Source organism: Oreochromis niloticus, linkage group LG2 (assembly GCF_001858045.2).
Source record: "Oreochromis niloticus isolate F11D_XX linkage group LG2, O_niloticus_UMD_NMBU, whole genome shotgun sequence".
Taxonomy (NCBI): domain Eukaryota; kingdom Metazoa; phylum Chordata; class Actinopteri; order Cichliformes; family Cichlidae; genus Oreochromis; species Oreochromis niloticus.
Window position 1 is genome coordinate 15,104,000 of NC_031966.2, and position 69,950 is coordinate 15,173,949.

The following is a 69,950-nucleotide window of genomic DNA, read 5'->3' on the forward strand; positions in this document are numbered from 1 at the left end:
AGTTGTCTTTTATCTGTAAATCTCTGCTTAGGCTAGTTCCATCTTATCTGTGTGTCTATATGTGTAAAAACCACAACCAATATAGCCTACGCTCTCAAAACATTGTACAAATGTGTGGCGTGACTGAGACATGGCGGGACCACAGATTCAGTGTTAGAGCCATTGTATTTATTCTGGCTGCAGCCCTCGGCTGTCAGCTGTCAGCACAGACCAGGTGACAGGGCAGTGTCCATTCTGGTGGCTGCCCACGCCTCCGGCGGTGGCCGGAAAGCTGGTCCAAAGGTCGGACGCGTGGCCAGTGAACATGGACCGGCAGGCATGATCGTGAGCCCCTGCTCACAGGCGGCTGGGCTAGCAACCGTCGCGCAGGGCCAACTGGCACCTCAACCTCCTGGTAGGAGCAGCCCTTCACCCGGCTGTTCCCCCTCCTCCGGCAGGCGCGGACCCCGCACACCTGGTCCACCACCTCTGGCTGCCGAGGTGCCCCACACGGCTCCTCCACCACTTCCCCATCCTCAGGGATCCCCATCCCTCCTGTTCCTCCTGTGTGACCGCCATTTTGGCCACCATCTGGGCCAGCTCCTCCCTTTTCTGGCTCTCTCATGGGCCTGCCGTCTGCCTCATGGGTTTCGGCACCAATGTGGCATAACTGAGACATGGCGGGACAACAGATTTGGTGTTAGAGCCATTTTATTTATTCTGGCTGCAGCTCTCGGCTGTCAGCCACACCACATCAGACCATAAAACTAACTCACAACAACCCCAATTCCCCTTATGTAGGTCGGCGGGGGCAATTGCGGATGCCCCGCAGGTGCGTTCGCCCTCCCTGCATGGCACCACAGACCATGCCCCACCACAAAATGTTTGTCCTAAGAGTCAGAACAGAAATAGGAAAAAGGTTTTTAAATATGCTGCCCTGTTTCCCTTGTATAATCTATATAACTGAGCTAAAATTGTCAGAATTGGTTACGATGGGAGAGTATAGGTCCATTTTAAAGGAGCGAGAAAATAGCTGTTCTGGTCACTGGTGACTGTTTTTAATGTCATTTGTGTAATGATCTGTTATTTATAAAAAGAAGTTTTCTACCCAGATAAACAAAACATGATGAAATTACATCAGCGTTATAACCAACAGAAATGCACTTCTAACAAAAGGTATCTGAACTGAACTTTAGAGTCCTTCTGCATCATAACCAAACATAAGAATTGGTTCAGGGATCCAATTAGGATGATATCTTCGTGCTATGTGAGGACATACTGCACTAAGATAACTGTGGTTTGGCATCTCTGCTTAAACTCTTTCCCCCAAGACCTGGATCCAGATAAGGATACTTTTATAATGTTATTACATTTTTAAATTAAGATCTCAGATGATGTTCCTGGGATCTGTTGGAGCCACTTGCACAGCTTCGGGGGTCACTGCACTGAGTGTTCCAGTTACCACTGGGACCACTGTTGCCTTTACCCTTAATATCTTCACAAGCTCTTCTCTCAACCCTTGGTATTTCTAGAGCTTCTCATGTTTCTTTCAACTGATGTTGCTATCATTTGGTGGTAGGGGAAACTGGGTATGGTTGTAACAATGTGGAGAGCTGTAATTAGTTGTAATCCCACCAATAAGGGATGAGATAGGAGTCGTATGAGTGTTTACCAGCTTCCATTCTTGATTTGACATGGTGGTTGTCATGGCTGAAAGCAACTGCGTATAGATTTTATTGCAAAAAAAATGATTTTGATGTACGAAAGTAATTTTTTGAGCAGAACTAAACTTTGTTTGGTATTTAAACAACTGCAGATAATATCACAGTATATTAAATTGTACTTTCTTATGCAAACTGCAATGCATTTCCTCCCATCTCATTTTAACCCACTATGCTAATACAGTTAGTTAAACAATACCTGACAGGAGTGGGGTGGGTTGTAACAAATATTTTAAAAAAGTGTTACAACCATTCCTTTCCCATTAAAGTATGAATAGTTTATTGTTTTTACATATACTTATACATGGACTTTTACAGCATGCCTAGATAATGGGAAAAAAAGACTGTTAGAGGTATGCCTGCATATATATATAAAAAGAAGCAATGTGAAAATAATATCTGAGGAAAAAAGAAAGGGAAGAGAAGAGAAACCAGCCAAAAAATGTTGAAAACTAACGCTGAAGATTCTGAGACCTCAGATGAAAACATTTGCATTGTCTGTATGGAGCCATTTGGCAAATCAAAGGCAAAGGAAGTTTGGGTAAAATGTATCCTTTGCAGTCTTTGGGCCCGCCAAGCCTGCATTCCAGGGCTACCAACATTTGTCAACATTGTGAATTTGCACACTTTTTTTCTTTTTTCCCCAATAATATATAGGCTTGAAATAAGACTGTAGCAAGTACGACTCACGCTTAGCTCCCAGTTTCCTCTCTTCCCTGGCAGCTACTGTAAAAATAGGGGATGCATGATTATAATGACAGGACCCAGCTGTGTCAGCCAGTCTCCCACGACACTACAAACCCACTAGTCCACCCATAACCTGCAGCCACGCCACAGACCACACCCCATCACACAGAGCAAAGTCTTTTTCACACATGCTATTTATAAGACACAAAAGTGGGTATTTTGTGTAAAAGTTTGAGAACTCTAGCGCAAAAATTTATCAAGTTACAGGTACTGAAGCAAAAAGTGTTACAACCGTACTTGGTCTCCACTGTTTTATTTTCATAATTAAACTGATAGTGTCATTTTTAAAATTATTTCATAGAAGAAAAACAATATTCTACTCTAAACAAAAAAACATAACTGTATTAATAGATCTTACAGCAAACTGATGTATTTCCATAGGTAGAAAATAGATTAGAATTATTTAGGTGCGGATTTTTAGAAACTGCCCTGTTGCCTTACCATCTTGAATACAGTGGCCGAGATTAAAAACACTATTCTGCCTAATCACATTTTATGTATGTAGCTAGAGACTGGTGAAAGAGCAGCCTACCAACAGAAAAGCTCAGGATATCTTCAACAACTCACCTCAACATCCCAGTCTTTGGATAAAAGTGAGCTTTACTGACCTATCAACGGATATTGAAGCCCTTTCACAAAGTTTTAAAGACATGGAGACCCAGCATGTCTAGATCTGAGTAAGCTTAGCCCAGTTTTTGTTTTTGTGGTGACTCAGGGGTTATAACATAAACAGGGCCCACTAAGTGTGGGTGTTATGAAGAACAGTTTAAGAGTTTGATCTCTATTACCTCACTAAAATGTGTTTGTTCTATTGTGGCCACTGTAGCTTTGATTATGCACTTGAATTCATAGGAGTAAGAAAACAACATTCAATTCACTGCAGTCTATTGACCTCTAGCGGTGAAATATTACACACTCTGCTTTCTTTTTTCTTTGTATTTAGAAATCTTAAAAGAAAATTTCAATATTTCATTTCACTGTGACTCAGATTTTAAAACAATGCATCAAATTTTTCAATAAGTCAGATAAAGAAAGCCTGTCTTGACCATTAAATGACCCATTATCCTGATTGGGATTTTAGGTTTTGCCAAGCTAGCGGATGCAACGAAAGAATGACTATTTTTATTTAGAAAGCAAATCATAGCTAAAATTTTGTAGTTCGCCATCATTCTGGATTTACCTCTGGCTCCACTATGGAGATTACATGTGTGATTTCTATTAACATATCTCATTAATGCTGATTAAATTTGCTACATAAAAATACCCATATTCATTAGTTCTGATCTTCTTTGGGTAAGGGGCATTGGTTCAAGATGCCTTTGAGCTCTACAGGAGACAAAATGTCATGGAAATGCATTAAGATTTTCTCTGAAATGCAAACTATGATGTATTTGAAGTATTAGTAACATAAGACCCAGTATAATATTTATTTTATTGACATAAATTGAGTGAAAAGTAATAATTGAACAATCAATTGCAATAGAAGATGAAAGAGAGGTAATACATTTTACAAAGCACCGGAGGAGTTAAATGTGACAGGAAGTGTACATTTGAATGTATTCTGGCTTAACCAATCAGGTACAATTTTCCATCTGACCTGAAACAATCATCTCACCTCCTTCACTCACTCACCAGTAAGGTCCACGACAAGAAGCAGTGTCAGGATGATTGTCTTATGGGTTACATTATTTTGTCTTCATGAAGGATGTAAGTGCTTTTTTTATTTTGTCTAAAAAATGTATATGTTAACAATTTACACACCAATAGATTTGCGATTGACAGTTACCATGTCAAAAAATGTTTTACTTTCTTTCTTTTCCTTAATTCAGATTCTCTAGTTCCAGTTAAAACTGTTCAGCTTGGTGAACCAGCAACCTTGACATGTGCTATACCCAATGAGCTAAGCATTAGAGGAGTCAACTGGTACAAGCAGAGTGTCGGGGATACTCTTAAATTAATAGTTACACTGTATAAATCTACAGTTGATTATGGTCCTGGATTTTCGAGCTTAAGATTTGGAGTATACGATGGTAAGAATTTTACCAGCTTGACCATTTTAAAGACAGTTCAAGAGGATGAGGGACTCTATCACTGTGGAAACACAGACTGGATTGGAACTACATGGAGTGGGACGTATTTGTTAGTAAAAGGTAATAAGCCAACCTACTTTTACAAACTTTGAAAATTTGTCCAAGCATGTTTTGAAGAATGTCTTTGTAATTGCACAGGAAACACTCAGAGGACATCAAACTATGCAGTTAGTAAGTTGCTGATAGAATCAAATCCAGTCCGTCCAGGAGACACAATGACGCTCCAGTGTTCAGTCTTCTCTGACTCACTCAACAAGACATATCAAGAAGATCTCAATATTCTCTGGTTCAGAGATGGATCAAATAAATCTCAACCAAACATCATCTACACTGACAGAAACAGAAGTAATGAATGTGAGAAAAGATCTGACCATCAGAAGACATGTGTTTATCGCTTCTCTAAGAATGTCAGCTTGTCTGATGCTGGGACTTACTACTGTGCTGTGGCCTCATGTGGGGAGATATTATTTGGAAATGGAACTAAACTGGATATTCAAGGTAGCTCTATCAATCAATCATAATTAACTATTACTAATTTTTATTGAACGTTCACAGCAATGTCATCATTGGGTGACATTGCTGTTCAGTACTGGAAGTTATATGTCAAATATGTTGATAATGTAATGTGTAAATGTTTGTTAATGTTTTGTTTATTTTTGACTTTTAAGAGATGTGTTTATTGTATATATTTTAAATTTTTCATTATTAGTCTATTCTTTGTATGTTCTGTTTATATTCTCTGTTAATAGTTAGTTTATTTGTTCCCTTTGTGTTCCCACTGTGTAGTTATAGCTAAATGTTATTTACTGTCTTCTTACGTTCACCTGTTCCTTGTTTTCCCCTTCTGTGTCTCATTCCCCTGATTAGTGTTTGGTGTGTCTGTGAGTAAAAATAGTGATGTCTTCTCTTGACCTTTGTCAAACTGTCTGTTGGCATTCCATTTGCCTTTTGTATGTGGACTCTTTTTTTTTTTTTACATATTTTTCTGTCACCCAAAAATAAAAGCATGTCTTTTGTTTGTTTAGTTTTTCCACGTATTTGCATTTGGGGACCTCTATAATGTAATAATGTGACAGATTGTGAACAACAGGAGCAAGGCTGAAAATTATTTTTCTGTTTGTTTTTTGTAGTGTCACCCACACATTCAGCATTTATTCAGCTGACAATATTAATAGTATTTTTGGCAATTTCTGTCATTGGAAACGTGTTCCTCATCTGCAACCGAAGAGTATGTAAAAAACTTCAAAGTAAGTGTTACGAGAAACTGAAAATATTTAAAAGATGAAACTTGTGCAAATTATATTTAAATGATGAAAAGACTTATCCATTTTATATACAGAATCATAATGTAAAATATACTGTAAACGGCCCTAGCGGTGCGTAAGTTCTGCAAATAACTCATTTCTTGACAAAAGGTTCTCAGGGACATGCAATATTAAGTTAATTTCAATAATATATATATTTGTATTATTCTGTTTATCCTTAGGAAAAGAAAGTGCTATAGCATATGCACAAACTGACACCTCATGCCAACCAGTAAGTGATGAAAATTAGTGTTATTCACTTCAAATATGTCAGAAAATGTTAAGTGTCACTTCATAGATAACATGTTTTTTTTTTATTACCACACAGACTGTCGTTGATGAAGAACTAAACTACGCTGCGCTGAATTTCTCTGAAAGAAAAACAAGAGGAAGAAGGAAGAGAGAGTGTGCTGAAGACAGTGTCTACTCTCATGTTAAATGCTGATGTTAATAACAATGTTTAGCATCTCCTGAAATTAAAATTGATACTGACATCTTGTTTTTGTTTGTTTTTTTATTAATATTTAAAGGTTGACAGTTAATTTTCAATCTTGCTGAAAATATTTGGACTGCCAAAACCTTAAACTTAGTTGTGTTGCATTTCTGGCATTCTTGAGTTTTAATTGTATGAACTGTTTTGTAGTCATGCTTTCTGGAATAAATAAATATACATTTGCCTCAAAAGTGTCTTTATGTTTAAAGCAAGGCAATGCAGGCAAAAAAGAACCTTAAAAGAACAAAAACAATCATTTCAGTACTCAGTATACTAAGTGGACAGGTTTGGCAGATACATGCAGTCCTGAACATCCACTGCAGTGATGAAATGGAACCATTGGTTTGTAGGGTAAAGTCTCCAGTTCAGTTTTTGTCTGTCTTCTTTACTCGTTTTTTTTGTCTTCTTTGCTTGTTTTTTATCTGAATGTAACAAATGATGGTTAAATCTGACTGAGAAGACACTGCGTGCATATAGCAACCACAACCTAAATAATTTACAAAATGAACATCAAACTGTCTTAAAATTAGTGATCACGACCACAAATCAAGGGCACAGTAGTTACATTCCTGGACAAAGAAGACATGTGTACCATGCAATTTCCTGATCAAATCACTGTAATTCTTCAACCATTTGAGTAGAGCAGTGCTTAACTGGTTCCAGTAAGTATGTTTAGCTCATTAATTTGGATATTAATTTGTACAAGTTGTTATTATGCGCTATATTTATGTTTACAAGGTACATGGCCTCTAATGTACATATAATTAAGCACATGTGGAGACGAAACTTTTAGATGGGGCCGAGTGTGGAACACCTATTAAATTAAAAAATGAAAATGTAAGGTGTGTTTAAAGCATAAAAATTGTATCAAAAAAGTCCTGCAAATTTTCTCTAAAAATGCAGAGTGTGACTGTGGTGTTAACTGTCTGCCTGCTTAAGGTTTAAGGGCAAGAATAACAATCTCTTAGAGACGGATAAAATTGTAGTCCATAATTTGGACAATTGCAAGAGAACATGAAATTGAAGTGAAAGGTTTTACAAAGTCCAGGAAGAAGAATTTTGAATCTACCATTCATCCATCCATCTTCTGCTCCTTATCTTATATAACCCAATCTTCTCCCCAAACACCTCATCTTGGAAGAGACTGGTCAAGGGGAGAGGCACAGGTGTGCCCTGATGCCTCCTCCTAGTAGAACATTCCTGAAATACCTCTCCCAGGAAGCATCCTGAACCACCTCAACTGGCTCCTCATGGCTCTACCCTTTAGAGGAAACTCATTTCAGGTGCTTGTACCCACAACCTTAAGCATCTATTCTGTGTTAGCCAATCAGATGCATTTTACTGTCTTAGGTAATACAATTATTTCACCTCTTTTACTCACTAAAATACAAGCGAGATCACCAACAACAAGCAGTCTTAAGGATTTTCTTCATCAAGGATGTAAGTGCTCTTTAAATATGTTGTCTAAAAATTGGTATAAGCAGAAAACATGTCATGTGAAGAATAATATAAAATAATTTTGCATTAGACTGTTTCCATATCATATGTATTTGATTCTATGGCCTTTCTTACCTGAAATTCGGTCACGATTTGCAGAGGCAAATTGTGCGTCAAGAAAGAGAAGTGGACCCAAGAGCAGGCACTGGTTACTGTGAGTGAGTTTATTTACAAGTGTGGGGATACAAACAGAAGCGGGGATGACATGAACAAAAACTAAGGAAAACCTAAACTGGGAAAACTAAGAACAAGAACAAGAAACCAAACCTAAAAAGCGAGGAGACTGAGGGCAGAGGTAACACAGGGCACAACAAACAGACGCTCTGACAAAGAACAGAGGTAAACACACACTAAATATACACATACAAGGAGGAAATGGCACACAGGAGGGAGAAAAAGCTGAGCCTAATTAGACGAGACTGGGAGTAAGCAAATCAGAAAATATGAACATAGAACCAAAAAAACTAAACACATCACAAGAAAGGCACAGAGAACAGTTAAACACTGAGAAGGATAACAAATAACCCAAAACTAACAAAACCACTGAATATTAATAGACATAAAACATAAACACGGAGTCCACAGACTCAGACCATGACAAATTTGCTGTTTCCTGTGAAAACCAGCTTGGTAAAACATGTGCTATTTGTCTTATCTCCTTCACGTCACCCCTAACTGGTCAAGGCAGATGGCTGCTCCTCTTTGAGCCTAGATTTGCTGGAGGTTTCTTTCTATTAAAAGGAAGTTTTTCCTTCCAACTGTCGCAGAAGGGTTTACTCAAAGGGGGTCTTATTATAGTTGGGGTTTCTCTGTAAGAAGTGCCTTGAGGCAACTGTTGTTGTGATTTGGCGCTATATACATAAAATTGAATTGAATAACATTGTGTTTGCCTGTTATTGTGTTCCTGTTTGTGTGATGTTGTAGATTATGCAATTAACAGCATCACTCATAATATCATTATGATCTCACAGTTTACCTAATAAAGAGTTCACCAGTAGGGGAGTAGTGAGGAAAGCATCTGCAGTGATGAGATGATCCTGCAGTGACCCTGTTATTGGTATTTTTTGGTAAATAGAGAGCTGGCCATGAAAGCAAAACTGTGGATTCTGGCTAATCTAAAATCTTGGCCTTTATTTATTGGCACACATTTTGGGTAATAACTAAAACGGTTAGATCACAGATATACAGGGAGTGCAGAATTATTAGGCAAAAGAGTATTTTGTCCACATTATCCTCTTCATGCATGTTGTCTTACTCCAAGCTGTATAGGCTCGAAAGCCTACTACCAATTAAGCATATTAGGTGATGTGCATCTCTGTAATGAGAAGGGGTGTGGTCTAATGACATCAACACCCTATATCAGGTGTGCATAATTATTAGGCAACCTCCTTTCCTTTGGCAAAATGGGTCAAAAGAAGGACTTGACAGGCTCAGAAAAGTCAAAAATAGTGAGATATCTTGCAGAGGGATGCAGCAGTCTTAAAATTGCAAAGCTTCTGAAGCGTGATCATCGAACAATCAAGCGTTTCATTCAAAATAGTCAACAGGGTCGCAAGAAGCGTGTGGAAAAACCAAGGCGCAAAATAACTGCCCATGAACTGAGAAAAGTCAAGCGTGCAGCTGCCAAGATGCCACTTGCCACCAGTTTGGCCATATTTCAGAGCTGCAACATCACTGGAGTGCCCAAAAGCACAAGGTGTGCAATACTCAGAGACATGGCCAAGGTAAGAAAGGCTGAAAGACGACCACCACTGAACAAGACACACGAGCTGAAACGTCAAGACTGGGCCAAGAAATATCTCAAGACTGATTTTTCTAAGGTTTTATGGACTGATGAAATGAGAGTGAGTCTTGATGGGCCAGATGGATGGGCCCGTGGCTGGATTGGTAAAGGGCAGAGAGCTCCAGTCCGACTCAGACGCCAGCAAGGTGGAGGTGGAGTACTGGTTTGGGCTGGTATCATCAAAGATGAGCTTGTGGGGCCTTTTCGGGTTGAGGATGGAGTCAAGCTCAACTCCCAGTCCTACTGCCAGTTTCTGGAAGACACCTTCTTCAAGCAGTGGTACAGGAAGAAGTCTGCATCCTTCAAGAAAAACATGATTTTCATGCAGGACAATGCTCCATCACACGTGTCCAAGTACTCCACAGCATGGCTGGCAAGAAAGGGTATAAAAGAAGAAAAACTAATGACATGGCCTCCTTGTTCACCTGATCTGAACCCCATTGAGAACCTGTGGTCCATCATCAAATGTGAGATTTACAAGGAGGGAAAACAGTACACCTCTCTGAACAGTGTCTGGGAGGCTGTGGTTGCTGCTGCACGCAATGTTGATGGTGAACAGATCAAAACACTGACAGAATCCATGGATGGCAGGCTTTTGAGTGTCCTTGCAAAGAAAGGTGGCTATATTGGTCGCTGATTTGTTTTTGTTTTGTTTTTGAATGTCAGAAATGTATATTTGTGAATGTGGAGATATTATATTGGTTTCACTGGTAATAATTATGCACAGTAATAGTCACCTGCACACACAGATATCCCCCTAGAATAGCTAAAACTAAAAACAAACTGAAAACTACTTCCACAAACATTCAGCTTTGATATTAATGAGTTTTTTGGGTTCATTGAGAACATGGTTGTTGTTCAATAATAAAATTATTCCTCAAAAATACAACTTGCCTAATAATTCTGCACTCCCTGTAGAGAACAGAAAAGACCTCCCAAGGTGTATCAGAACTCAATCCTAGAACCTTTCTCCATCATACGGAGACAGCAGAGGTGGTTCTGGGATCCAGTATTCATCTGGGATGAATCTGGGATTCAGTAAGACACTTCTTTGTCAGATTGAGCCACGATTACTGGGCGATCGTGGCTCAAGAGTTGGGAGCTCGCCTTGCAATCGGAAGATTGCCGGTTCGAGCCCCGGCTTGGACAGTCTCGGTCGTTGTGTCCTTGGGCAAGACACTTCACCCGTTGCCTACTGGTGGTGGTCAGAGGGCCCGGTGGCGCCAGTGTCCGGCAGCCTTGCCTCTGTCAGTGTGCCCCAGGGTGGCTGTGGCTACAACGTAGCTTGCCATCACCAGTGTGTGAATGGGTGGATGACTGGATGTGTAAAGTGCTTTGGGGTCCTTAGGGACTAGTAAAGCGCTATACAAATACATTTACCAATTACTGACCTAAAAATGAACAGTAGGTATTGACAATACACTGAGTGAAAAATTGGGATTTACTGATATATATTTACTATTTTAATATTTCTCTTTCTCTCCATGAGTTGAAATATATTTTTTAAAATATCTTTCATTGGTCTGCATCACCTGTTCATCATCTCAGTTCATGAAATAGATGGAATGTTTTTAATAGGTCAGGAAAAAAGGCTGTCTTGACCAATAAAGAGTTGATATTATCTCATTATAATACCCATTATTGGGTTCATAGGTTTTGTCAAGCCAGCTGATGCAAAGAAAACATGCATATTCTAATTTATAAAGGAAAATCTTGCTAAAATCATGTAGCTTATGCTCAGCATAATTCTGGATTTACCTCTAGCTCCATCGTGGGGTTATCAAGTGAGACTTCTCTTGACATATCTCATTAATGTTGATTAAATTCGCTACAAAAATGACCAATTGGTTATTAATTTTTATAGGAGCTTAAACCATGTCCTTAGGCCAAGAAACATTGGTTCACCCTGCTCTTCAGCACTTCGGGGTGTCATGACCTCTGGACTATAAAATACCCAACCTGCACATTTCCTCTGAAATGCAGAGTGTGAAACGTTTGAGGTATTTTTTGCATAAGATCCAAGAACAAGAATAAACATCAAATAATCAGCGTTCAAAAGTAGTCAAAAGTAAACACCGAACAATCTGGACAATTGCAATAGAACATGAAAGAGAGGTGGTGTTACAAAGGGCAGGAGGAGGTACTTTAAGTGTACGTTTGAATCTATTCTCTTAGCCAATCAGATACATTTTGTCATCTGAATACATCTCACCGCCTTCACTCACTAAAATACCAGTAAGGTCCCCAACAAGAAACACTGTCAAAATGCTTGTCCTGTGGATTACATTATTTTGTCTTCACAAAGGATGTAAGTGCTTTTTAAAAAAAATTGTCTAAAAATGTTCTCAGTTAAGAATTTATATGTCAAATACATTTGCACAGACTAAACTAGCTTTACAATGGAAAGTTACCACAGCAAAAAAACTTTATTTTTTCTGTTTTCTCTTAATTCAGATTCTCTGGTTCCAGTTAAAACTGTTCAGCTTGGTGAACCAGCAACCTTGCCATGTGCTATTCCCAAAGAGCGCAGCATTAGGGGACTCAAATGGTACAAGCAGAGTGTCGGGGATACTCTTAAATTAATAGTTAGTGTGATTCAGTCTCCAGATTATGGTCCTGGATTTTCGAGCTCAAGATTTCGGATAAATAATGATGCAAATTTTAGCAGCCTGACCATTTTGGAGACAGTTCAAGAGGATGAGGGTCACTATCACTGTGTGGACACAGAATGGGTTGGAACTACATGGAGTGGGACGTATTTGTTAGTAAAAGGTAATAAGCCAACCTACTTTTACAAACTTTGAAAATTTTTCTATGCATGTTTGGAAAAATGTGATTTGTATTACACAGGAAAAACTCAGAGGACATCAAACTTTGCAGTCAGTAAGTTGCTGATAGAATCAAATCCAGTCCGTCCAGGAGACACAATAACGCTCCAGTGTTCAGTCTTCTCTGACTCTGACAACAAGACGTGTCCAGAAGATCTCAATATTCTCTGGGTCAGAGATGGATCAGATAAATCTCTTCCAAACATCATCTACACTGACAGAAATAAAAGTAATATATGTGAGAAAAGATCTGACAATCAGAAGACATGTGTTTATCACTTCTCTAAGAAGGTCAGCTCCTCTGATGCTGGGACTTACTACTGTGCTGTGGCCACATGTGGGGAGATATTATTTGGAAGTGGAACTAAACTGGTTATTCAAGGTAAGTTTATGATTTATAAATTAATTAGAAAAAATGTCATATTTCAGTTTTAAACAGCCAGTCAGAATTATTAGTAATTTTATGTGTTATTACGTGACATTACTGTCCAATTCTTTAGTTATACAACAAATAATATCGGCAATGATATTTTTTTTTTTTTTTCAGAATTCGTTTTCTTTGTTCTTTTGCAGAGTCATCCACAAAATCAGCATTTATTCACCTGGCAGTATTAATTGTTTGTTTGGGCATTTCTGTCATAGGAAATGTTTTTCTCATGTGCAACCGAACAGTAGGTAAACAATTTAAAGGTAAGAAATGTAAGAAACTACAAATATTTGAAAGGCTAAGTGTATTTCAGTTATACTCCCATATGGAAAAGAAATAGTAAAAACTTATAAAAGACTTGCATAAGATGTGGCCTACTTCAAATAGTGAATCATATAAAGCTTATATGATTTACTCATGAAAGTGGCCACTTTCTCATTACTTTCATATATTGTTTTAGTAAGTATCCAAAAGATACAAGTTTCATTTATATAATTTTTCAAGGGATCTTATATCTGTTTTCACTCTTGTATGCTTTTCATACAAGTTTCACACAAGACAGACACAAACTAAATAAGATTTATATATATCTTTTCCATATGGGCTTAAATGATGGAAATACTAAATATGTATTTATTATATATATATATATATATATATATATATATATATATATATATATTGTAATATGATTATATATAGATAATCATATTACAAGAACTACTGTAATCATTGTACACATTATAAATAATTCTTGCAATACTGAGGCCTCCATAATGATTTTTTGTAGCCTTCATTAGTCAATAAATATTAAGTTCTGAAAATATTTCGTATTTGTCTTTATTATTTATCTTGTTCTTAGGAAAAGAAAATGCTATATCAGATGCACAAACTGACACCTCACGCCAACCAGTAAGTGATGAAAATTCATCATTATTTACTTAAAATATGTCAGAATATATCTATATAGCTACATAGATAACATTTTTTAATTACTACCCAGACCGTAGTTGATGAAGAACTAAACTACGCTGCGCTGAATTTCTCTGAAAGAAAAACGAGAGGAAGAAAGAAGAGAGAGTGTGCTGAAGACAGTGTCTACTCTCAAGTTAAATGCTGATGTCAATGATAATTTTAAGCATCTCCTCAAATTTAAATTGATCCTGATTTTTTCCTTGTTAAACATGCTGTATTTGGGACTCTTTGGTCTTTTCTTTGTTCTTGTGTGTCTTTTTTAAATCTTAATTAATATTTACAGTCAACAGACACCATCACTGACAATGTTTCAGGGCTCTCATAGCTTAAAACATACTTGTGTTGTATTACATCCTTGATTTTTAACTGTATTAACTGTTTGTTCTGCTTTTTGCAATAAAGAAAGAATCATATGGCCAAGAAGTTTATTTTCAGTGAGTACACAGAAAGAAAAATAAAAACCTACAGTACAGCTTAGAGACCTTAACATTTGAAAGCGCTCAGCAATAGATGGGTCAAATGGTGCAAGCAGATCTGATAGCTAGATAAATAGGCCTTTGCATGTTCTCCCCATGTATACATGGGTACTATAGCTTCCTCCTGCAGTCCAAAAGACATGCACTTAGTGGGATAAATCAGTGATTATAAATTGCCCATAAGTATGAATGTGAGTGTAAATGGATTTTGCTAATAGTGTGTGATAGTGTGTGTTATTTGCCATAGGTTAATTGAGAGGCATTCCTATCAGAATAACCAGATTTTAATTATAGTGCTTTTTTAATTTTTTCCAAGACTGAGTACAACATCATCATATAAAAGTCCAGAGCCTCTGTGCAGTGCTTCTAATGCTACACAAAATTTGTATTGTGCTGTTCAAAAAGTGCTGGGTTTATCTGTCTTTATCTGCCTAAACTGGAGGTCCAAAGAATATTTCCCTCATTGAGAGCTCAGAAAGAGCTGCTGGTGAAGTTTTTGAGTCCTGTTGTTTTTCCTGCTGATGATGTTTCTGAAAATATGTCAGAAACATCATCTGATTATTTATCATCGAATCTGAAAACGGCGTTTTCGTCTAAAAACGCTCCGTATCCACTCTATTGTTTCAGTCGTTTTCATCCACACACATTTCCCTCTGCCGTTTATTTACGTTCCGGCTCTTTGAAACGTTGTGGCAAAATGTAGAGGAAAAGTGCCGAGTTTTATCTGGAGCTATCTGGAGCATGTACAAACTGATACTCTTTAATAGGGCTGTCAAAATTGAGAGCAAACAAAACAACTGCTGTACAATGCCGTCCGCCACCTTAGGAGAATTGATCACATGACTGCATCATATGACTAAAATGTGCAATCGTTTTCCAAAGTCCACACTGCGATACGAAAACAGCATTTTCAAATGTATCCACTTTGGAGAGCATTTTCAAAAAGCTCAATTTTCCTTGACCAAAAACGCCAAAACGGAGAGAAAAAGATGCATTTTCAAACAAAAAAACGTATTAGTGTGGAAATGGCCTCAGTGGGTCAACGGAACATCTGGCACAGGACAGCGATGATGAAAGAAGGGGAGGAATTGTCTCCAAATTTCTGGACCCAGGTAACCACACCCAGCCTGGCTCTGATGGTCTTCTTCCAACATTTTTCCCCAGGGTCTGGGGGAAAATCTGCTGTTAAATAAAAGGACAAATTACATTCCTATAAAACATTCCATTTAAACTTTTCTATCTTCATGCTACAAGGCAGCAGAGAGCTCTGTAAGTGTGTGATGGATGTCAAACTGTCAAACTGAATGAGCTTGTTTTCTATCATCCTCATTCATATGGTAAAGTGTCAAAGGACAGCATTTAATTTTAAGTTGTTATAATTACAACACTATAGGCCTGTGTAATGTGTAATGCTTGATATAATCTCTTTGTTAAAATTGAGAATAACAAAAAATAATAAGGGATTATTATTCAAACATATTAACTATGACAGCAACACAGGTGTGTAGAATTGCTAAAAAGCCTCGAACACAGTGTAGCACTAGCTAGATGCTAATGGCTATTCTAGCTAATGAATTAATAAGTAGAAGCTACAGAATGATGTGAGCTGTGCTGCTTCTTAAAAGCAGTGATGTGGCTGCATTTACATTAGTTTAATAGTCAGTTGCTGTAAAACCACCAGCGGACATTGTTAAAACTGTAGCAACTGTTAAAAGCTGTAAAAAGTGCAGGGGGGCGTGTTCCCAGTCACCTCCAGTGGGTGAGTGGGCGGAGTTCAAAGCAGCAACTCCACCCCAGAGTCACTACTGTGCAACTCAGGCTCCAAACATGCAAAACACGGTAGCCCTGATAAACAGAGCTTCATTTTTGTACAGTGGGAGGAATCACATTGGAGCCACATTGTCTATCTTTTATACGGTCATTCTTTTGAGTCCTACACTCGCAGCATTTTCTCCATGTTGTCTCTAAAAGCAACATTTTTAGCATATTTGCTGAGCACATCGATACATTTCCTAACCATAAGCCTAGCCTGATGTCAGCTGGATGTATGGTAGTGTGTTGTACCAAAATTGCACTGATTTATTTGACTTTATTAGTGACTATCTTAGACATATATAAAAGGTACTGGTGGAGTGGGTACTAAAACACACTTGGGTACACACTTTAAAAAAAAAAAATTCTGCTTGTGTTACGCTAAGCTCCGACATAGACTGTATTTAAAAGATGGAAAACATAGCGTAAGATCAGCAATTGTTTTGTGAAGTCTTGTTGTGAATTTATGAAGTGTCTTAGGTGTTACCATGTTGATGTAACCAGACACGATAAGTGACTGGTGGAGCTGGTAGAAAAACCAAAGGACACTGTGAAACCATATGATTATAACATGTCAATTACAAAGTAACCAGACCCTAAAGCACAATTTCCTTTTTGTTATTTTTGACTGTAATAGGGATCAGAAGCTACATCATTCAATATGTCAAAGGGCTGTGGCGGCAGACCTTGTGTTTATTTAAGAGGACCCAAACGCAGACGCTGAAGGCAGAAATCAGATTTAACAAAAGGCGAGCCGTTTATTAAGGCAAAACACAAAGATACAAAATAGGAGGAACCAAAACCAAAGGCTGACTCTAAACTGGGGAAAACTAAACTAACAGCAAAGCACAGGGAACATGGAAAAACTAGGGACCGGGAACATAGGGGAGATGAACAGACGACCTGAGAACCAACCAAGGAAAACAGAAGACTTAAATGCACAGAGGGGCAATAAAGGAAGTGGAAACACATGGGGAACAAAGCTGATGCAAATGGATGTGAGGCCACAGGGGAACTGAACATACTGAATATGGACCACGAGACTATTAAAATAAAACAGGAAACACAGAGATGTAGACTGACACATGAGCTTGACACAGGAGGAAAGGCAGATGAGAGAGGGAGCAAGAGACCACAAGAGAGAGGGGACAAGAGAGCACAAGAGAGAGAGACATGATGGGCTGGGGAATTATGGAATAAACATGACCGACAGGGGAGACATGGAATGACACAGGAAATGGGAGACGATACATCTTGACAAGACACCAGGGAAACGGAAATATAACTAAACAATAGAGAGAACTCAATACTCAAAAAATAGAAAAACAACCAAAACAACACCAAGAGCACAGTTTTGTTTTGCAGTGGGTATTACAACACACATAAAAGCACCATAAACTAAAAAGGCTGGATCAAATGGCCCAGAACACTGACACAATAAGACTTGAAACAGTTGAATCTAGTCATCAACTCAGCATAAAAATGTTGAGTCACCCCCAGATTGTCATAGGAAATATTTTGGGTCTAAGGTACTCGTACATTAGCTTTAATTTTCTGGATCAGAGCTTCATTGATGTTTTATATACACTCTATGACCTAAATTCAAATCTTTATGCATAGCTGTGGCAAAAGGTGGGATCTTTAAAATGCATTACACAAAGTATTTGCTCTAATTTCCCATCCTACAGACACTGAGACAGTCATATTAAAAATTGCTACTCCAGGCTGTGCAATACTCAGAGAAACTGCAGACATCGGTCTGGATATAAATTTTTGTGGTAGCTCAATTATTAAAACACTAAACAAATATGGTTTGTTTGAAAGCACCTCATACCAAACTTTCAAGTATGATGGTAAAATGGATGAATTGGACTGTTTTTGCAGTCACAAGCTTCATTGCCTTTCCGTCATTTAGTCAACCATGAAATCCTCTTAATACCAAAGTATTATAATGTAAAGTTTGAAGTCATCTGTAAGACAGCTGAAGTGTGAACAAAAGTGAGACAGCCTACAGGACAATGATCTCGCGCACACCAGCAGTAAAGGTGCTGCAATGCCCCAGGCACACAAACTTGACTGAAATGCTGTGGCAATATATATATATATATATATATATATATATATATATATATATATATATATATATATATATATATACATATATATATATACATATACATATATATATATATATATATATATACATATATATATATATATATTTATATATATATATATATATATATATATACATATATCCACTATAATAGACAAAAGGATAGGAGGAGAAATACTGCAAAACATTTCAATTTTAGAGTTCTTAAATATTGTCATCTCAGTATGTGTGTTTATTTCTTAGCCACCTACTACTCCTAGACCACGGGGAGTACAGTAAATAAACTGATACATCGTAGGCTCCTACAAGGCCGTTTTATAGATAGTATGTGTCATGGTCCCCATGTCTCTCTGGCTGGCTCACACTGGCTACAGGTTTTGTTTTCTTTTTTCCCCTCCCTCGCTCCTCTCTGCCTGGGCGGAGCTCATTACGGAGCCTTGCTCTTGGCCCAACGCACCTGTGTGATTGTCACCACCTGCTGCTGATCTGGCTGAATCCCCAGCTACTATTTAAGTCAGTGGCACAGAGCAGCTCAGCACTGGAACATTGAGTCTTCTGAGTTCGTGCTCTCGGCTTCTTCAAAGATCTCCCTGTGTGAATTCGCCTGTGGTACTAACTACTGTATTCTGTGTGTAGATATCCCCCTCCTGGACCAGATTACGGACCTTTTCTGTGTGTGGCGGCGTGAGTGGAGGTTTGGAGCGAGTGCGGCTGAAGAGGAGTGAATGTGCATGGAGGAACTGTGGCGGTGACTGAGCTGATGTGGAAGCATGTGTGTGGATTACCCCTTCTCCCTGGAGCCCTGGAGCCCCTCCCAACTCACTGTACATATATAGCACTGAGGTGTCCCATATTGTAAATAAACTGTCTTCTTTTGTGTGCAAAGAACTCTGTCTGCGCTTGAGTCTGTCCAGTAGCCATGACAGTATGATATCATCATGTTCCCTAGCAACCTACAAACATGCTGGAGTGACCAAATTTAGGATATAAAAGTATTTAAAACCACAATTTACTTTTGTTATTGTGATTGTGATCAGTTTGACAACAGCCTGAACAATTGAAACAATACTGTAACATGTGTGTTTTCCTCTCTGTCTGTTTGTCAAGTTTGCATCTCTGTACATCCCGTCTTATTTTGCCAGTACCCCGTTCGGTGTGCCTTGTGTTTAGTTAATTTTGTGTCACACAGTGTCCCGCTTAATCCTGTGTCAATTCCCTTGCATTTAGTCTATTCGTGTGCATATTATCTTTCCATTTAGTCTCCTCCCCATGTTTCTTCATTTTTTGTCTCACTGTGAAATCAGTCATGTCTCCATTTACCTTTTGTCTGTTTGTGTGTTCCATGTATTCCTTTGAGTTTCCTAGTTTTTTGAGTAAATGTATTATGAGAATACAGCAGTAAAGCTGTTTGAGTTCACACCTTGACTCTGGGGTCCTGCATTTGGGTCCAACTTCCTGCTTCCACACATCCAGCATATGACAATGTTTGAGATGCATTATGGAAAATACGGAATCTATATTTTGGAGTAATTAAATATTTACAGATTTTTTATTATTTGTTATCACTAAATTGCTGGAATCAACTATCAGCAGATATGTTTATACTCTTTAGATTGCCATTAGAGTCTTTCTGTAACCTATTCTAAGCACTCCCTGTGCTCATTCTTACCACAACTCAATGTATATTAGAATATTGTCACCCAATTTATGTTAGGGTTAGGAGTTTGGAGTTGATAAATATGTTGTTGTATGATGCATGTTGTATGTTATTTGATGTATAAACAGCACGACCAGTTAGCATAAAGACAATTATGGAAATTTAAAGGTGTTTTTGTGAGAGTGTTTTGGTTTACCGTAACGCCTCTTTTGTTTACTTTCTGTGTGTTAAAGAAACCCACTGTAAAACAAAACTGTACTCTTGGTGTTGTTTCGGTTGTTTAGGCCGGAAAGATGATTGATATTATTTCCATTGTGGTAGTAGAACGGAGCACCAACATAACAAACAGCCAATCAGATTGTTCTGAAATTGTTCCCTCCCACTTGATGTGATTATATTAAGGAGCATCATCTTAGTATGCCTAAATGTAAATGAGTCATAAGTAAATCCATCAGAAAATGCTGATCGTATTTTATATGCTGCTGGGCTTCAGAGCTGGTCGTAAGTTTAGAGTCAGTTTTTTGTTCCATATATATTTCTCTGATTTAACATCTGGAATATAGAACTCTATATCTAACTGCTCTGTTTAATTTGACTTTCAGGATGCACTGATTATGTGTTTTTTGGAACGAAGACTATTGGTGTTGGAGAAAATGTGACTCTGACATGTGCACGCCCGACATCTGAATATGAAGCAACCTTGTATTGGATCAGGGTTATTTCTGGAAGCTGGCCTGAATTCTTGGGAGGAACATTTACCTTTGATTATGATGGTGTTAACAACACTACTCACATTACAGCAAAGCAAGAACCTGGAACCTTTATTCTGGAAATAAGTAAAACTAAGCTAAGTGACACTGGTCTTTATTACTGCATAAAAGTAGACCAACTGGACATGGAATTTTTAAATGCAACATTTTTAAAAATTAAAGGTAAACAGAACTGATTATTTCTTACCCATGTTTACAAATCAATATCTAACTAATGATCTAACGAACTAAAAATGAGTAAATGAATTTATTAATTTATGTATTTATATTAATAGTTACTTACTTATTTTCTAAGGGCCAGAAACAGCTATCACTGACATCATTCAGGTGCCTCAATCTGGTCCCCTCCATCTGGGAAACCCAGTGACTCTGCAGTGTTCAGTCCTCTCTAACCCAGAGAACAATGCATGTCCTGGAAATGACAGTGTGTTTTGGTTCAGCACTAGATCTGATAACTCTCACCCCAACTTAATTTATGCTGATGGAAACAGCGATAAATGTGAGAGGAGTCCAGAGGCTTCCTCCACACGGAAATGTGTCTACAGCTTCTCCAAGAATGTCAGCTCCTCTGATGCCGGGTCGTACTACTGTGCTGTGGCCACATGTGGACATATAATTTTTGGAAATGGAATAAAACTGGATGTTAAAGGTAAATTTGAAGAATGCTATAATAATTTAGAATAGGCTAGTTTAAAATCAGTGTGAAACTTTTTCCCAGTTTATAATGTCTCCAAAAGTAATATTTATTACTGGGTGCTTTTATTTTTCCAGGACTCAACATGTGGGACTTGCAAAAGGCTAATACAGTTCTATTTCTATTATGTGCTGCTTTGGCTACAAGTCTGATTGTTATAGCCTTCCTGATTTATACCATCAAGAAGAAAACATCCAGTTGTTGGTGTGGTAATAAAAGTTCAACTCACATTAGTATATCCATCAGCTTTGGTGCAAGTTAACCATGCAGAAAGTATCTGTCATTGTAAATTTCTCTGTCTTTTAAACAGATGTTGTGACAGGGAGTGGTGATCAGCAGAGTCAGCAGGTAAGGTAAATTAAAAAAAAGAAAAATATAAAGTCAATGGTACATTTTACTCTTGAATGTTTGTTTTTTTTTATTTACTCAGACAGCAGTGATTTACTCTGCACCAAACATCACTTTGAGGAAAAGCAGCAAATTAGCACAAAGGAGTGAAAAAGCAGCAGAGGGGGAGACAGTCTACACGGATGTCAGTGCTTTTGCAGTCGAGTAACTACTGTTATTAGGGTTTACTATATTTTTTATGACAAACTGTGTGAAATGCATTTCAAGCTCCATCGTGGGTTTTATTTAAATTCTGAAACAAAAAATACAGTTATATTTATTGAAAAAATAAATAACATATTATAATAAAATTATATATTTGAATGTTATCACATTTTAATGTCATTCTGTTATTTTCCACTTTGTTTTGTGATGATCTTTTAGAAAAGGTAAACAGTCATGCATATTAGACGGTCAACCACATGTACACAGTCAAAAATTAAAGGCTAGAATTGTCTAATTGTGGAAAATTGTGTGATTACTTGACTCCTTAGATGAAGTGTTTCAAACGTATAGCCTGCGGGCCACATTATATCTGTCCCGCAGGATAATTTCATATGTTAGTTATTAATGGCCCATCAGTATGTGGGAGTCAAATCTTCAGCCCTGCTGAGAATCCATGCAGGCAGGGATGGGACTTTTATTGTCATGGGCACATCATGCGGCCAATCACGTGCAAAGACAGACTGGGATCACAACATCATGTGAGAGAAGGAAGAGCGGCAGACAAGACAGCAAGTGTAGTGGTACAGACCAGGTACACACAGAGATGATGAAGTAGATTAAAATGCAAGTGTGTCAGGAAGAAGTGGAGATACAAGCAAAAAAACAAAATGAGCAGCATCTGGCTGCTTTTCAGTGACACTGGAGACTCCAAAGCTGAGTCCTTAATTTATAAAATTAGAAGCTGGCTAAAGTGATACCCGTTCTAATTTTCAACTATTTTCCATTGTGGTGGACAAAAGGTTTCAAACCTCTCAGGGCCTCAAACCTCATCAAGGTTTTCTCTAGTAGAAAATACATAAAAATAAGGCTTTTATGAAAACAGTGAAAAAAAATTGCTTTCTTGAAAAAGACAAAATTTACAGTTCAGTATTGAATATTACATAAAATAAAGTATAAGGAAAGCGTCTTTGAATGGCAAATTCTTAACTTGCTTGATCTGATGCTCACCAAAAACAAGCACAAGTATCACTTTTGAACTTTTAACTGCATTTTTTTTATGTTTTATAGCTTTTCCTATTGAAAAGCCCCCAAATGCATCTGTTTTACAACACAAAGTAAAACAGATGCATCCCCAGATCTGTTTTCATACATAGACATGTGGTAACTAGTGAAACGTCAGAATCTCAGCTAAAACTCACAAAACCATTTCAACAACCACCAAACTGCTAAAACAATAAACGATAAAGTGCTGGTAAACAGCTTCCACAAAAACATGTAAACACAAAGCAGCAAAGTCTGTTCACCTGACAGTATGTACACAAATATGCAATTGGATGCTGAAAACAGACATCTCAAAGATTCAGAAACTGAAGTTTTTGTCACTCTCTGACCAACATTCACTGAACCAACAGCAAAAGAAGACCAAAACTGCACTTCACATTTAACAAAAACATTGTAATGAATTCCTACTTGTCTGTCTTACTTCCACCACGATTATCTCTCATTATGCTGTTTCTGTTTTTCATTTTATACTCCAGAAATGCTATGTTTTTTACAACTACATTTGTAAAATGAGTGTGACACCCCTGCCTTAAACAGACTTTTGTCAGTTGAGATACTTCCTCGGTGTGTGAGCCAGAGCATATGGACTGGATGGGGAACTTGACAGGGAGGCATTTGTCTCACCTCTCACCTCTATTTTTTTTTTTTTTAAATGAGGAAGTTTTTTTTAATACTCATATATAGTTGTGAAAATATGTCAATAGAATTTAGCTCAGTAGGCACCTTTTTGGATGGGACTGGACCCCCAAAGGCTCCATAAAGGCAATAGTGTACTCATCTGGCTGAACAAGGAAGTACACTGGATGAACAACTGCTGACCAAGCATTGCTATGTGACATTTGACCCATCTGTTCCAGTCCAAGGACATATCTGCTGAGTCAAAAGGAGTCATCATTGAATCATTCAGTCTTTTGTGCAATCAACCAATCACCTCCCACTACCACCACCTAGATGAGTCATTGATGCACTCCAACAGATCCAAGGGTCAGCCAGATCTTCAGACTGCCTGTTTTCACATGAAAACAAGACGTGTTATAATCATAACCAACCCAAAAGCAAAACCCAGTAATTTACTTGGTATCAACAGTCATTTCTCTATGAAAAGTCAGCCTGGAAAAAAAAATGTTACATAAATCTTAATAGTCTTAACACTTTTTTTTAGTCCTTTATAAAGCATACAAAGAACAGGGGAAGGATTACTACAATTGCTAATGAAATAAGAAAAATCTGTGTTTAACCAGGTTCTTGTCTTTGGTTTTATGCAAATGGAGACAGAAAGTGAGTGAGACAAACTTGCAGAGAGGCAAGTTTGCAGAGCAGTTTGCTAGAATGGTCTATATTTGTCTACCAAGCCTTTCCACAACTATAGATAGCATTTTATATTGTTAAAACAATGTCTTTGTTTAAAAGAGTGTAATAATATTTGTTCATATGAAAAAAACTTTCTTTATACTCTCAAAGGACTTTGAAAGAGCCTTCTGCGTTTAAGGCATGAGAACAACAAGCAAAGCCACAAGCAACAACTATACTGACAAACAAAAGTTGTGGTGGGCCATTTCTCCACCCCTTGACCAACTACTGAAGCTGATTACTCAGAACAGAACTCACTGTGTGCTTTAACAGGATATGAAGTGAGCAAAGACGTCAGCAAGCTCCCTTCAAACACCAAGCGTCTACAACTTTATACATCTCTCATAAAATATTACATGTATGCAATATTCATAAAACTGTATTTAAATGTATATTTACCTAAACATACTTAATTTGATCTTTCAAATTAAAGTACTTATCCGTCACTGTGCTAAGAGAGGCACGTAGGAACACCTTTACCAAGGTTTCAAACCTATAGTCAATAATTTGCCATTAAAAAGTCACCACAAAGGACAGGAAGGGACAATTGATTAGCACCTCCCCTCTTCTGGAAGCAGCTATAAAAACATAGAAAAGTGTAGAAATACTCTTTTAAATGTGTTCTGTTATTATTTCTACTTTTATATAGTGTCAATCTGCTAGACTTCTCAAATGGATGGAAAAAAAAAACAAGAGCAGCTTCCTGAAACTGAAGTATAGAGTGAAACAGGAAGAAAAGCCCCTTTGTATTTACACCTTTCTTTGAAAGCCCAACCACAGAAATGCTTAAGTTTCCATGCACTGTTTGTTTGTCAGCGATGAGTGTGACTTTAGGTTTAGTTGTCTTTGTGTGCAGACATTAAGAAAAGGCAGAATATGCAAAGTAAAACAACTTTTTAAGAAAAAGCTTTTCAAGTTCGCCTTTTAAACTTGACATTTACGTCTTAAATGCTTACCTATGGTATATTGTTATGTGTAAATCATCGTGCACATTATTAATGTGAAGAAATTTTTTTTTTACTATTGTTGTAAGCAGTGAAGTGGCAGAACAGAAAGTGGTCTCAGACGGGAGGCTGTGTCATGTAACACACAGATCTCTAGCTTGACCAAAACTGAGATTGTGGTTTTGTGCTACTATAGATTTTTCTGCCAGAAACATACACACGTGATTTGGAAATGACTTGATTCAAGCATAGTGCACTGCTTTTTAGGGCCAGATTTTAATGTAGGTGCTTTCATTTTCCTGACATACAATATAACAGGCATTAGAGCAGGACTGTGACTGCAGAGGGTGTGAATGTCTTCCTAGTTACTGTTTTGGTTACACATACCAAACTTTTTCTTTTTTTGGTAAACTTGCCCTAATCAGGATCAGGGCTGAAAACAGGATCTGTTTTCAGTTTTATGTGTGTATCAGTGTTTGTGTGTTGATAGGTGGAGTTTAGTAGCTTGTTAGCAGACAGATTGCACCCTAATTAACCCCTACACTTCCCTACTTGTAATGAGTTCCTTAACCATTTGTCCAATATGAATGACTAGGTAACTTGAAGTGTTGTATTATTTAAAACCTGTGCTGAGGCAAAAAGTGAGGAATAGTGCCAGAAGAGGCTGAATTTGCGCACCTGTGCACATTCTCTAAACATTTTCTTTTTATGCAGGGGATTCCAGTCACCTGTGCTACTCTGTGTAAGCACAAGGTCTGGAACAGCTGCAAACAAAAGTAATACTGAGGAAAATAGTATGCAGTGCTGGAGTGTAACAGTGAGAAACAAAAATAATAAAACACAGCAAACATGAGTGAACATGAAAAGTTCAGTTCAGGTGAGAGTGATACCAAAGAATGTGTGCATAGCTAAAATCTTCCCTTTGTTAGTTGCCTTTGCCTTTAACAAGAGTGCAATATTTAACATCCTAAGAATAAGAACACAGAATAAGAACTGCACTACAAGGACAGCTGTTTTAAACATCTGTTGTGCCATATTTAATACAGAAGTGAGATGTTGAGACTTATACATCATCACTGTGATTTTCTTATAGATAATAATAATAAGAATATTTTTTCATCAATAAATAGCACAAAAACCTAAAATTTATGACATATATTATTAAAATTCATACTCTTAATACAGTCTTGATCAAAAGTATGCATATTTTCCATGGTTGGGTCTGAACAAGGTTCCAAGTAGAGCTTCAACATGCAGCAAGAAAAAAACATTTTTTAGAGCATGCAATTTATTGAACGCTTAAACTGAAACAGGCTGATTTGCAGCTGATCAAAAGTTTAAGACCGCACCTCCAAAAAAACCCATAAACCCCCCTAAAAAGAAATTCTAAACACGAACTCAGTAATGAGTAGTTCCATCGTTATTGTTGATCATTTCAAAAATGCGTTGCAGCATGCTTGATGCAAGCGTTTCCATGAGGTGAGTGGGAACATTTCTCCAAGTGGTGAAGACGGCCACACGAAGGGCATCTACTGTCTGGAACTGTTTTCTATTCTTGTAAACTTTCCTTGCCATCCATCCCCAAAGGTTCTCAACTGGATTTAGATCAGGTGAACACACAGGATGGTCCAAAAGGGGTGATGTTATTCTCCTGGAAGAAGTCCCTTGTCCTGCGGCCATTGCATGCTGTAGCGTTGTCCTATTGAGAAACCCAGTAGTTACCACACAGACAGGGGCCCTCAGTTATGAGGGATGCTCTCTGCAACATCTTGACATAGCCAGCAGCCATTTGATGTCCCTGCACCTCCTGAAGCCCCATTGTTCCACTGAAGGAAAAAGCACCCCAGACCATTATTGTACTCCCTCCACTGTGGTGAGTAGAAAACATTTCAGGTGGGATCTGCTTGTCATGCCAGTAGCGCTGGAAACCATCAAGGTTACATTGTTTCTCATCAGAGAATAAAACTTTGTTCCACCTTTCAGTGTCTCATGTTAGTCCAAAAGGTCAGATCTGTGGCATTCAAGGAGACGAGGCCTTTGAAGAAGTTTTTAATTTTTGAAGCCGTTCAGTCTCAAATGCTTGATGGTCTGATGGTTATGGGGTTGCAGTCGGCGCCGGTAATGACCTTAATCTGGGTCGAGGATCGTCCAGTGTCAGACAGCCAATTGGATCCTCCAGCTCAGTGCTGGTGAAATGTTTTTGGGTCTTCCACTTGACTTTTTTGTTCCATAACTCTCAGGATCATATAAGAAATTACAAATGGCTGTCTCACTGCATCAGACCATTTTTGACCAGGATATGTCCTTCAATGCACATATTAAACAAATATGTAAGACTGCTTTCTTCCATTTGCGCAACATCTCTAAAATTAGAAATATCCTGTCTCAGAGTGGTGCTGAAAAACTAGTTCATGCATTTATAACTTCTAGGTTGGACTACTGTAATTTGTCGTTATCGGGATGTCCTAAAAACTCCCTGAAAAGCCTTCAGTTAATCCAAGATACTGCAGCCAGAGTACTGACAGGTACTAGAAAGAGAGAGCATTTTTTTCGCCTAAATTGGTTTCCTGTCATTGGCTCCCTGTTAAATCCAGAATTGAATTCACAATCCTGTTCCTCACATACAAGGCCTTGAATAATCAGGCCCCATCTTATCTTAATTACCTTGTAGTACCATGTCACCCCATTAGAGCACTTCGCTCTCACGCTGCAGGCTTACTTGTTGTTCCTAGAGTATTTAAAACTAGAATGGGAGGCAGAGCCTTCAGTTTTCAGGCCCCTCCTCTATGCAACTAGCTTCCAGTTTGGATTCAGGAGACAGACACTCTACTTTTAAGATTAGGCTTTAAGCTTTCCTTTTTGCTAAAGCATATAGTTAGGGCTGGATCAGGTGACCCTGTACTGTAAAGCTGTTTCTGTACTGTGATGGGCTCTGAAACCTGACTGAAACTCTTCAGATAAGCCATTCCTCTGCAGATGATCAGTTAGCTGTTTTACAACTACACTTTGAAAATTTTTTTATATGAAAGGAAGGTTAGGTTGGCCTGTAATTAGCTAAGACTGCTGGGCCTAGAGATGGCTTTTTTCCTTCGTTCCTTCCTTTTTTCCTTCCCACTGTCGTCAAAGTACTTGCTCATAGGGGTCATATGATTCTTGGGTTTTTCTCTATTATTGTAAGGTCTGTCTTACAATATAAAGCACATTGAGGTGACAGTTGTTGTGATTTGGTGCTGTATAAATAAAATTGAATTAATATATGCTAATTAATAGTGAATTAAGTGAATTAATTGATCATATGACAGGTTAACAGATTTTGCATGTTATGCATGTGATCTGTTAATTTAAGGGCCTTAGGAATCAAAACACTTGTGAAATTATCTAGCAACTAGTCAGAGTTTACTGTTAAACTGTTTACTGTTAAGATGTTGAGTTCTTCAATTTATACCAATGCATGTTAATGACATAACTGACATGAGATGATGACATGAGATAAAATATCCACCCATCCATTCTCTTTCACTTATCAGGGTTGTAAGGCACTTGAGCTTTTTTCAGCAACCATAGAGGCCGGGTACACCCTGGACAGGTCACAAGTCTTTCACAGGGCTTACACAGATAGTCAGATATCCATTTGCACTCACATTCACACCTATGGTTAATTTAGAATCACCAATTAACCTAAACCCACTAACTGCATTTCTATGGACTATGGGAGGGAGAGAGCACCCACGCAAACATGGGAAGAACATGCAAACGCCACAGAGAAAGACAACAGCCTGGATTGTGGAGTCAAACTCAGGCCTTCTTGCTGTGAGGCAACGGTGTTAACCCCCGTGCTGCTATGATAAAATGTGTGTTTCACAACTATTGAAAATGTTAAAACACTGAACAAACCTCCTGCTGTTCAGTGGCATTGCAGTAATCTCTGTCATGTAGCATCCTGTCATTATGAGTTGTTTACAATGGCTACAGTCATTATCTAGTGTTATGCAAAGACATTCTTGTTGTCTAACTTTGACGATGCCTTAACCAGACTGAAACACATGGTCTTTGCAACGTTCAGTGATCAATAAGATTTTAACTTTTAAACATTTAAAATGAATTAAATATCACTTAAATAACCATACATTTAACCAGAATTACAATTTCAAGTTGAGTTCTTTTAAATCATTAGGGGTTAATTGTTTACAATGGCTCGATAACTGTCATAGTAGCATTAATATAAAATGTGCTTCAGCTTTGTTGTGTTCTTTTTTTCTAAGTTTCAGTTTGAGAAACCCACAAGAATCAAATATGAGATGACAGGGCTTACATTTGGTGTTGTTTCATGTGCTTTAGTTGGAACAATGGTTGATACTGTTTCCACTCCAGTAATGGAGTGATACACCAACATAACAAGAAGCCAATCAGACTGCTCTGAAATAGTTCCCTCCCACTACCAATATTTATATCTGGATGATTCCTTTATATTAAGTTATTTTTACAACAGTATCAGGAAGGTAATACAACAAACAAACAAACAAAAACAAAAAACAGAAATGGTTGTATTTTATTTGTTGCTGATGCTCAGTTTTGGATGTAAGTATTTGTAGAGACATCAGATTTACAGCTGACAAATATATTTCAATTATTGCCATTTTTATATAGATAATGAAGAGAAGACAACATATATGATTCTGTCTCTTGTTCATGTCTGACTTGAATAATATTTTTCAGATTGCTCCGATGAACAGAATTTTGAGACAAAGACCGTTTACGTTGGGGAAAATATTAACCTGACATGCCCCCGTAGGTCTGTGGGAACCTTGTTTTGGATCAAGCTTGTTTCTGGAGACTTTCCTAAAATCTTAGGAAGATCATTTAGCTCTCAGAGTGCTGATCAGCGCATTAGAACTGTAACAGATCCTGGAATATTTGACCTGTATATTACAAAAGCACAGCAGAGTGATACAGGAGTTTACATCTGTATGAAAACAGCAAATCGAGAACTAACATTTTTGAATGGAACCTACTTAAAAGTTGAAGGTAAGAACAGAAAAACATTTTCCTCTGAAATTACATAGTTTGTTTCTATATTCATGAACAGAGGCATATATGGCATTTATTTAAGTCAAGTTTTTACAAGCTTTTCTTTCTTTCTGCCTTTCTTTCTTTCTTTTTCCCTTTTCTATTTAAATTGGTCTTTAAAATAACAAGTGAATTTTTCACATAATTTTGTTTCATTTTTGTAGGACCTGAGCCTCCTTTCACTACAACTCCTCCATCTGATCCTGTCCATCAGGAACACACAGTGACTCTCCAGTGTTCGGTCTTTCATGACTTCCTGAATAAAACATGTCCAGTAGATGACAATGTGTTCTGTTTGAGCGCAGAACCACATCAATCTCACTTGGATTCTAATTGTGTTCAAACAAAAACATGTTTCTACAGCTACTTCAGAAACTTCAGCTCTTCTGATTCACAGATGTATTACTGTGCTGTGGCCACATGTGTGGAGTCTTTTTCTGGAGACAAAACAAAAGGCGATACTGACGGTAACTGAATCATGTTTTTATGTAATGGGGAAAATTGGAATATTTGTCCATTTGATTAGATTCTAGTTTTTTACCTAATATTCTGTAATGCTAAATTAATCTATATATATTAAAAAAACACTTAATCATTGCTAACATAATTCATTTTCTTTTGTTTTATTTCAGCAGTCAACAAAACTAATTCAGTGAAGGACTATGCACTTCTCTATCTGTTATGTGTTGCTTTGGCTGTAACCCTGATTGTTATAGCCTCTCTAATCTATTCAGTCAAGAAGAATAGCTCATGTGTGGGTTGCAATGGTATGCAAAGTCAATAATACATTAATTTACCAAACAATATTCAACAAAATTGGACTCACATTAGTGTTGTGGATTTATTTATCAACACAGATGCAGTCGCTTTACGAACAAATGTGACAGCAAAAGGAGATCAGGAAATTATGCAGGTAGTTATGAAAAAAAACTCTTCAAGCTTTCTGATGTTTTAATGTCTCCCTGTGTAAATAAGTATCCACATTCTTCTGTTTCCTCAGACAGATGAAGACTCATTGGTTTATTCTGTAGTAATTTTCACTTGTGGAAAAATGGGATACAGGAACAAGGACAACAGAACCTGCAGAGGACGAGAACATCTGTACTGATTTAAAGGCTCTTGAGGTGGATTAATAGCTAGTGACATTTAACTCTTGCCTTTTAAATTGTGTTAGAAATGTACTTATCCTTCTAGCTACCCTTTTTTTTTTTGCATTTTATTAATAGTTATATAGACAAAAATAAATAATTACAATGATAATTTTTAATTTGTTTTTCTAATAGATGTACATAGTATTAATCCTATCCATGAATGGTTCTTTATTGTGGAACTTTTCTTTTTTCTGATGTTGTGATATGTTTCTACATATTCTTGTGTCTGTATATATTTCTTCATGGCCCACATCAATATGTTTATCTCAGTGTAATGTATTGAAAGGAAAAGGTGGAAACAGTATATGTATTACTCCCTTCTTAATAGACAGACATAGAATAGTGTACTTCAAACACCAAATTTTTTAATTTCATGTAATTGTATTGGTCACGTTTGGTTTAAAAGGAATAAAAAGTTACCAATCTTGGCCTGCAGGTTTTGGTCTCTGTCATCAATTTCAGGTACATCTAGAGTGACTTTAAAAATCACAGTAAAGTAAGTTTGTCAGGTGATGGTGACACTTGTTCACGATAAGCTGTAGAACTTCAGACCATGAAGTTCTCACTGTTTATCTCACTGCTTTAAGGAACATCAGTGCAGAATTAAAGTCTAGACAACAGTGTGTGTAATGTGCGTGTGTGTGTGTGTGTGTGTGTGTGTGTGTGTGTGTGTGTGTCTGTGTGTGTGTCTTATATCAATTTGCCAAACATAACTACTCCAAATGTCTTTTAATAAATTCCTTACTATATTTCTTTATGTCTGAACAGTAACAGGTCAAATATACATCTTCAGTGAACCCCCACAACCATATATAGTTTCCATCTATAGGTTCTAAAATATGCAAAGCAGCTTTAATGACACCAGTCTGTGACTATTGTAAATAGTGGTGTGAAAAAGCTCCAGTTGTGAAAACTTGCAACTGAGTCTTTTACAGCGCAGTGGAGGAATTCTGGCCCACTCATCTTTGCAGAATTGCTGTACATCAGCCACATTGGAAGGTTTTCATGCATGAAGCACCTTTTTAAGGTCATGAAACAAAATATCAATGGGACTCAGCTCAGGACTTTGACTAGGCCCCTCCAAAAATCATCTTAGATCTTGCTTTGTCCCTTGCTTCCTTCCTCCATTCCGCATGCCTGTCTCTTGCTCCAGGCAATTGAAGTCTTGTCTTTAGTTTATCTTATGATCAATTCAATAAAACTTTATTGATCCCGAAGGTTGGCCCCATATTACCCATCTTACCCACCATACATACATTACCCAAACATCACATGGGGAAGACAGGTCAGAGAGGTATAACAATGGGAAATGCACAACATGAGGAAAGACGAGGAGAAAAAAAGAACTCCCCCCAGACTGAGCTCCAAACACACCTTGCTGGTGTGTTTTGAATCACTGTCCTGCTGCAGAAACCAAATGTAGTTCAGCTTGAGATCATGAACAGATGGCCGGGCATTCTCGGTCAAGATGTTTTGGTAGACTTAAATCAAGGGTGCCAGATTGGTCTGGACCCCACCCACTCGCCCGCTGCCGGGGAACGCTGGTGGGGGTGGTCGTAGTGGCAGCCAGGACCGGATCAGAGCTGCCAGAATCACAATCCTGTGCATGCTGTGCTTGATCTTTCTGCTGGTGGCGTGACACCACCGCCAGCTCAGCCACCATTTGGGCCAGCTCCTCGCGTGCCTGGCCTGGTCGCAGTTCCGCCATGCCGCTTCCTTGGTTTGTGGCAGGCAGTAGGCATGATCCGACCACAATTCTGCATTCTGAGACATCTTACTTTATTAACCGGTTGCTGTTCACACACTTCCACGGCTGCAGCATCCCAGCTGCCAGCCACACACATCACCAACAACAACACAACAGGACCCTACAGCGCTCTTAAGCTGGTGTGGCATTATTACAATGGCGCGGGTGCCTCCACCTTCCCTGCCGCGCCCCGCCATGGTAACCAATTCATCTTAACAACTCATGAGGATCTTAATTTGTAAAAGACAAACAAACAAAACACATTAATGTATTTGTTGACTTGGAAGGGGGGTCGGCATAGGGCTTTACACTATATATATGTTCTCTCTGATGTTGCTGGAAGTGTGTTTAGCTCACTAAATAGCTGTGCAGCAACACAAATAGTCCACACACCAGAAATGACCCTATAGATCCGTTGTGCAAGCTGCAATTGTGACCATTTAAATTTTAGACTAAAGCAACCTCTATTGGAAGTAAAGGAAATGCATGTAAAATGTGTGGTGGTGTCTTCACTCTTAGATAGGACAGAGCACTGTAAATCAGATAACACTCAAGATCTAACCTAGATTTATTGTCTAAACCTAACCAGGCAGGAAGTGAAAATGAAAACGAAAAGTAGTAAGGTGTTTCAACATGGAGCAAACGAAAAGTAGTGAATGACTGAAAGGAAAGTTTAAACTTAAAAATGTTAACATGAACATTTTAAACTGGTAAAAATACAGCATTTCTATTGAGAAACACTAAAAGGGGTTGTTCGAAGATGATAGGAACAAATGACCAAAATGATCACTTAGTTGGAGAAATTGCTGAGAGATGATGAACAAAGAAAGTGAATATTGGATAGCAAAGACGAAACAACTACAAGATAAACCCCTAACATTAATTAGAAAAGGAATTTACCTTATAATTAAAATGGCTAAATATATAACGAAGAGATGACCTGCCCTGGACAACAGAAATGTGTGACAGGAAGTGCACTTGAACCTTTATTCTGTGGTAACCAATCAGATTCATTTCACGCTTTAACGTGCTATAACACCTCCTACAGTCAATGAAATACCTGCAAGCTGCCCAAAAAGAGGCACTTTCAAGATGATCGTGTTATTGGTTACGCTGCTTTATCTTCATCGAGGATGTAAGTATTTTCTTATTCTGTTCAAGGTTTGTCCATACATGAATTTTGTTTCTGTGGTGATTTTCCTGCGTCATTATGACTTAATATTGTAGATTCTGTATGTTTTCTTTGAATTTAGATACACTTATCCCGATAACTTCAGTTCAACTTGGTGAAACTGTAACCTTCACATGTGATCTGCGTAAGAATTCACAGTTCAGCCGTAGAGAAGTCGACTGGTACAAGCAGAGTACCGGGGACACTCTAAAATTAATATGGACACTGAAGGAATCTGCACAACCTAAGTTTTCTGCTGAGTTTAATCAATCAAGATGGAAGGTTAATTACAATGAAAATTTCACCAACCTCACCATTTTGAGGGCAAACCAAGAGGACGAGGGAATCTACCACTGTGGAATCACCGAGTGGTTCAAGAATACTGAATGGAGCGGCTCATATTTGTTAGTCAAAGGTAATAATGTGATCTAATTACAAGTTTTCCCTAAGCTTTAACCAGTAAAGCAGCAGTGTTAAGAAAAAATAACATCATTAATAAACATGCTATGAAAACTGACAGAATAATACATTTACAATATATTTCATAAAATCTAAGATATATTTTATCTATTTTTTAAAATAATTTCAGTGATTTCATAAGATATTCCAAGTGAAATATTTTAATTCAAGACACACAACTGTGTAACACCTAAAGTCACATTTGCTAACACTGTTTTATTTAATCCAGGACACACTCAAAGGACATCAGACTATACTGTTGTTCAGTCACCGCTGACAACAGTCCAACCAGGAAACTCGGTGACTTTTCAGTGCTCAGTCTTCTCTGACTCTGACAAAAAGACATGTCCCGGAGACCTCACTGTGCTCTGGTTCAGAGCTGGATCACATAAAAGTTATCCAAAATTAATCTACACTGACAGAAACAAAAGTAAAGAATGTGATAAAAGAGCTGACCCCCAGAAGAGCTGCAATTATACTTTTTCTAAAATCGTCAACTCGTCTGATGAAGGGACTTACTACTGTGCTGTGGCCACATGTTGGGAATTATTCTTTGGGAATGGAACTAAACTTCAAATAGGTATGACTTTGAATAATATGACAGCTAGTTTTCTGTGTCTTTCAGAATCATTAATAATGTCTTTCCTTTTTTTTCTAGAGCAAAAGGCAGGTTCTGAATTTACTGTGCTGGTTATAGCAATAATCTGCTTGTTTATTTCTGTGATTCTCACTATTGTTTGTTGCCGAACTCCAAGAGGAACATGTGAACAATGTAAAGGTAAGTGTTGTTCATGGTAAGAAAGTCACTCAAACATCATTCTAGTGATGTGCAGTACCACTGATTTCCTTCCTGATCTGACACCAAGTGGTACCAACAATACTGATCCAATACTGATACTTTGTATAAAAAATAATGTGTTTGGAAAATCAAAATCAAAAGTAGTGTATTTCAATATATACCTTCATAATAAATAGAAAACATCTGACTACTTGTTTTTATTGTTTAATTATGAAGAGTTATCATACAAGAAATTTAAAAATCCCTTGCCCTATGACAGCTGGGATAGGACAAGCGGAAGAGAATGGATGGATGGATGGATGGATGAAAAGATCCACATTAACTCGCTAATGGAGATTTGCTGCGTTAATGGGGTTATGGCTTTAACGTCATTTTAACGAGATTAAAGCTGACAGCACAAATTTTAATACAAGAATTAATTCCAGAATATAAACACCTAGGTTCAGAGGAATCAATTTTTCAGTATCATCCGCACACCACTACATCATTATTCCAAACAACATTCAACAAAATCGGACTCACATCAGTGTTGTGAATTTATCTATCAATACAGATGCAGTTGCTTTCCAAGCCAATGTAACAGCAAAAGGAGATCAGGAAATTCCACAGGTAACTGTGAAAAACATCAGGAGCAAGCTTTCCGTATGTTTTAAAGTCTGCCTGTGTAACCAAGTCTCACCATTTTTCTGTTTCCTCAGACAGATGAAGACTCATTGGCTTATTCTGTAGCAATTTTCACTTGTGGAAAGATAAGATCCAGGAACAAGGACTACAGAACCTGCAGAGGACAAGAACGTCTATACTTATTTGAAGGCTCGTAAACTGGATTAATATCTGGACACATATAACTCTTGCCTTTTACATTCGGTTAGAAATGTACTAACCTAATGTTCTTTTCCACATTTTATTAATAGTTTTATAGACAAAAATAAATAATTACAATGATAATTTTCAATGTAAATGGTATTAATTTTCATCTATGAATTTGTTTTTTCATTGTGGAACTTTTCTTTTTTCTGATGTTGTGATATGTTTCTAGATATTCTTGTATCTGCATCTATTTCTTCATGACCAACATCAATATGTAAATCTCAATGTAATGTAGTAAAAGAAAAAGGTGGAAACACTGGACGTATTACTTCCTTGTTAATAGACAAACATACAGTAGTGTACTTCAATATAATTATATTACATGAAGTAAAAAAATCAAATAAAATCTAAGTATTTAATAACTTAAATATACAGCGTGGTTATTTTTCTTATGTTGATGTATTTTTTTTTTTATTTTGCATTAATTTCATTTAGCTATGACCTTCATGTTTTGTAAATATCTATGTCAATGTAGGTTGGTTTGAAATAAATAGAAAATTACTGAACTATGTCTTGTTTATTAAATGGACTGCTTCCTACAACAAGCGAATTGCTCTGTGTTGACACACCTTGTTATCTCTCTAACAAGGTTCCAAGTAAAGCTTCACCATGCAACAAGAAGAAATTGGAGTTAGACAAAACATTTTTTTTTACCATGCAATTTATTGAAAACAACGTTTAGACTGAAACAGACTGTTTTACAGCTGCTCAAAAGTTTAGGACCACATTCCTTTAAAAGGCCAACTCTGTGTTAAATTGTGGATTATTCGTTATCAGAGATGGGCAGTACTTGTAACGCGTTACTGTAATCTGATTACTTTTTTCAAGTAACGAGTAATGTAAGAGATTACTATTGCAAAAACGGTAATTAGATTACCGTTACTTTCACGTAGGAACGCTGCGTTACTGCGTTACTAAAACCGTGATTTTTTGCGAGAATGTCTCATGACAGTGACGTAAGCAAGTGCGACATTCGTGACAACAGCTGTCTGCAGATCAACAATGGATAATATATCGAGTGCGGGAGAGAGTATGAGCGTGCAGCATTTAAAGCGTGGAAGTACTGACCTTACTTTGAGTTTGATTCCATAAAAAGTGACAAAAACATTAGTGTCCACTGTTCACTGCGTGGGAAGAAAAATCTTTTTAAACCCCTAAACTTCCAAGCAAGCACCGAGTGCGCTACAACGTAATGTGAAATTCACAGAGAAACTCGTGGATTCTTCCACTGACCGCTGCAGCACACCTGCACCAGGGTAAACCTCCGCCTAACCCACTCCTGCTTTATAGGTGAAAATAGTGCAACAGGACCGCTGAGTCTTTGATTTTATTTATTTTCTGCTGTGTTTTACTTGCATCTATTTGAAAGAGCGAGTGTAAACACAAAAAAATATTTTATTTTATGTGCTGGAATGTGGAGAAAATAGGTTTAAATGTTAAACAAATTTCTTCCAGTCAGAGAATGTTGCATATAATTTAATTTTTGCTTGATGCATAAAGTTAAAAGATTAAAACTAATAAAACAAGTTTTAAAAAGAGACTTTTCCATTTGATTACATTTTGTATGATGAATTATGCAGAAAAAGTAGAACTGGGCTGAAAGATCTATCGCTTTATTACCTATTCAGGTTGTAAATCGTGTTTTTAAAAAGTAACTAAGTAATTAATTACTTTTGAAAATAAGTAATCAGTAAAGTAACGGCATTACTTTTTTGGGGAAGTAATCAGTAATTAGTTACTGATTACTTTTTTCAAGTAACTTGACCAACACTGTTCGTTATCTTCTGTCAGGTAGTCACACTGTCATGACGTTCTGATGGCAAAGGCAAAAAAACTTTCCCGTTTTGAACGTGGTCGTGTTGTTGAACTGCATAAGCAGCGCGTCTCACTTTAGCAGCGATGCTGAAGTAAGACGCAGTACGACAATTTCCTAAATGATCCTGAGGGTTATGAAACAAAAAAGTCTAATGGAAGACCCCCAAAAATTTCACCAGCACTGAACTGGAGGATGCAATTGGCTATCTGTCAAGACACTGGACGATCCTTGACCCAAATTAAGGCCATTACTGGTGCCCACTGCAACCCCATAACCATCATGTGGCATCTGAGACTGAAGGGCTTCAAAAACAAAAAACGTCTTCAAAGGCCTCGTCTCCTTGAACTGCAAAGAACTCACCATTTGGACTTTGCAAGAGAGCTCCAAACATGGGACACTGAAAGGTGGAACAAAGTTTTATTCTCTGATGAGAAACAATGTAACCTTGATAGTCCTGATGGTTTCTAACATTAGTGGCATGACAAGCAGATCCCACCTGAAATGTTTTCTACTTGCCACAGTGGGGAGGGCGCCATAATGGTCTGGGGTACGGTGTACATTTTAGGACATCGTCAGGTCTCAGGAAAAAAGTTGTCAGGTATCAGTCTCACACGAAAAAATGTCAGGTCTCAGAATCACACGAAAAATTGTCAGGTCTCAGACTCACACGAAAAATTGTCAGGTCTCAGACTCAGACGGAAAAATGTCAGGTCTCAGAATCACACGAAAAATTGTCAGGTCTCAGACTCACACGAAAAATTGTCAGGTCTCAGACTCACACGAAAAATTGTCAGGTCTCAGACTCACACGAAAAATTGTCAGGTCTCAGAATCACATGAAAAATTGTCAGGTCTCAGACTCACACGAAAAATTGTCAGGTCTCAGACTCAGATGGAGGCTGCCATCTTGCAAATTTGGAGTAGTGACTTGAGGTGGAGCGAATGTGTAACGCTCCCGCCCACACACCCGCTGGTGACCGCAAACACGCCCCCCTACACTTTTTACTTAGCCCGGCTGCTCGAGGTTTTTTTTGCTGGTTTACCACGACTGACGACTCGTTTAATTAAGGTAAATACAACCATGTCACTGTTATATAAAAAAAAGACACACAGTTTATCGTCTTATTACGGAAGCGTAGAGCTGCCACCCAGGCAAAAGAAAAATAGAAGTATATCACGTTATAACGTGAAAAGTTTATTGTTCTAACAAGATACTTTTCATGTTTGTACAATATACTTTTGACGTTTGAACAACACAATATCACGTTATTACAATATATCATAAATATCATATAATATTTATATTGTACGAACGTGATATTTATATTGTACGAACGTGATAATTATGCATATTGTAATAACGTGATATTATATTGTCCAAACGTCAAAAGTATATTGTACAAACATAGCAGTATATTGTACAAACATGATAGTATATTGTACAAACATGAAAAGTATCTTGTTAGAACAATAAACTTTTCACGTTATAACGTGATATACTTCTATTTTTCTTTTGCCTGGGTGGCAGCTCTACGCTTCCGTATCTTATAGTTCTAAAATCGCTCTGTTGTTAATTCGTTTGCTAGATTAGTTGCTAGCATACGCACTGTGTTGGAGGCTTGTTGCTAGCTAGTTAGCAATGCTACACACCTGCTACTCTAATAGTCTGTGTTATTGAAGGATTCAGCACTTCTTAGGGTTTTGTTATACATTTTTAGACAGCGATGAGATCATCTGCACACTCTACAGAGCCCCAGAGTTACTGTTAATATAAAAAATATAAGACTGTGAGTGTAATGGATCTAAAACTGTTTAAATCTTCAGAGCCCTCTACATCCTGGTAACATGGAGACTTTAAAAACATCAGCAGAACGTGTCAGTAATGTAGTCTAATTTGTTCTTTTCATTTAATAATAATCCATATTATATCAACAGCTACATTCACCCTGGAGAGAACCTAGTGAGGGAGACCATCAGGACCAAGCTGGGTTTCCTGTGTCCAGAAGTTTGGAGAAACTTCTTCCCTTTCTTTCATCACAGCTGTCCTGTGCCAGAAGTTCTGTTGACCTACTTAAAAAGGCATCATTTAAGAAACACCAGGAACACTGAAGCTCATCGCATTGATCAAGCAGGACTCATGATCTTCACCAGCAGCTCCCTCACAGGGAAATCTTCAGCACTCCTCCGTAGGCCCGCTCCAGGAGATGGATAAACCCAGCATTTCATGAACACTGTGATGGAGACCTTTGGTTTGTGTAATGTTATAAATACTCGGATACTCCCCAAAGGCTCCAGACTTTTATATAAAGATATTATATTCAGTCCTGTAGAAAGTTATATATTTAAAAATATGTGATCCTCTCTGGTCACTCTGGTATGAATAACTCTGAATCACTTTACGGTAAATAACACACAATCTGCAAAAAACTGTGAAAGAATTCCAGATCACAAGTTTGTAGTTCAACATACTACAACATTCAACATGATGACCTTTGGCCTTCATCAGGTTTTATTTAATTGTGTTAGACAAAATCTCATATGCTCTTCATGCAGCTGAGTACATCAAGTGTTTAAAACGGAAGCTGTGCAGGTCTGAGATACAAACTGAGGTCCTGTTAATGCTGATATATAGTGACACAGTTACATGAGTGATTAATCCTTTTGTTTTTTTTGTTTTTAACTTTATCAATAAAGCTGCAGCTTTCACTACAGCACGTGTGGTACTTTAACCTTTGTACTGTTTTCATCAGTTCATTTTGCAGTTAACATGTTGGATGATCTGTCTGCTGTCACTCGATGGTGCTGAGGTCTGAATCTGAGGGCAGCTCCTGTAATCACAAAGAGAACAGAACCATCAAACTCAGATATAAATTTTATCCCTCAAAATTGAAATGAAGCTGATTCTTCTGTCCTCACACACTCAGGATCTGAAGTTCTTCTCTTACATTTTTTCAGTATTACAGTAGACTACAGTACTTTAATCCATAGTTCCTGATTAATGAGGAGTTACTGAAGTACAAGCTTTTAAAAAAGATGTTACTGTCTTTACAGATGTGGCAAGAGACTGAAAACATGCTGTTGTTTGCACATCTTTAATATTCAGCTCTGCACTGGAGCTGAAGCAGGGTGCAGCCTGTTGCTTTTACAGTATAATAATAAAAGTACAGTAACAGTAATTAGTGACTGAGTAGCCCGGGGCGTTTCTCTTGATTTCTTTAGTAAATGCATTCACCTGCACAGATTAGCTAAACGAACCCTGACATCTTAGCTAGCTAGGCTAGGTCTCAGGACCTAGCTAAGGACGGTAGTTACGGATTAGCTTACAAACACATTTAACTTACCGAAACAGTGCAGCGGGGCCTCGGGTCCTTCTGTCGGGTAGTCCAGTTTACTGAAGAACACCTCAGGCTGTCAGGTTAAAACACTCGGTCGTGTTTACGAAGCGTAAACGCTGGCCCGCCTCTCAGAGCCTACGCTCTATCTGCTATTCCCGAACAGAGATACGCAAGTTTCTCCGTGACTGCAGCTGTCACTACAGTCATTGGTGGGACGTGACAACAGCGCCACCTGCAGGAAGTTTTTCTCTCTGTCTGATAGCTCGTGTTCTGAGACCTGACATTTTTCCGTCTGAGTCTGAGACCTGACAATTTTTCGAGTGAGTCTGAGACCTGACAATTTTTCGTGTGATTCTGAGACCTGACAATTTTTCGTGTGATTCTGAGACCTGACATTTTTCCGTCTGAGTCTGAGACCTGACAATTTTTCGTGTGATTATGAGACCTGACAATTTTTCGTGTGAGTCTGAGACCTGACATTTTTTCATGTGATTCTGAGACCTGACAATTTTTCGTGTGAGTCTGAGACCTGACAATTTTTCGTGTGATTCTGAGACCTGACATTTTTTCGTGTGAGTCTGAGACCTGACAATTTTTCCGTCTGAGTCTGAGACCTGACAATTTTTCCGTCTGAGTCTGAGACCTGACAATTTTTCGTGTGAGTCTGAGACCTGACAATTTTTCGTGTGATTCTGAGACCTGACAATTTTTCGTGTGAGTCTGAGACCTGACAATTTTTCGTGTGATTCTGAGACCTGACATTTTTTCGTGTGAGTCTGAGACCTGACAATTTTTCGTGTGAGACTGATACCTGACAACTTTTTTCCTGAGACCTGACACCTTTTTTCCTGAGACCTGACAATTTTTCGTGTGAGACTGATACCTGACAACTTTTTTCCTGAGACCTGACAACTTTTTTCCTGAGACCTGACGATGTCCTAAAATGTACACCGTACTGGGGTGCTTTTTCCTTCAGTGGAACAATGGGGCTTCAGGAGGTGCAGGGATGCCAAATGGCTGCTGGCTATGTCCAGATGTTGCAGAGAGCATCCCTCATAACTGAGGGCCCCCGTCTGTGTGGTAACTACTGGGTGTTTTCAAAAAGACATCGCTACAGTACACAATGCCTGCAGGACAAGTGACTTCTTCCAGCAGAATGACATCACCTCTTTTGGAGCATCCTGTGTGTTCCCCTGATCTAAATCCACTTGAGAACCTTTGGGGATGGATGGCAAGGAAAGTTTACAAGAATAGAAAACAGTTCCAGACAGTAGATGCCCTTCGTGTGGCCGTCTTCACCACTTGGAGAAATGTTCCCACTCACCTCATGGAAACGCTTGCATCAAGCATGCCCCAATAAATTTTTGAAGTGATCAACAATAACGGTGGAACTACTCATTACTGAGTTCATGTTTGGAACTTTGATTTCTTTTTTTGGGGGGTATACGTGTTTTTGTGGAGGTGTGGTCGTAAACTTTTGATTAGCTGTAAAACAGCCTGTTTCATTTTAAGCGGTGTTTTCAATAAATTGCAGGCCCAAAACAATGTTTTGTCTCACTCCCATTTCTCTTTGTTTGGTGTATGTTAACATGGGGGTTGTCAAGGTCTTAGAAACTATATTGTGGGATTGTGTTGCAGCTGAACAAAATTTTAAGTAGGTTAAGTAACTTTCACAAAGAGCAACTTTCTTGTAATTTTTTTAGTGCTCTTGGGCAGTAGTTCCCCAGGCTTTCTAAAGGTCTTTCAAAAGTTTTACTTTGGAAATTTGGCTGTTTTTTCACTCATTTATAGTCATAACAGATGAATTAGCACAGAACCAGTTTTTAATTGTATTTTGAAATGCTTTGTTACAAACAGGCTGTTGCAGTTTGACGGGCAACAAGGCATTTCCCAAAAAGCGACTAGCTGAAAACTTGGTGAATAGTAGCATGCTATGTTGGAAACTTAAGTAAACTGCAGAAGCAGAGGATGCTAAAAACGTGGTTCGCCTAAAAAAAACTATTTACATACCAAATTTTGACTTTCAAAGTCATTAGAATTGTATAAGATTTTTTTTGTCTTATGTACTCTGTTTTCCTCTATTTGTGCAACTTTCAGTAAATCACTCTCCTATTTCCTATTTTGGTACTAAAATATAAAGAAATGAGAGGTGGCACAACATTTTGCACAGTACCTTATTTTACTGCCATGTGTAACTTAGTGTTATACTCTCTTAAAGTATGGGATTTAGAATGAAACAGTGCAAATAATGGCATCTAAATACAATGATCAGTAAGTCAATTAATTTTGGACACTGTACACAAAGTCTTTATTAACACTGTATTTTGAGCCACTGTAGATAGATAGATAGATAGATAGATAGATAGATAGATAGATAGATAGATATTACAGAGTAATTAGTTCTTATTTTGTGTTTGGTTGCGCAAACACCTGGTTAGTTGTCCCCGCGCTCTTTTGTCTTCATGTTTCTACTTCCCCCTCCCCTTCAGGAAGGAGTTAAACAGTCCGATGGTGTGTGGGACAAAGGAGTTTTTAAGTCTGTTGGTTCTAGACCTAGGGAGAAGCAACCTGTCGCTGAGCAGACTCCTCTGGTTATTTATGACCATATGCAGAGGATGCCCAACATTGTCCATAATGTCTAGCAGTTTTTTTAGTGTCCTCTTCTCTGCCAGAGTGTCCAGCTTCAAGCCGATCACAGAGCCAGTCTTCCATATTAGTTTTATATTGACTTTGTTGATACATAATAATTCTTACGATAAGGAAAGGCTGTTTCTAAAGTGGTAAACTAGCTTGAAACTGTTGGTTGTTTCAAAGCTACATTGAAACATTATGATCTTCCCTAATTTGCAAAAGGCAAAACAACCAAAAAAAACAACCAAAAAAAAAAAAGATGTATTTGTTGTCTGGGAAGGGGTGGGGCTTTACATTATAACTCTTCTATCTGATGTTGCTGGAAGTGTGTTTGGCTCACTAAATAGCTGTGCAGCAAAAACAAAAATGGTCCACACACCACAAATGGACCCCATAGGTCCATTGTGCAAGCTGCAATTATGACCATTTAAGTTTTAGACTTAAGCAACCTCTATTGGACATACAGATAAATGCATGTAAAATGTATGCTGGGGTCTTTACTCTTAGATATGACAGAGCAGTGTAAATCAGATAACACTCAAGATCTAACCTAGATGTATTGCCTAAACCTAACCAGGGAGGATGTGAAAATGATCATAATCAATGACTGAAAGGAAAGTTTAAACATGGTCCCAGACAGGACTTAAACCCCTAACACACCTATATCATTGCATTAACATTTTTATTTATTTTTTTTAACATTTTAAAGATGAACATTTTAAACTGGTAAGGATCCATCATGTCTATTGAGAAACACTGAACACTTAAAAGGGTTGTTTGAAATGATATGAACAACTGACCAATACAATCACTTCGTAGAAGAACCTGCTGACACACAATGAGGACAGACAGTAAATATTCGAAAGCAAAGACGAAACAACTACAAGATGAACCCCTAACATTAATTAGAAAAGGAATTTACCTTATAATTAAAATGGCTAAATATATAAGGAAGAGATGACCTGCCCTGGACAACAGAAATGTGTGACAGGAAGTGCACTTGAATCTTTATTCTGTGGTAACCAATCAGATTCATTTGACAGTGTGACATGCTGTAATACCTCCTACAGTCAATGAAATACCTTCAAGCTCAAGAAAAGAGACACTGTCAAGATGATCGTGTTATTGGTTACACTGCTTTATCTCCATCAAGGATGTAAGTTTTCTCTTTATTTTATTTCTTATTCTGTATTCATGTTCATATTCATATTGTTTTCATGGTTTTCAATAATCATTGTGACTTAATATTGTAGATTTTCTCTGTTTTCTTTCAATTTAGATACACTTATCCCGATAACTTCAGTTCAACTTGGTGAAACTGTAACCTTCACATGTGATCTGCGTAAGAATTCACAGTTCAGCCGTAGAGAAGTCGACTGGTACAAGCAGAGTACTGGGGACACTCTAAAATTAATATGGACACTAAAGGAATCTGCACAACCTAAGTTTTCTGCTGAGTTTAATCAATCAAGATGGAAGGTTAATTACAATGAAAATTTCACCAACCTCACCATTTTGAGGGCAAACCAAGAGGACGAGGGAATCTACCACTGTGGAATCACCGAGTGGTTCAAGAATACTGAATGGAGCGGCTCATATTTGTTAGTCAAAGGTAATAATGCGATCTAATTACAAGTTTTCCCTAACTTTAACCAGTAAAGCAGAAGTGTTAAGGAAAAATAACATCATCAATAAACTTGCTGTGAAAACTGACAGAATAATTTACATTTCATAAAATCCAAGATACATTTTATCTATTTTTTTTAACTAATTTTAGTGATTTCATAAGATATTCCAAGTGAAATACGTTAATGCAAGGTACACGACTTTGTAACACCTAAAGTCACATATGCTAACACTGTTTTATTTTATGCAGGACGCACTCAAAGGACATCAGACTATACTGTTGTTCAGTCACCGCTGATAACAGTCCAGGAACCAGGAAACTCGGTGACTTTTCAGTGCTCAGTCTTCTCTGACCCTGACAAAAAGACATGTCCCGGAGACCTCACTGTGCTCTGGTTCAGAGCTGGATCACATAAAAGTTATCCAAAATTAATCTACACTGACAGAAACAAAAGTAAAGAATGTGATAAAAGAGCTGACCCCCAGAAGAGCTGCAATTATACTTTTTCTAAAATCGTCAGCTCGTCTGATGAAGGGACTTACTACTGTGCTGTGGCCACATGTTGGGAATTATTCTTTGGAAATGGAACTAAACTTCAAATAGGTAGGACTTTGAATAATATGACAGCTAGTTTTCTATGTCTTTCAGAATCATTAATAATTTCTTTCCTTTTTTTCTAGAGCAAAAGGCAGGTTCTGAATTTACTGTGCTGGTTATAGCAATAATCTGCTTGTTTATTTCTGTGATTCTTAATATTGTTTGCATCTGTTGCCGAACTCAAAGAGCAGCATGTAAACAATTTAAAGGTAAGTGTTATTCACTGGCTCTTAAAAAATCATACTAAATCATTTTCATTAAATTGTATTTGGTACATATGTTATATACACTTTTACACTTGATACTAGCTGCTGAGTGCACACTCTGTTACATTTGAACACATCAAGGTCAAAAACATAATTTTAATTTTTAAAAAAGTAAAATTGTCAAGTCCACAATTGGAAGCATGAGGTAATGTGGATTTTTATTTTTTTTAAATCAACATTATGCCCAGAAAACAGCTCTTCACAAGCAAGACAAGATGCCTTGAGCCAAACAATGAATGAACATGTAAGTGATAAGACTAAATCATATTTGTTAATTCAGGGAAACAATTTCCAGTAGCTTTATATAACAATATGAATTTTATTTTGCATAGACTGAAAGTGGACATGATCTAAACTATGCTGCACTGCATTTTTCTGGAAGTAAAAGTGCAAGAGGAAGGAAGAAGAAGAATGAACTGGAAACTGAGGAAACAGTGTATTCTCATATCAAAAGCAGAGTGTGAAAGTGTGTCTATACAAAACTTGTCTTTTAACACTGATTTGTTTAATTGGAAATAGAAAATACAAAGAACTTATTCCTGATTATGCTGAAAACATGATGTTTTGCATATACTGTTATTTACATATTATTGTGTTTGCCTGTTCTTGTTTTCCTGTTTCTGTGTGATGTTATAAATGATTAAATTAACAACATGACTCACAATATCAATATTGTCTCAGAGTGTTAATCGTGACTAGCTTAAGTCAGTTCAGTCTGTCTGCATCCACCTGGTTTTGGAAAGGGCTAAAGAATCAAACAAGGTTGCAAGGGGCACTTGTCCAGATTGCTCTTTGACTTTTTTGAGGGAAAAGTTATCACGCATTCCTACATAGGAGACACTATGGTGGGGATTCTACAATTGGATGAGAGATGACCTGACCTGAAAATCCCAAAAGGTTGATTCTGTTTATCTGGACGTAGCGTTTTCAGTGGGAGAAGCATTTCATCACTCATCCATCATTAGCATATAGACTTAATAACAAACTTCTAACCCAATGCATAAAATAAAACTGAAAGACTCTTTTGTCACATAACCAAAATAAATTGTTAACTCCTTCACAGAATTCTACAAAAAATGTATATAGAAATACAGACTGGATGATAAGATCAAGAAGCTCAAGATTGTAAAATGCTCAGAGAAACTGCAAAACCCCCAACAGCTACATCCAAGAGTCACCAGGTCTCAGCATGATAAAAGTTAAAGTTCATGGCAGCATAATCAGAAAAAGATTACACTGTGGCTTATACGATGGTACTGGCAGAATGGTTGCCAGAAGAAAGCCTCTACTCTCTCAAAAGAACATGACACCACAGCATAGCTTTACAGAACAGCATCAAACAAACGATAAGACTTCTGGAATAATTACTTTTGGACAGAAAAGACCAAAGTGGAGATATCTGACCAGAATGCACAGTGCCTTGTTTGGAGAAAAACAGACACACAGCATATTAGCACAAACACCTCACACTAACTGTCAAGCACAGTGGTGAAAATATAATGGTTTGGGTTTGTCCAACAGCTTGAGCTTGGCCAAAACACGGGAGTCGGCAACAACGATCACCACTCAAACAAATCTACAGTATAACAGCTGGATTTACCTGCTGCAAATAAACTTACCTGCAAAATACCTACCTGGCCTCTCTCTAATCAATTATGTTGTAACTAGGAATCCAGCCTTCTTTCCTACTAACAGCCACTCCAAAGCTCTGGTTCAAGGACACAACAAGTGAGATTTCACACTGCTACCATAAATCTAGTAACGATTTAGCAGCCCTTCCTTGCCTATTGTTGACATCCCTTCAATGCTTTAACATAAAATCTAGTCACAGTCCAGTAGAGATAATGTCCACGTACCAGTTGTCCACTGAAAGGCTTTTGCCAAAATATAACCATATTCTTTAAAGAATATGTTGACGTATTCTTAAGATTGTCCAATAAAATGTAACCAAATAAATGTTTTAACACACCAGAATTAAATTTCCTTCCACTTGGCTATTAGTGCTATTTGACTTAAGTATCTGATTTGAATTACTCTAAAATTTCAACAGCACAAAATGCTGTGAATTTCAAAATATAATAAATAAATATTTCACTACAGTAAATTCTTACATATCAGACTTAGAAAACAGTAAGCTTTTAATGACTGACTTCATCTGAAGTGCATCAACTTCAGAAAAGAAGAAGGAAGAAACTTTTAAAATTACTGCGATTAGCGACAATGACAGTTAATAAATATGTGAAAAATGACTGAGCTCTGTACAGATTGTGTACTGTAAATGAAAAATAGCATACAATGATTTGCAAATCTCAGAAACGCATATTGTGCGGAAAATGAATAGAGTAGGACACTATCATAGGGATTAGTCAACAACTGATGCAGACACTGTCCTTGTCTGTTGTGTTGAGTTGAAGGAACAGCTGGGATTCACTCGTCTTGTGCCTTTACTATAATGACCATGAGGTGTAAGTAATGACTAAAAGAAAAAGACCTAGATTAAAGGTGGAAGAAATCTGTTTCCTCTCAAGACTGTTAGTAACTAGGGTTAAGAGCACAGTCATTCAGTAGGGGATCAGAGTAGAGCTACTACTTCTGCTTTTGCAACATCAAAAGGTGGTGTGAGTATCTTAGTTGGATGCCTGTTTGACACCTTCTATTTGGAGTGTTTCTAGCATGTCCTACCTCAGTGAGGACTCCAGCTTGTGCAACACAGACCCAGACAAAGGCTAGAAAAATGGATGGAAGAATAGGTTTAAAGCAGTTCACAAGTTAGAAATAGGCAGTGTGAGCATGCATTAAGTAAATTACATGTATATATATTAGGGGTGGGAATTTAATGTGTTAATTGTGATTAATTATTTTGAAAAAAAATAACGCCTTAAAAAAATTAACGCATTTAATTGCACTTGCATACCACCTAAGCACTTCAACCTTACGGTACCATCTAAATGCAAAACACGTTCCAGCAAGCACAGAAACTGTGGGAGCTGTTAGCGTTAGCAGTTTGAGTACCAACAAAAAGTGTTGGTACTACAGATCTAAAACTTGATGAAATGAATGGCTTCAGGACCAAAATTAGTCAACATCGGATAAACTTACAAATTCTCTCGCAAAATGGATTGCTTTGGACTGTAGATCACTATCAGTGGTAGAAGATAGGGGGTTAGAAAATGTTCAGATGAGAAAGCCCTGTGTACCAGGGCCTTGAGTTTGTACAGAGCAGAATCCAACATCAGTGAGACAGACTGCTCGCTGCAGTGGTGGTCCAGTCGAGCAGGGACCCACCCACAGCTGTCTGTCCTGGCCCTCAAGTATTTGATTAGTCCTGCCACTTCTGTCTTCTGTCAGATACTGTTGCAGACTTTCAGGTCACATAGTAACAAAAAAGAGAGCTGCCTTGACCTCTGAAAATGTGAACAGGCTAGTTTGTCTAAGTAATTGGCTGAAAGAGAGTAAATAAGCATGGGGGTATTGTGAGTCCAATGAGTTTGTTATTTTTTGCACTACAATGTTCGATGATCACACTGTTTTAGCCTAATGTACAAAGTAATGTTGGCTAACGGTTACTCAGAGTTTAAAGGTGAAACTGTTCAAATATCCTTTTATGTTTCCGTCTTATTTTTTTTAGAATCAAAACTGCAATTTTTGTTGAAATATTTTATTATTATTATTAGTCAAAGACCATACCATTTTGACAATGTACTTAAAGTATTTAAAATAACACTTTATTTTTAAGTCTGCCCAATTTTGTTTTGCATTTAAGTGTCAGTTTAAAAGCTTTTTCCCATGAATTAAAAGAGCTTGAGTTTACAATATCCATCTCCATGTCTATTATTTATTCTGTTGCCCACTAAAACCCTTTAAAATTTAAAAAAAAAATTAGCATTTTGGGGCAAATTTTCTTGTGCGAATAAATGCAATTAATCAAGATTAATTAATTGCAAAGCCTCTAATTAATCTGATTAATTTTTTTAATCAAGTCCCACCTCAGAATATATATATTCTATTATTATTCTATTATTATTCTATTATTATTATTCTATTATTATTAAATCTTCATGGATGACAAATTTCTATACAATTTCTACTTTTTGTTCTTTTTCGTCATTGTTTTTTAATATCTTTATTTGTGTTTATGACATGTCTTCTGCACTGGAATGGGGGCATGGATTGGCCAATGCAATCATGAGAAAATTCAATTAAGTCATCCGATTGATGGGTATACAGAGCTGATTTAAAAAAAAATTTGTCTTGAAAAAGAGGTGACTATTGTCATAATACCTGTTATCTCTCATTAGGATTTGGGGTTTTGTGGAGCCACCTAATGCAAATCAGAGCTAAAATCATATAATCAAAATCTGGCATTATTGTAGCTTTTCCTGTAGTTTCACCAAGGGGTTAATATGTATGTGCCTTTTTTTTTTCTTTCAAAGTGTTTAAACAACTACTGGCTTGTTTCCGGCGCAACTTGCTAAAAAAACAAAAACAAACTGCTAAGCTGTGGTTTTTGCAGAGGCTGTGGAAATTTTAATTTAATAAAGGCTGCAGACAACGATGAGCAGTATCTAACATCTTTTAATAAAACCTAAGCTTAAGTGAGAGAGAGTGGCCATGGCACTGACTAGTAGACTCTCCCCAAGCCAGCACAGCCCTGGGTTTAAATACCAGTCAACAAAACAAAAGGCATTAAATAGCTGTTGTTTACAGCTTTGATCTTCCCCCAAAGAAAGTTAACAATCCCTTATCACCTCTTAGAGTGGTTGATCCCCTTGTCTCTTTCCTCACATCCTAAAAGAGAGACAAAAGACTTCACCACCACTTCCCCCACACTCGTGTCAGGCTTCCTGTGTGAATACTCCCTGTTTTCCAAAATACAATCACCATACATCAATACATAAATGAAAGAAATTCCAATACGAGCCAAATCAGCTTCATCACCCTTGCAAATTTGCCTTCAACTGTAATTTTTCTACAGTATTTCATGTAGTAAATACCACAAACAGTATTGGGGACTGCGCTGATTACTCTTTGAGTCCTTAAGGTTTAATAACAAGAATAACTATAACCTGTAGGGAACAGTGTTCTAGTTAACAAAATGGGCAGTTGCAATACAAGATGAAAGAAGATGAGAGCTTTTGCAAAGCCCAGGAGGAGGCAAATGTGACAGGAAGTCTACATTACAATCTATTCTGTACTGACCAATCAGAAGCATTTCACTGTCTTACTGAATACAGCGATTTCACCTCTTTCATTCTGTGAAATACCAGCCAAGTCCTCAACAAGGAGCAGTGTCACGATGGTCATGTTATGGATTATATTGCTTTTACTTCATCAAGGATGTAAGTGTTCATTTATCTTTACTAAAGATGTTCTAGATTGAGAATTTAATGTCAAATAGATGTTTGGAGAAAACAATAACTTTTCTATATTCTAATTCAGATACTCTAGTTCCAGTGAAAACTGTTCAGCTTGGTGAACCAGCGAACATAACATGTGCTTTGCCCAGTGGGGTCAGCATTAAAGGAGTCCACTGGTACAAGCAGAGTGTCGGAGATACTCTCAAATTAATAGTGACACTGGTTAAAACTGCAACACCTGAGTATGGTCAAGAAATATTTAAATCAAGATTTCAAGCAAATTATGATAAGAAATTTAGCAACCTGACCATTTTGAAAGCAGTCCAAGACGATGAGGGAATCTATCACTGTGGAATCATAGAATGGATTAATCCTGAATGGACTGGAACATATTTGTTAGTAAAAGGTAAGTTAGTAATACACTGCCATACTTTTATACACTTTAAAGTGTTTTGAGGCATGTTATGAAGAATGTATTTGTGTTTTGTATTCCACAGGAAATAATCAGCCAGCATCAAATTATACTGTTGTTCAGTGGCCAACAGTGTTAAATCCACTGCGTTCAGGAAATTCAATGACTCTCCAGTGTTCAGTCTATTCAGACTCTGACAAGATGTGTCCCAGAGATTATAATGTGTTCTGGTTCAGAGCTGGATCAGATCAATTACACCCAAGCATCATCTACACTGATGGAAACAGACACAGTGAAAGTGAGATAATATCAGACTCACAGGAGAGGTGTCTTTATCGCTTTTCTAAGAATGTCAGCTCATCTGATGCTGGGACTTACTACTGTGCTGTGGCCACATGTGGGGAGATATTATTTGGAAATGGAACTAAACTGGACATTGAAGGTATTTTGTGTTAAGTACTTTAGTCTATACTATATATTCACAAAAAATGTGTTTTGGGGAATTGTTTTTTTGTTTGTTTTTTTAATAGTCCAATCAACACAATCAGCATTTTTCAAATGGCAATATTATTAGTTTGCCATTTCTCTCTGGAAATGTTGATTAATCTGCAACCGCTGACCGGTTAATACTTGAATAATATGATAGCTAGGTTTCAATGTTTTTTAGAATCATCAATAATTTCCTGTCTTGTTTTTTTTTTTTCTAGAGCAAAAATCAGGTTCTGAATTTACTGTGCTGGTTATGGCAATAATCTTCTTGGTTATTTCTGTGACTCTCATTATTGTTTGTTGTCCAACTCCAAGAGGAATATGTGAACAATGCAAAGGTAAGTGTTGTTCATGGTAAGAAAAGTCACTCAAACATCATTCTAGTAATGTGCGATACCACTGATTTCCTTTCCAATCTGACACCAAGTAAAATTCTGATATTGATGATATTGATCCGATACCTATAACAGAGCTGCGAAACACTTAAAATATGCATTGTTATCTATCTGTCTTATGTGTGATTATCTATCTGTGTTATGTATTTTTAAGCAGTATTTTAATTTTTTAAAGCCTACAATGACCTTTTACTGCAAATACACTGTATATTTTAATGATACCCAACATATATAATCCACTTTAAATCTTCTACAACCAAACAAATCTGTTTGAGTTCATCTTAGGGACACAAATATTATTTTAAGCTGAACTCAAAAAGCTATTTCTTGTAGCATGTATTTATGTCATTACTTATTCCATAACCTTATTTATTAATGTACATTAGAACAAATGGGATGGAATTCTCGTTGTTTAAACATTCGCACAAAAATTCGCACAATTTCCAAAATTCAGCAACAATGCTATGTGTCACCAAAAGTTCCACATTTGATTCCTCTGTAATCAGATACTTCCCATCATCATATTCTGTTTTATTACTTTTGTGTCTGACAAGGTTTATGGTCTTGCAACGTGGCTCAAACCACATCTTGGCCACATCATTCTAACAAACATTATTCAATAAAACTGGACTCACATTTGTGTTGTGATTTTGTCTATCAACACAGATGCAGTTGCTTTGCAAACAAATCTGACAGCAAAAGGAGATGAGGAAATTCTGCAGGTAACTGAAAAATATCAGGACCAAGTTTTCAGTATCTTTTAATGCATGCCTTTGTAAATAAGTCTCACCATCTTTTTGTTTTTTTCATCAGACAGATGACGACTCATTGGTTTATTCTGTAGCAATTTTCTCTTGTGGAAAAATTAGATACAGGAACAAAGACTAGATACAGGACTACAGAACCTGCAGAAGATGAGAAATAATTTGAAGGCTCTTGAGCCGGATTGATATCTAGACACATATAACTCTTGCCTTTTTAAATTAGATTAGAAATGTACTTGTTCTTCTAGCTAACCTAATTTTAACCTAATTTCTCCATGTTTTATTGTTTTATTTTATGTTGTTTTCTATCTTTTCTCTTCTCTTCTTTTGACATGTTTTTAGATATTCTTGTATCTGGATTTATTTCTCCATGTCATGTATAAAAAGGAAAGATGGAAACAGTGGATGTATTACTTCCTTCTTAGTAGACAGAAAGAAAATAGTGTACTTCAATACAATTATATTACATGAAATGAAAACATCTATTTTATACAATTTCTTTAAGTATTGAGCGTGCCTATGTTTTTAATATGTTTTTGCATTTTTTTAAATTTGTGTTCATTTCATTCAATTATGACCTTCATGTTTTGAAAATATCTCAGTCAGTATATGTTGATTTGAAATGAATAAAAAGTTACTGACTTATGTCTTGTTCATTTAATGGACTCAGTTGTACAATAGTTAACACAACACAAATAAACTAGAAGGACATCAAATTGCATTCTTTATGTCAGAAGTAGGCCTAACATTATTTGGCCTCTGTCATTAATTATGGGCGCATCAAGAATGAATTTAAAAATCACAGTAAAATAACTTTATTGGGCGACTGTGACACTTGTTCAGCTTCAGACTTATCTCACGCCTTTAAGAAAAATCAGTAGGACTGAAGTTAAAACTGTACTGTTCAACATATCGCAGTACGGTGGTGCACTGTTAACCTTCACATGAAGGTTTCTGGTTCAAATCAATCATATGGTTGTCTGACATAAGACAGCAAGGTATGTACATTAACAGGTTACCTTGGCAACCAAAGTCTGGAATGCCTGTCAGCAACTTATACTTGATGACAAGCAATGCACAGCAAAGCGATGTGCAACAAGCAAATTCTTCTGTGCAGATACACTTTTACCTTTTTGTAAGCAAGCATATGTTAAGGTGGGGTTCTTAACATATTTTGTGGGAGGCTGTTGCAGCGAGCTTGACAAAAAGAGACTTTGAACAAAATTTTAAGTTTCACAAAGTGCAACTTTCTTGTAATTTTTTTAAAGTGCTCTTGAGTAGTGGCGAATTGATCCAAATATCGATTGTATCGATACCAAGACGGCATCGGTATCAGATCGATACTAGCCTGGTGAGATCGATTCTTTACTTTAAGTTCCGCTCTTGTTTGCAATGCTGTGCTTTTGGCAAAAATGAAACAGCCAGGTCGCTGGACTCGCCACTCCTGTGTCAGCGCAGAGCATTCACACTTAGCTCTCCCTCCCACCTCTGGTGTTTAGATCTTGCGCAGTGAAGGGTTCACTCTGGCGGTCGCCCACGCATCTAGCGGCACCGGTGACAAGGTGGTCCCGGGGGGCGCCGGTGCCTCCATTCGCAGCCCCAGAGCTGGTCCGGTGGCCACTGAAGATATGTTTAGCTTATTTTAGAGTTTAGAAATGTGTTAGATAGGATGTAGAATTATTGTAGAGACACTGACACTGCCCTGGATGTAATAAAGGCCTGAGTGTGTCATAAACATAGGAGTAGATTTCTTGGAGACCCTCCTCCTCTTGAGCTGTGAAAGTAAGACAAAGAGAAGTTGATGCTCAGTGGAAATTCCCCAGGGGATACCTGGGTGGGGGTCTCAACATTTGTAACTGGATAACTGTGGTCTGGAAAGAGATTACTTTTATGACCGGCAGGAAGTCACACACACACACACAGTGCTTTGACTGTTACGACACACCCACACCCACATGCACACTCACTCACGTGCACTCACACATACACACGGGTACGCGCACACACAGGCACTCACGTGCTCGTGCATACACACAGACACAGAGTTTGCAGCACACCATGGGGGTTTTATGATGGGTCCCTTCTACAAAACTGTGTTTCACAGACAAAGGAGTGAAGATCTGCAGAGGGACGTCTTCCCTTCTAGAAGATGCATGCTTAAATGAAGATGATTAAAGTTGAATAAAGGTTTTGTGAAATAACTACTGAGTCTGGTGCCGTCTCTGGATGCCCGAGGAATAAAAAGAACCGGGGTGAAACTGATTTCGTAACACCACCCATGTGGCAAGCAGTGACGGCACAGCAGGTGTGGAAGTGAGCCGGGGCTCAGAGGCAGATGGGCAGGCGGCCGGCATGCAGGACCACGCAGCATGCCGGCCTCTGTTGGAAGAGAGGCCGGACCAGACAGGACGCTGCTTCTTGGGCATGGCAGGAACCCCGCGCACCCCGACCTCCGTCTCCAGCTTGGCAGGTCCCACTGGCACGCCAGGACCTCCACCTCCTCACGCGGCTCCTCCAGCTCTCCTGGCTTGAGCAGCCCTTTATGTACCTCCTCCACTTCTGGTAAGAACAGAGTCTCATGAGCCTCCTCCACCTTAGCCTGGGCAGGTTGCAGACACGGTGGTTCCTCTGCGGCCCTCCTCCGAGGGGCCGGGACGGGTGCAGGCACCTGCTGGGCCCCAGCCGCTCCCAATGCTTCTCAACTGTTCCAATACTCCTGACACATATGGGATCACTAAGGGTTTTCCCTTATGCAGCAGTTATCCTTCTTGTGTCCTGGATTGCCTGGAGCTTTCATTGGTTTATGGTATACATCACTTTTTACATGTCCCACATTACTGATGGAATCTCACAGTCTAAGAAGGCTAACCTGTCATTTTCCATAACCTCCCTGGTGAACTTGATGTGTTTGTCCACAGACTTAATGTGATCCCTAAATTGTGGTAGTTCCTGAGATTTGAGCTTGACCCAGGTGTTATCCACATACCTGAACTAATGACTTGGTGGTGTTCCAGGGTAGGATAACAAAGCCCTCTTTTCCACCTTTTCCATGTACAAGTTTTCCACACTGGGTGAAAAAGAGGAACCCATGGCCCACCCATGTTTCCACCTGTAGTAGTTCTGGGACACTAACCCAGTCAACTCTTCCAACTTACTCGGTGTTGCTTAGCGTGCAATATCAGCCTCGGATCCCGCCGATCGTCATTCGTCGGGGAGAGAAAACGGACAGCTAATCCACCGGCCCGATGACAAATTCTCACGTCTCGCTGACGTCAGGGTTCTCTCCTCGGTGAATGCCGACTCCAGGGATCCGGCGTCGAAGGACCAATTAATGATAGGTTTGTAGCTTGAACCTATTCGCTGGAACGTTGAAGGCAATGTGATTACACAGCAAGCAAGACACGAGTAGGCAACATTCTTTATGTTTCACGTGCACGGGAGAGAACTGGACAGGCGCCGTTCCTTCGCTTGACCCCAGTTGCTCTCGTCCGTTCCCCCGTAACACTGCTCTTTTATTGTGGTTACATGAATATGCATAGGTTCATTAACATATGACATCTTATAGGTATACATGTGAACAAGGAATACCTTGTGTGTGTGTGAGCTGCTGACCAAAAGGGTCATAAAGCAGGAACAACATCCTAGGTCATAAAGAGGGTAACCTCCCCACACCCAATCTATGGTTCACCCTAGATAACACAGTGAAGCCATACAAAGGGCAGGAAGTTTTACCACATCAGACCTTCACAAGGATGTTTGCCTGTGATAAAACACTACAGCCCCCCACTCAGAACCTCGAGAATCTGGGGAGGGGAGAACAAAAGAATTCCTTTCAACACACAGTTAAAGTACAAATGGTAAGAATAAAAATGACAAACATTTAACAATTCACTCTAACACTCATCCTTGTATATGAAATTTATGGAATGAAGACACAGATCAAACACACTTGGTGCTGAGAGTCGTCCTGTTGTTCAGGTTTGGGTCATCCTGTTATCTCTTACTACCTCCACTGCTTCAATGAGTGGAAGACAAGTGAAGAGAGATGTGACATCATACAAGACCATTGTTTCATCTGCATTCATAACGTCAGCGCTCATCTTCTCAACAAAATTAAAGGTCTTCTGGATGTGGTGTTTAGAGCTGCCTAGAAACGGGTTGACGATCGAAGTCAGAAACTTGCTGTAGGTAAATGAGCTGATCATACAGTTACTTTGAAGGTACACTCTGTTTATATATCTTCAATAAACCATACAGACTAGGTGTAGCTTCTCCTGGGTATAGCCTATGGGATGAGGTCCATTCAGTAACATTGTCTTGCTCTAACTGCTTCAGACAGGTGCTCATAAGTACTTTTGTACCTGAGCAGTAACAAGATTTTCTCATGACAGTCTTTCTGGTTTAGTAAAGCTGTGTATCTACCCTTGTCTGCCAAAAGGATGATAATGTTGTTGTATTTACTGAGTGATGTGAGTGCCTTCCTCTCCTCCATACTGATGTTGGATCTGGGGGCTTTGCATTACTGAGACAGGCCAACTTTTGTCCACAGTTGCTCTGTTTCTATGTCTGCAATGTTGTTGTTTTGAATTGCTTGTTCTGTGGCTGTGATCAGTTCCACTACTGGGACTTTAATGTTGCTTTAAACAGCCAACACTTTCAATATAGTTTACCACTTTAAAAACATTTACTGTTGTCAGAAATTGGAATAATTATTGTGTATTACAAATATATATAAACAAATTCATTATGCAGTAGCTCAAAATAGACTGTTAACAAAAAAACTGCATAAACTGTCCAAAATTACTGTACTTCTTCACTTCTGATCATTGTATTTAGATGCCATTGTGACCCAGCTATTTCAGATAGCTTCACATTATGTTTCACTCTACATCCTATACTTCTAGACTTTAGCACTGTACTGTGCAAAATGTTGTGCCACTACTATTTTTTTTATATTTTAGTACCAAGATGGGAAATAGCAGACTGAGTGACTGCAAAAATTGATGAAAATACGGTATATAAGACAAAAATTGAGCTTATATGATTCTGAATACCTTGAAAATAAATATTTGGTGTGTAGTTTTCCAAGCCAACCACTTTTTAAACTATCCTGTGCTTCTCCAATGTCCTTAAATTTCCAATACACCATGGAACAAAGTTTTTGGGAAACACTATATCCTGTCAAACTGTGACGGGCTGTTTGTAACAAAATGTTTAAAAATGTTTAAAAATTAAATTCAAAATTGGTTCTTTGCTAAGTCATGTGCCAGTGGTCCATACGCTGAGTTAAGTCAGTACTACATGACTGAGCAAACAAAAAAAAAGATCTTCAGAAAGTCTGGGGAACAGCGGCTCAAGAGTAGTGGTGTGCGATACTGCACATTTTGGTATCGATCCGATACAACGTAAATATGGGCTAGTATCGCTGACACCGATAGGGATACTTTTCAATAAATAAGGTTGATACGTCATTGAATTGCGAAATCTCAATTAATTTTCATGACCTTAAGTGTTTTTTGTGATGTTTCCTTTTTTATTATTAAACAGTTAAAATCCAGGACATAATTAGGACAACGTTTATAATTAAATAGAAAATGCTTTATTACTGTTGCAGGGCGTGGTCTGTGACGCCGCTGCAGATGAGATGGACTCACCTGCAGCAGCATCTACAATCACGCCTCTCTGGCTTAAAACCTGTGCTCTGCTTGTGTTGTTGTTGTTGGTGGTGGTGATGTGTATGGCTGGCAGTGGGATAGCTGCAGCCATTTAATGTAGTGTTACAGCAACTGTGTGATTATTGTAAGAATAAATGATGCTGCGAAGCATGAAAATGCCATCGGGTCTGCCGTGGTGGTTTACAGTGGTGCCGAAACCCAGGAAGGAGGACGCTGCGGACCCAGGACTTGGCCAACTGAAAGAGGAGGCTGAGCTAGCGGCCACGCAGCGGGAGCAGGCATTGGTGTTACGCCGCCGGCAAGAAGAGCTGCAGGACCAGACTGACCGTGACCTACAGAGGATGAAGAATCTGGCGGCTCTGATCCGGTGACAAAACGTCCTACTTTGCCAAAACATCCTACCATAGCATAAATTTATAGTCATGTCTATCAAGCTGTGCTACCTTATCAGAATATACTACCTTACGTGGTTTATCCCTCCATTGTACATATCTATGGGTAGGACGTTCTGATGGCCAAATCACACTATCAAAACGTGCTTCATGCTTGGATTTATTTAGGTAGGACATTCTGATGACCAAGTTTACAGAAGTTTAGAAGTACTAAATCAAGACTTGAAATGTGACTTCAACTGAGACTATAATTGGGGTATTTTTGCACAAAAAACAAAATGCATGTTAGCTTGAAAAGTTAACAAATTGACAACAGCTTAAGGAAGGCAAGTATCAACTGTAATAAAGAAGTAAAACATAAAATACTAACCTTTTTTCGTACGCACGACATCGGGGTAGGATCAATTAATAGGCATGTACTATTAACACCGAAAACATGGTGATCACTGATCACTGGCCTACTTTGTCAAAACACGTTGATCAATTTTATTTGATCAGTAGTTGTTGATCAATGGTCATGACAGTTTGCAGTTTTCGCCAGTGGTGCTAGTTTCAGTTGTTTCAGAAACGCTAAGTCGAGATGAACAGAATTAACTTTTTGGGATTATGATCTTTCCCTTGTTTGCAAATGCACAAAAGAAAACAAAAAAAAGAATTTGTTGTCTGGGAAGGGGTGGGGATTTACATTCTCTTCTATCTGAAGTTGCTGGAAGCTCACTAAATATCGGGGCGATCGTGGCTCAAGAGTTGGGAGTTCGCCTTGTAATCAGAAGGTTGCCGGTTCGAGCCCCGGTTTGGACAATCTCGGTTGTTGTGTCCTTGGGCAAGACACTTCACCTGTTGCCTACTGGTGGTGGTCAGAGGGCCCGGTGGCGCCAGTGTCCGGCAGCCTCGCCTCTGTCAGTGCGCCCCAGGGCAGCTGTGGCTACAACGTAGCTTGCCATCACCAGTGTGTGACTGTGTGTGTGTGAATGGGTGGATGACTGGTTGTGTAAAGTGCTTTGGGGTCCTTAGGGACTAGTAAAGCACTATACAAATACAGGCCAGGCCATTTAAATAGCTGTGCAGCAAAATTGTTCCACACATCACAAATGACCCCATACGTTTTGCAACCTTCACTTATGGTCATTTAAGTTTTAGACTTGAGCAAACTCTATCGGACATATGATTGATCAATGTAAAATAATGCATGGTATATGCTTTTTCACACTTTATTCTGGCTACTCAATGTACACACCATTACATTTATACATATGAAAGTCAAAAAGTTCATTTTAACCTAAAGAAAAGTAAAATTGTCAAGCAAAGAATTGTCAATGAACATGTAAGTGATAAGACTAAATCATATTTGTTAATTCAGGGAAAAGATTTCCAGTAGCTTTATATAACAGTATGATTTTTACTATTTTGCATAGACTGAAAGTGGAAGGTGGACATTAGCTGAACTATGCTGCACTGCATTTGTCAGGAAGTAAAACTACAGGAGGAAGGAGGAAATTAGAACGCACTGGAAACTAAAGAAACTGTGTATTCTCATGTTAAAAGCAGAGTGTGAAAGTGTATCTTTTAACACTTATTTCTTTCATTGAAAATGGAAAAGAACGTATTCCTAATCTTACTGAAAACTGTCAACTTATCTCAAAAGTTCTTAAAAGACACAGAATTAGCTCAACAAAATGTAATTTTTTTTCTGGCTCATTTATCTCACTTTGTGAAGGGCAATAATTCAGACTGCTCTTTGACACCTTTGAAGGACAAAATATCACACACCCAGACAAATAACAGGTTCAACCTGTAAGTTTACTCTGTAATGTGAATGTTAATTATTTCTTGCAGTACATACCACAACTAGTAGTTACTAGACTGTTAGTAACTAGCCACCTAGACATAGGAAAAAACTGTACTTTGCACTATTTGATGTTCCAATCATAAATGTCTTTCACAGCTTTCAGATACCACAGATTTCAAAGATTTCAAATAACCATATCTATCAATAAGCAGCTAAGGATTACATTGCCTTTTCTTCTCCAAGGATATAAATGGTCTTTAGTGTACTGTCTAAAAATGTTCTCAGCAGGAAATATGATATAATTCCAAATAGATGTGAAATAATAGCTAATAATTTTGCAGGAAACTGTTTAAAACAGTTACAATTACAAATTACAATACAACACATGTCGATATTTGCAAAAAAGACTTAACGTCATGGAGGGTTACCTGGACGGTTGTGTTGTGTTGAAGAGACAGCTGAGATTCACCTTTCTAAATTTGTTCCTTTATTTATGACCATAACATCCTAGTAGTGAATAAAAAGAAAAAAAACAACATCTCAAGACTTTTAAACTTAGTTTTAGTGACTGTGTGAGGTGAATTATTCAATAGGGATCAGAGTAGAGGTACAATTTCTGCTTTTGCAACATTAGAAGGAGTCAACAAGGTTGTGCGCGGGTATCTGACGTGGACGCCTGTTTTGACACCTTCTATTTGGGGTGCATGTTTTCATGCATGTTTTACCCCAGGGTGGACTCCAGCCTGGGCAACACAGTCCCAGAAAAAGGCTAGGAATATATAATTAAGTAGATTTTTTAATTAAATATATATATATATATATATATATATATATATATATATATATATATATATATATATATGTGTGTGTGTGTGTGTATATGTGTGTGCGAAATCTTCATGAATTACTCATTGTACAATTTCAACTTTTTTTTTCATTTCTTACTGGAAATGGGGGCATGGATTGAGCATGTATTATGCAGAACAAAATTAAATTGATGCTCAAACACCCAGTTGATGGGAGTTTATACAGAGCCTTATACAGAGGGAAATTTTTTCTTGCCATAGATGTATACATGTGATACCATAACTACTGACATGATACCTGTTGTTGTCATGAAATTACTGTAAGTTTTCAACCCTCTAATTTCACCATGGGCTTCGTGTGTGTATGTGTGTGTGTGTGTGTGACTACTAAGCTGTTTGCTATGTAATTTGCTCCCAAAAATGCCCATAAGCTTTGGTTTTTGAAAAGGCTAAATCATTTGCTTTAGTGAAGCAACATGAGTTCAGGCCTTCTCGTTGGCTCTTTGAAGGTACAAAATGCAATGATAAATCAAAATGAACAATAAACTTACGAAATTTCTCTTTGAAATGCAAAATGTGAAATTTTTCTGAGGTATTTCTTGCAGTAAATACTACAAACAGCAGTTCGGACTGTGCTGATTACTCTTTTAGGGCTTAAGTTTTATCAAGAATACTTTTAACAAGAATAACTATAACCCGTAGGGAACAGTGTTCGAGTTAACAAAATGGGCAGTTACAATACAAGATGAAAGAAGGTGAGAGGTTTTGCAAAGCTCAGGAGGAGGCAAATGTGACAGGAAGTCTACATTTGAATCTATTCTGTACTGACCAATCAGAAGCATTTCACTGTCTTACCGAATACAGCAATTTCACCTCTTTTATTCACTGAAATACCAGCCAAGTCCTCAACAAGGAGCAGTGTCACGATGGTCATGTTATGGATTATATTGCTTTTACTTCATCAAGGATGTAAGTGTGCATTTAAATTTATTAAAAATGTTCTAGATTGAGAATTTAATGTCAAATGGATGTGTAGAGAAAACCATAACTTTTCTATATTCTAATTCAGATACTCTAGTTCCAGTGAAAACTGTTCAGCTTGGTGAACCAGCGAACATAACATGTGCTTTGCCCAGTGGGGTCAGCATTAAAGGAGTCCACTGGTACAAGCAGAGTGTCGGAGATACTCTCAAATTAATAGTGTCACTGGTTAAAACTGCAACACCTGAGTATGGTCAAGAAATATTTAAATCAAGATTTCAAGCAAATTATGATAAGAAATTTAGCAACCTGACCATTTTGAAAGCAGTCCAAGACGATGAGGGAATCTATCACTGTGGAATCATAGGGTGGATTAATCCTGAGTGGACTGGAACATATTTGTTAGTAAAAGGTAAGTTAGTAATACACTGCCATACTTTTATAAACTTTAAAAGTGTTTTGAGGCATGTTATAAAGAATGCATTTGTGTTTTGTATTCCACAGGAAATAATGAGACAGCATCAAATTATACTGTTGTTCAATGGCCAACAGTGTTAAATCCACTGCGTTCAGGAAATTCAATGACTCTCCAGTGTTCAGTCTATTCGGACTCTGACAAGATGTGTCCCAGAGATTATAATGTGTTCTGGTTCAGAGCTGGATCAGATCAATTACACCCAAGCATCATCTACACTGATGGAAACAGACACAGTGAAAGTGAAATAATATCAGACTCACAGGAGAGGTGTCTTTATCGCTTCTCTAAGAATGTCAGCTCATCTGATGCTGGGACTTACTACTGTGCTGTGGCCACATGTGGGGAGATATTATTTGGAAATGGAACTAAACTGGACATTGAAGGTATTTGGTGTTAAGTACTTTAATCTATACTATATATTCACAAAAAATGGTTTTGGGGAATTTTTTTTTTGTAGCGCAATCAACACAATCAGCATTTTTCAAATGGCAATATTAATAGTTTGCTTGGCCATCTCTCTGGAAATGTTGATTAATCTGCAACCGCTGACCGGTAGGTTTCAGTGTTTTTTAGAATCATCAATAATTTCCTGTCTTGTTTTTTTGTTTTTTTCTAGAGCAAAAATCAGGTTCTGAATTTACTGTGCTGGTTATGGCAATAATCTTCTTGGTTATTTCTGTGACTCTCATTATTGTTTGTTGTCGAACTCCAAGAGGAATATGTGAACAATGCAAAGGTAAGTGTTGTTCATGGTAAGAAAAGTCACTCAAACATCATTCTAGTAATGTGCGATACCACTGATTTCCTTTCCAATCTGACACCAAGTAAAATTCAAGCTGATATTGATGATATTGATCTGATACCTATAATAGAGCTGCGAAACACTTAAAATATACATTATTACCTATCTGTGTTATGTATGATTATCTATCTGTGTTATGTATGATTATCTATCTGTGTTATGTATTTTTAAGCAGTATTTTAAACTTTTAAAGCCTACAATGACTTTTTACTGCAAGTACTCTGTATATTTTAATGATACCCAACCTATATAATCCACTTTAAATCTTCTACAACCAACTGAATCTGTTTGAGTTGATCTTAGGGACACAAATATTATTTTAAGCTGAACTCATAAAGCTATTTATTGTAGCATGTATTTTTTTCATTTCTTATTTCATAACGATATCTATTAATGCACATTAGAACAAATGGGATTGAATTCCCATTATTTAAACATTGGCACAAAAATTCGCACACTTTCCAAAATTCAGCAACAATGCTACGCGTCACCAACAGCTCCAGATTTTATTCCTCTGTAATTGGATACTTCCCATCATCATATTCTGTTTTATTACTTTTGTGTCTGACAAGGTTTATGGTCTTGCAACGTGGCCCAAACCACATCTTGGCCGCATCATTCTAACAAACATTATTCAATAAAACTGGACTCACATTTGTGTTGTGATTTTGTCTATCAACACAGATGCAGTTGCTTTGCAAACAAATCTGACAGCAAAAGGAGATCAGGAAATTTTGCAGGTAATGCTGAAAAATATCAGGACCAAGTTTTCAGTATCTTTTAATGCATGCCTTTGTAAATAAGTCTCACCATTTTTTTGTTTTTTTCATCAGACAGATGACGACTCATTGGTTTATTCTGTAGCAATTTTCTCTTGTGGAAAAATTAGATACAGGAACAAAGACTAGATACAGGACTACAGAACCTGCAGAAGATGAGAAATGATTTGAAGGCTCTTGAGCTGGATTGATATATAGACAAATATAACTCTTGCCTTTTTCAGTTGGGTTAGAAATGTACTTGTTCTTCTAGCTAACCTAATTTTCTTTTCCATGTTTATCGATAATTTTGTTGACAGAAATAAATAGTTACAATGATAATTTTCACTGTTAAGTTTTCCCAATAGACGTAATTGCTATGAAAGCCATCTATGAATGATTTTTTTTTTTTTTTTTTTGTGGAGCTTTTCTCTTCTCTTCTTTTGACATGTTTCTAGATATTCTTGTATCTGGATTTATTTCTCCATGTCATCTATAAAAAGGAAAGATGGAAACAGTGGATGTATTACTTCCTTCTTAGTAGACAGAAAGAAAATAGTGTATTTATATACAATTATATTACATGAAATGAAAAAATCTATTTTATGCAATTTCTTTAAGTGTTCAGCATGGCTACTTTTTAAAATGTTGATGCATGCTTTTATTTTGTGTTCATTTTATTCAATTATGACCTTCATGTTTTGAAAATATCTCAGTCAGTATATGTTGATTTGAAATGAATAAAAAGTTACTGACTTTTGTTTTGTTTATTTAATGGACTCAGTTGTACAATAGTTAACACAACACAAATAAACTAGAAGGACATCAAATTGCATTCTTCATGTCAGAAGTAGGCCTTACATTTTTTGGCGTCTGTCATTAATTATGGGCGCATCAAGAATGAATTTAAAAATCACAGTAAAATAACTTTATTGGGTGATTGTGACACTTGTTCAGCTTCAGACTTATCTCACGTCTTTAGGAAAATTCAGTGGGACTGAAGTTAAAACTGTACTGTAACATATGTGAGTGTATGGGCAGTACGGTGGTGCACTGTTCACTGTCATTTCACATGAAGGTTCCTGGTTCAAATCAATCATATGGTTGTCTGACATATGACAGCTTGGTATATACACTAGCAGGTTACCTTGGCAACCAGAGTCTGGAATGCCTGTCAACAACTTATAGTTGATGACAAGTAATGCACGGCAAAGCGAAGTGCAACAAGCGAATTCTTCCGTGCAGATACACTTTTACCTTTTTGTAAGCAAGCATATGTTATGGTGGGGTCTTAACATATTTTGTGGCAGTCTGTTGCACCGAGCTTGACAAAGAGGGACTTTGAACAAAATTTTAAGTTTCACAGTTCAACTTTATTAGAATTTTTTAAAAGTGCTCTTGAGCAGCTGTTCCGCAGACTTTTTGAAGGTCTTTCAAAAGTTTTACTTTGGACAAGTTTTACTGTTTTGCACTCATTGTATTCCAGATTTTTTTTTTTTCTTCAGTCACTAAGTACTGACTTAACCTAACTTAGGGTGTGAACCACTGACACATAATAGATGATTTAGCAAAGAACCAATTTTGAATTGTATTTTTTGTTACAGTCACAGCGTGACAGGAAATAAGGCGTTTCCCAAAAACTTGTGGAATCGTTGCATGGTTTATTGGAAATTTAAGGAAATTGGAGAAGCACAGGATAGTTTAAAAAGGGCTTGGCTTTGAAAACTACCTACCAAATATTCACTTTCAAGGTCATCAGAATCATATAAGCTCAATTTGTGTCTTATATAATATGTTTTCATCAACTTTGGCAGTCAGTCAGTCTGCTATTTCCCATTTTGGCACTAAAATATAAAGAAATGAGTAGTGGCACAACATTTTGCACAGTGCAGTATTTTTTTTGTTGTGTTATACAATGCTAAAGACTAGAAGTATGGAATGTAGAGTGAAACATAATGTGAAGCTAGCTGAAATAGCTGGGTCACGATGGCATCTAAACACAACGATCAGAAGTGAAGAAGTACATTAATTTTGGACAATTTATGCAGTTTTTGTTAACAGTATATTTTGAGCCACTGCAAAGTGTTTTTGTTTATATATATTTGTAATAAACAATAATTATTCCAATTTCTGACAACAGAAAAATGTTTCTAAAGGGGTAAACTATAATGAAAGTGTTGGTTGCTTAAAGCAACATTAAAGTCCCAGTAGTGGAACTGATCACAGCCACAGAACAAGCAATTCAAAACAACAACATTGCAGACATAGAAACACAGCAGCTGTGGACAAAAGTTAGCCTGTCTCAGTAATGCAAAGCCCCTAGATTGAACATCAGCATGGAGGAGAGGAAGGCACTCACATCACTCAGTAAATACAACAACATTATCATCCTTTTGGCAGACAAGGGTAGATGCACAGCTTTGCTAAACCAGAAAGACTGTCATGAGAAGTCTTGTTACTGCTCAGGTACAAAAGTACTTATGAGCACCTGTCTGAAGCAGTTAGAGCAAGACAATGTTACTGAATGGACCTCATCCCATAGGCTATACCCAGGGGAAGCTACACCTAGTCTGTATGGTTTATTGAAGATATATAAACAGGGTGTACCTTTAAACCAACTGTCTGTATGATCAGCTCATTTACCTAGAACAAATTTCTAGTTCGATCCTCAACCCGTTTGTAGGCAGCTCTAAACACCACATCCAGAAGACATTGAATTTAGTTGAGAAGACGAGCAATGTCATTATGGAAGCAGATGAAACAATGGTCTTGTATTATGTTACATCTCTTTTCACTTGTCTTCCAGTCATTGAAGCAGTGGAAGTAGTAAGAAATAACAGGATGACCCCAACCTCAGCAAAAGGACCACTCTCAGCACCGACCAAGTGTGTTTGGTCTTGGAACTGTGTCTTAATTCCATAAATTTCATATACAAGGATGAATACTACAGGTGGAAACATGGGTAGGCCATAGGTTCCTCTGTTTCACCCAGTGTGGAAAACTTGTGCATGGAAGAGGTGGAAAAGAGGGCTTTGTTATCCTATCCTGGAACACCATTAAGTCATTGGTTCAGGTATGTGGATGACGCCTGGGTGAAACTCAAATCTCAGGAACTACCACAATTCACTAATCACATTAACTCTGTGGACAAACACATCAAGTTCACCAGGGAGGATATGAAAATGACAGGTTAGCCTTCTTAGACTGTGAGATTTCCATCAGTAATGTGGAACATTTAAAAGGTGATGTATACCATTAACCAATGAAAGCTCCAGGCAATCCAGGACACAAGAAGGATGACTGCTGCCTAAGGGAAAACCCTTAGTGATCCCTTATGTGTCAAGAGTATTGGAACAGTTGAGAAGCATTTTCTCTAAACACCTCAGCTCTGTGGCTTTTAAACCTCAAAACATGCTGCACCAAAAATTGGTCCACTCTAAGGATCGGGTCCCCCAACACAAACAGAGTAATATACAGTGGCTTGCAAAAGTATTCGGCCCCCTGAGTCAATACTTTGTAGAACCACCTTTTGCTGCAATTACAGCTGCCAGTCTTTTAGGGTATGTCTCTACCAGCTTTGCACATCTAGAGACTGAAATCCTTGCCCATTCTTCTTTGCAAAACAGCTCCAGCTTAGTCAGATTAGATGGACAGCGTTTGTGAACAGCAGTTTTCAGATCTTACCACAGATTCTCAATTGGATTTAGATCTGGACTTTGACTGGGCCATTCTAACACATGGATATGTTTTGTTTTAAACCATTCCATTGTTGCCCTGGCTTTATGTTTAGGGTCATTGTCCTGCTGGAAGGTGAACCTCCGCCCCAGTCTCAAGTCTTTTGCAGACTCCAAGAGGTTTTCTTCCAAGATTGCCCTGTATTTGGCTCCATCCATCCTCCCATCAACTCTGACCAGCTTCCCTGTCCCTGCTGAAGAGAAGCACCCCAGAGCATGATGCTGCCACCACCATATTTGACAGTGGGGATGGTGTGTTCAGAGTGATGTGCAGTGTTAGTTTTCCACCACACATAGCGTTTTGCA

General features: G+C 37.8%; 7 protein-coding genes and 1 long non-coding RNA gene across 10 annotated transcripts; all 8 read left to right on the forward strand.

The window, feature by feature from the left end:
* Positions 1-4,058: 4,058 nt before the first annotated feature.
* LOC112841687 (uncharacterized) lies at positions 4,059-6,511 on the forward strand. Its single transcript, XM_019364334.2, has 6 exons — positions 4,059-4,154; positions 4,277-4,597; positions 4,676-5,035; positions 5,668-5,784; positions 6,024-6,073; positions 6,170-6,511. The coding sequence occupies exons 1-6, from the start codon at positions 4,112-4,114 to the stop codon at positions 6,284-6,286; spliced, it is 1,008 nt and encodes a 335-aa protein (XP_019219879.2). The 5' UTR covers positions 4,059-4,111; the 3' UTR covers positions 6,287-6,511.
* Positions 6,512-11,834: 5,323 nt separating this feature from the next.
* On the forward strand, positions 11,835-14,201 carry LOC109204106 (uncharacterized). The gene is made up of 6 exons (XM_019364331.1): positions 11,835-11,922; positions 12,069-12,386; positions 12,465-12,824; positions 13,016-13,132; positions 13,732-13,781; positions 13,873-14,201. Exons 1-6 carry the CDS (start codon positions 11,880-11,882, stop codon positions 13,987-13,989), a joined length of 1,005 nt encoding a protein of 334 aa, XP_019219876.1. The 5' UTR covers positions 11,835-11,879; the 3' UTR covers positions 13,990-14,201.
* A 5,830-nt stretch (positions 14,202-20,031) lies between these two features.
* LOC100700087 (signal-regulatory protein beta-2) lies at positions 20,032-22,215 on the forward strand. Of its 3 annotated transcripts, none has more exons than XM_019364339.2 (6): positions 20,036-20,406; positions 20,508-20,837; positions 20,971-21,324; positions 21,447-21,573; positions 21,680-21,717; positions 21,800-21,899. In XM_019364339.2, coding segments are annotated over exons 1-5 (855 nt in total). In that variant the 5' UTR covers positions 20,036-20,363; the 3' UTR covers positions 21,681-21,717; positions 21,800-21,899. The 3 variants fall into 3 exon arrangements, with proteins under 3 accessions (XP_019219880.1, XP_019219884.1, XP_025766244.1); XM_025910459.1 differs by having other exon boundaries at positions 20,037-20,406; positions 21,447-21,578; positions 21,800-22,215; XM_019364335.2 differs by lacking the exon at positions 21,447-21,573 and having other exon boundaries at positions 20,032-20,406; positions 21,800-22,215.
* An 8,471-nt stretch (positions 22,216-30,686) lies between these two features.
* Positions 30,687-31,846, forward strand: LOC112847509 (uncharacterized). Its single transcript, XR_003221078.1, has 4 exons — positions 30,687-30,811; positions 30,977-31,111; positions 31,202-31,257; positions 31,345-31,846. It is a non-coding gene; the product is annotated as an uncharacterized LOC112847509 (long non-coding RNA).
* A 1,355-nt stretch (positions 31,847-33,201) lies between these two features.
* On the forward strand, positions 33,202-36,511 carry LOC102079056 (uncharacterized). The gene is made up of 8 exons (XM_019362089.2): positions 33,202-33,229; positions 33,315-33,440; positions 34,291-34,377; positions 34,496-34,828; positions 35,102-35,452; positions 35,531-35,650; positions 36,225-36,280; positions 36,370-36,511. Exons 1-8 carry the CDS (start codon positions 33,202-33,204, stop codon positions 36,490-36,492), a joined length of 1,224 nt encoding a protein of 407 aa, XP_019217634.1. The 3' UTR covers positions 36,493-36,511.
* An 8,924-nt stretch (positions 36,512-45,435) lies between these two features.
* LOC102079247 (uncharacterized) lies at positions 45,436-47,407 on the forward strand. The gene is made up of 6 exons (XM_013270329.3): positions 45,436-45,478; positions 45,602-45,934; positions 46,199-46,552; positions 46,630-46,755; positions 47,001-47,056; positions 47,145-47,407. Exons 1-6 carry the CDS (start codon positions 45,436-45,438, stop codon positions 47,274-47,276), a joined length of 1,044 nt encoding a protein of 347 aa, XP_013125783.1. The 3' UTR covers positions 47,277-47,407.
* Positions 47,408-52,082: 4,675 nt separating this feature from the next.
* On the forward strand, positions 52,083-54,825 carry LOC109194339 (uncharacterized). Its single transcript, XM_019364348.2, has 6 exons — positions 52,083-52,151; positions 52,252-52,575; positions 52,667-53,023; positions 53,289-53,408; positions 54,132-54,187; positions 54,279-54,825. The coding sequence occupies exons 1-6, from the start codon at positions 52,109-52,111 to the stop codon at positions 54,351-54,353; spliced, it is 975 nt and encodes a 324-aa protein (XP_019219893.1). The 5' UTR covers positions 52,083-52,108; the 3' UTR covers positions 54,354-54,825.
* Positions 54,826-63,791: 8,966 nt separating this feature from the next.
* Positions 63,792-66,188, forward strand: LOC109204115 (signal-regulatory protein beta-2). The gene is made up of 6 exons (XM_019364355.2): positions 63,792-63,860; positions 63,961-64,284; positions 64,377-64,733; positions 64,967-65,086; positions 65,837-65,892; positions 65,986-66,188. The coding sequence occupies exons 1-6, from the start codon at positions 63,818-63,820 to the stop codon at positions 66,058-66,060; spliced, it is 975 nt and encodes a 324-aa protein (XP_019219900.1). The 5' UTR covers positions 63,792-63,817; the 3' UTR covers positions 66,061-66,188.
* The last annotated feature ends 3,762 nt before the right edge of the window (positions 66,189-69,950 follow it).

What these genes read in the sequence shown, in the direction of transcription:
- LOC112841687 (XM_019364334.2), top strand. Translation starts at nt 4,112, where the DNA reads ATGATTGTCTTATGGGTTACATTATTTTGTCTTCATGAAGGAT. An exon ending in ATTTTGTCTTCATGAAGGAT is followed by an intron (nt 4,155 to 4,276) that starts GTAAGTGCTTTT and finishes TCCTTAATTCAG; the next exon opens with ATTCTCTAGTTCCAGTTAAA. An exon ending in CTGACACCTCATGCCAACCA is followed by an intron (nt 6,074 to 6,169) that starts GTAAGTGATGAA and finishes ATTACCACACAG; the next exon opens with ACTGTCGTTGATGAAGAACT.
- LOC109204106 (XM_019364331.1), top strand. Translation starts at nt 11,880, where the DNA reads ATGCTTGTCCTGTGGATTACATTATTTTGTCTTCACAAAGGAT. An exon ending in ATTTTGTCTTCACAAAGGAT is followed by an intron (nt 11,923 to 12,068) that starts GTAAGTGCTTTT and finishes CTCTTAATTCAG; the next exon opens with ATTCTCTGGTTCCAGTTAAA. An exon ending in AACTAAACTGGTTATTCAAG is followed by an intron (nt 12,825 to 13,015) that starts GTAAGTTTATGA and finishes GTTCTTTTGCAG; the next exon opens with AGTCATCCACAAAATCAGCA.
- LOC100700087 (XM_025910459.1), top strand. Translation starts at nt 20,364, where the DNA reads ATGCTGATCGTATTTTATATGCTGCTGGGCTTCAGAGCTGGTC. An exon ending in GCTGGGCTTCAGAGCTGGTC is followed by an intron (nt 20,407 to 20,507) that starts GTAAGTTTAGAG and finishes TTTGACTTTCAG; the next exon opens with GATGCACTGATTATGTGTTT. An exon ending in AATAAAACTGGATGTTAAAG is followed by an intron (nt 21,325 to 21,446) that starts GTAAATTTGAAG and finishes TTATTTTTCCAG; the next exon opens with GACTCAACATGTGGGACTTG.
- LOC102079056 (XM_019362089.2), top strand. Translation starts at nt 33,202, where the DNA reads ATGCCGCTTCCTTGGTTTGTGGCAGGCA. An exon ending in CCCTGCCGCGCCCCGCCATG is followed by an intron (nt 33,441 to 34,290) that starts GTAACCAATTCA and finishes CACCTCCTACAG; the next exon opens with TCAATGAAATACCTGCAAGC. An exon ending in TGGAACTAAACTTCAAATAG is followed by an intron (nt 35,453 to 35,530) that starts GTATGACTTTGA and finishes TTTTTTTTCTAG; the next exon opens with AGCAAAAGGCAGGTTCTGAA.
- LOC102079247 (XM_013270329.3), top strand. Translation starts at nt 45,436, where the DNA reads ATGATCGTGTTATTGGTTACACTGCTTTATCTCCATCAAGGAT. An exon ending in GCTTTATCTCCATCAAGGAT is followed by an intron (nt 45,479 to 45,601) that starts GTAAGTTTTCTC and finishes CTTTCAATTTAG; the next exon opens with ATACACTTATCCCGATAACT. An exon ending in TGGAACTAAACTTCAAATAG is followed by an intron (nt 46,553 to 46,629) that starts GTAGGACTTTGA and finishes CTTTTTTTCTAG; the next exon opens with AGCAAAAGGCAGGTTCTGAA.
- LOC109194339 (XM_019364348.2), top strand. Translation starts at nt 52,109, where the DNA reads ATGGTCATGTTATGGATTATATTGCTTTTACTTCATCAAGGAT. An exon ending in AACTAAACTGGACATTGAAG is followed by an intron (nt 53,024 to 53,288) that starts GTATTTTGTGTT and finishes TTTTTTTTCTAG; the next exon opens with AGCAAAAATCAGGTTCTGAA. An exon ending in AATATGTGAACAATGCAAAG is followed by an intron (nt 53,409 to 54,131) that starts GTAAGTGTTGTT and finishes CTATCAACACAG; the next exon opens with ATGCAGTTGCTTTGCAAACA.
- LOC109204115 (XM_019364355.2), top strand. Translation starts at nt 63,818, where the DNA reads ATGGTCATGTTATGGATTATATTGCTTTTACTTCATCAAGGAT. An exon ending in AATATGTGAACAATGCAAAG is followed by an intron (nt 65,087 to 65,836) that starts GTAAGTGTTGTT and finishes CTATCAACACAG; the next exon opens with ATGCAGTTGCTTTGCAAACA. An exon ending in GAGATCAGGAAATTTTGCAG is followed by an intron (nt 65,893 to 65,985) that starts GTAATGCTGAAA and finishes TTTTTTCATCAG; the next exon opens with ACAGATGACGACTCATTGGT.